The sequence below is a fragment of the Bubalus kerabau genome, chromosome 3 (genome assembly GCF_029407905.1).
Source record: "Bubalus kerabau isolate K-KA32 ecotype Philippines breed swamp buffalo chromosome 3, PCC_UOA_SB_1v2, whole genome shotgun sequence".
NCBI classification, from domain to species: Eukaryota; Metazoa; Chordata; class Mammalia; order Artiodactyla; family Bovidae; genus Bubalus; species Bubalus kerabau.
In genome coordinates this window covers 173,363,281-173,433,810 of record NC_073626.1, presented here as the reverse complement: position 1 = coordinate 173,433,810, position 70,530 = coordinate 173,363,281, and the positions used below count along the sequence as shown (strand labels likewise).

At 49.0% G+C, this 70,530-nt stretch overlaps 2 protein-coding genes, 1 long non-coding RNA gene and 1 other non-coding gene across 4 annotated transcripts in view; 3 read left to right on the top strand and 1 right to left on the bottom strand.

The window, feature by feature from the left end:
* Positions 1-5,808: 5,808 nt before the first annotated feature.
* On the bottom strand, positions 5,809-6,864 carry TEX44 (testis expressed 44). Its single transcript, XM_055574478.1, has one exon. The coding sequence runs from the start codon at positions 6,862-6,864 to the stop codon at positions 5,809-5,811; it is 1,056 nt and encodes a 351-aa protein (XP_055430453.1).
* An 18,963-nt stretch (positions 6,865-25,827) lies between these two features.
* Positions 25,828-25,900, top strand: TRNAG-CCC (transfer RNA glycine (anticodon CCC)). Its single transcript has one exon. It is a non-coding gene; the product is annotated as a tRNA-Gly (tRNA).
* A 19,654-nt stretch (positions 25,901-45,554) lies between these two features.
* NMUR1 (neuromedin U receptor 1) lies at positions 45,555-52,180 on the top strand. Its single transcript, XM_055574477.1, has 3 exons — positions 45,555-45,761; positions 47,529-48,414; positions 51,798-52,180. The coding sequence occupies exons 1-3, from the start codon at positions 45,555-45,557 to the stop codon at positions 52,178-52,180; spliced, it is 1,476 nt and encodes a 491-aa protein (XP_055430452.1).
* Positions 52,181-65,001: 12,821 nt separating this feature from the next.
* LOC129647883 (uncharacterized) overlaps positions 65,002-70,530 on the top strand; it is an 8,761-nt gene continuing 3,232 nt past the window's right edge. Inside the window, exons 1-2 of the long non-coding RNA XR_008712559.1 lie at positions 65,002-66,192; positions 70,442-70,530. The exon at positions 70,442-70,530 is cut by the window's right edge and continues 53 nt beyond it. This is a non-coding gene — a long non-coding RNA (uncharacterized LOC129647883). The remainder of the gene's footprint in view (positions 66,193-70,441) is intronic.

The following is a 70,530-nucleotide window of genomic DNA, read 5'->3' as shown; positions in this document are numbered from 1 at the left end:
TGCCATCTCCCAGGACTTGTCAGTGTCCTACCCTTAGCCACACCCTGCCGGGCTCAGAGATTAGGGTGTTGTGTCCTATGGCTCTTGTTGCTGCTGCCGCTGCTGTCGCTTCAGTCGTGTCTGACTCTGTGCAACCCCATAGAGGGCAGCCCACCAGGCTCCTACGCCCATGGGATTTTCCAGGCAAGGGTACTGGAGTGGGGTCCCATTGCCTTCTCCCTCTGTGGCTTTTAGCTTAGCCTAAATGTTTCTTTAAACAAAACCTCTGCTTACCCGTCAATCTCTCAGAGGCAGAATACACACCCGAAAAGACTGCTGTTGCTATAGAGAAATGCTGGTAGCTGTCAGGTATTAACCCTAATATATAAACAAGAAACTGGAGAGACACCGGCTTTGTTGGGGTGAACTTATAACTTTGTTGTATCTCAATTCTCAACACCAAAGAGTACCCTCCATACAGCTGCCCTGTTCTGACGATGGCTCATTCTTTTTCCATTTATACACCACCTTCTGTCCCTACCAACTGCCCCTCCCCAATAGTTCCATAGTTGTTCAGGGAATTCCCTGGCAATCCAGTAGTTAGCTCTCGGCACTTTCACTGCCAGAGCCCAGGGTTTGATCCCTCGTTGAGGAACTAAGATCCTGTAAGCTGCGTGGTGCAGCCAAAAAGAAAAAAAAAGTTTAGTATTTATCCATCCAACACAGTGGCGCATGTGCCTGTGATAGGCTGGATCACCCCCATTTGCTGAGTGCTCCTGTCTCGTATGAATTTCGTCCTCTTGGCCTGTGAAATGGGGCCTTTCTCCAAGTTCCTGACTCTGGGCCTTTCCTTTCTCACTCCAGCCAGAGGGGGTGCACCCATGAGCCCCTCTGTTGCATTCCTCATTCCTGAGTGCACCGCCCTGACCCTGCAGGTACAGTAGCACCTGGATGCCTGGGGGGTCCCACCTGCAGAGATGACGTGCTGCCAGGTGTATTTGCCAACACCACAGTTAATCCCACTACAAAGGGAAAGGCCAGGAGCAGGCAGGGAAATTCCGTCCTTAGCACACAGCTCCATAGCACGCTTCTGTCCCAATAAACACAGTGATCGTTAACACTTACATGGCACTCAACAGTGAGCCAGGCACATTTCCAAGCCCTTGCTCCATCTATTCCTCACAACAGCCTGATGTGGCAGGTGTATCATCATTTTACAGATGAGGAGACCGACACATGGAGGATGAAAGGAACGTAGCTAGGAGGAGGAGGAGCCAGGACTCAAGGTAGCCTGACCCCCAAAGTGAAAGTGAAAGTGAAGTCGCTCAGTCACATCCAACTCTTTGCGACTCCATGGACTGTAGCCTACCACACTTCGCCGTCCATGGGATTTTCCAGGCAGGGGTACTGGAGTGGGTTGCCATTTCCTTCTGCAGAGGATCTTCCCTACTCAGGGATCGAACCCGGGTCTCCCGCATTGTAGGCAAAGCATGCTCTATATAACTCGGGTGGCTTTTTTTTTTTTTAACTTCATGGGTGTGGAAGCTTTTATTTATTTTTAAAAAATTATTTGTAAACAAATTATTTGCTTACAAATAATTTTTATAAGAATTATTTATTTTGGTTGTGCTAGGTCTTCGTTGCTGCACAGGCTTTTCTCCAGTTGTGGTGAGTGGGTGCTGCTCTCCAGCTGCAGTGTGCGGGCCTCTCATGGCAGCGGCTTCTCCTGCTGTGGAGCACAGGCTCTGGGGCTCGAAGGCTTCGGTAGTTGCAGCTCTCAGGCACCAGAGCACAGGCTCAGTAGGTGTGGTGCCCAGGCTTTGGTTGTGAGGCATGTGGAATCTTCTTGGACTAGGGATCAAACCCACGTCCCTTGCATCGCAAGTCAGATTCTTATCCACTGTAACTCCAGGAGAGTCTGAAACTCAGCTGGCTTTAACACACAAAATGGTGTGGGTCCAGCAGCCCTTGCTGTGAGGAACCCCCATTTCTGGACTGACCCAGCCCCAGAGGTGGACTTGAGGCCCACGCCAGGCAACGAGCTATTTCATTTCCCGTGGTCTCCGTGATTGGCTCAGCAGGGCATCGGAGCCGTGTCTTCCCCTGGGATTCTCCTGCCAGAGCCAGGGGGAACAAGAGCCTCTCTTTCCAGGAAGGCGTCTGAGCACTGGAGAATGGAGCGAGCACAGGAGGGGCCAAGCTGGAAAAACAGAGCCCTGAGGACACGGCTGAGGCCTGGGTGCAAACACTCCGGCACTTGGCAATTGTGCTAGTCGGCTAATCCTTGCCCCTAACCTGGGTCGAGCTTGGCCTCCATCTCTCGTTCGCCTTTGCAGTCTCAGGATCTGGCAGTGCCTGGCCTAAAGCGGTGCTTTGTTCTTGTTGCTTAGTTGGTAAGTTGGGTCTGACTCTGTGACCCCCATGGACTATAGCCTCATGGACAGGCTCCTCTGTCCATGAGATTTCCCAGGGAAGAATACTGGAGTGGGTTGCCATTTCCTTCTCCAGGGCATCTTCCTGACTCAGGCATCGAACCTGAATTTTCTGCATTGGCAGGTGGATTCTTTACCACTGAACCTCCTGGGGAACAGAGTGGCACTTGCGTATGTGCGTGATAAGTCACTTCAGTCGTGTCTGACTCTGTGAGACTCTATGGGCTGCAGCCTGCTAGACTTCTCTGTCCATGGAATTCTCAAGGCAAGAACACTAGAGTGGGTTGCTGTGCCCTCCTCCAGGGAATCTTCCCAACCCAGGGATCGAACTCGTGTCTCTTAGGCCTACTTGCATTGGCAGGCGGGTTCTTTACCACTAGCACTACCTGGGAAGCCCAGTAGTGGCCCTTGCTGCTGCTGCTGCTAAGTCGCTTCAGTCGTGTCCGACTCTGTGCGACCCCATAGACAGCAGCCCACTAGGCTCCTCTGTCCCTGGGATTCTCCAGGCAAGAACACTGGAGTGGGTTGCCGTTTCCTTCTCCAATGCATGAAAGTGAAAAGTGAAAGGGAAGTTGCTCAGTCGTGCCCGACTCTTAGCGACCCCATGGACTGCAGCCTACCAGGCTCCTCTGTCTCTGGGATTCTCCAGGCAAGAACACTGGAGTGGGTTGCCATTTCCTTCTCCAATGCATGAAAGTGAAAAGTGAAAGTGAAGTCACTCAGTCGTGTCTGACTCTTAGCGAGCCCATGGACTGCAGCCTACCAGGCTCCTCTGTCCATGGGATTTTCCAGGCAAGAGTACTGGAGTGGGGTGCCATTGCCTTCGCTGCTTTAAAAATATTTGTTGAAAGCATTTGGGGTCCACCTGGCAGTTCTGTCTTCTCTGCTCTGGACTCTGGGCAGGTCGAGCTGCTGGGCCACCCTCCCCACCGAGCACCCACCATGCCTGCCTCTACTTTTGTCGTCCTTGCCTCTGTCGGGGACACATCCTTCTTCTCTTTAGGCCTGCCTCAGAGGGCCCCTGATCCTGGGATCTGAACTGACAACCTCCCTCCTCTGGATTCCTTGCTTTCATTCCATAGGGGCAGCTCACCTTCAGAAAGTGGCAGCTCCTTGAGGGAAGGGGTAGACACACCTGGTTTTATGCCCTTGGGGCCTGGCATCAGACTTATTCACAGGAAGCATGTGCTGGGGAGGGGTGGTAAGTGCACGCCTCTGGGGGTCAGGCCAGTGACGTCAGTCCTGATGTAAGGCAGGCAGTTCCCTCTAAAGTGGGCAGCTCGGCTGCAGGTTGCCCAGAAGAAAGAAGGCCCCTAGGTTTCTCAAGAGAAGCAGAAGTCCATTAATAAGTATTTATTTATTTGGCTGCACCAGGCTTTAGCCATGGCACACAGGATCTTAAATCTTTGGTGCAGTATGCAAACTCTTAGTTGTGGCACATGGGATCCAGTTCCCTGACTGGGGATTGAACTTGGGCCCCCTACATGGGGGGCGTGGATTCTCAGCCACTGGACCACCAGGGAAGTCCTCAGTTTTTATTTAAAATCTCTTGGCTTGGACTTCCCTAGTGGGGCAGTGGATAAGAAATCCACCTGCCAATGCAGGGGACTCGGGTTCGATTCCTGGTCTTGGAAGATTCCGTATGCCTCAGGGCAACTAAGCCCGAGCACCACAATCACATCTACTGAATCTGTGCAACACGATTGCTGAAGCCCGTGCACCGGAGAGCCTGTGCTTCACAACAACAGAAGCCGCTGCAATGAGAAACCGTCCCACCACAATGACGAGTAGCCCCTGCTTGCCACAACCAGAGAAAACCCAAGTGAAGGAATGAAGACCAGCGCAGCAGAAAATAAAATAAATTAAAAAGAAAAAAGAACTACTGTGAAGGGCAAACAATCCATCAGTGGGCTGGTTCCTGCCAAGGTCGTCTCCCATTTGGAGACTCTGCTGGGAATGAAGGGTGGGTGAATGAAGGACTCCATGGCCAGGGCTGTAGGGAAGGTGTGTGGGTTGTGACCCATGTAAGACGCCCAGCCAAGGACGAGAGTCGGGGCTGATGTCCAGCCAGATCACTCACCAAGTCACGTGGCCAGGTTGGCACTGTGTCCAGCCAGAGGGTGGTCTGGTGGCCTTCCAAAGCAGGTGGCTCCTTTGTCAAGGTGGACAGAATCACAGACAAGGGTCAAAACCACGTCAAGAGACCTGGGTCTAAGGTGACCAACTTATCCTGGTTTGCCTGGGATTTTCTTGGTTTTAAATCTGAAAGTCTCACATCCCAGGAAGCCCAGGCAAAGCAGGGTGGTTGGCCACCCTACCAGGATCCTTCTTCCCACTGTGTCCACCGTCTGCTGGAGGATAATAATTGTGGCAGCTCGCACATGTGAACTCATTAAGTGCCAGACATCCTGTGTTAGGACCTGCGTTGTTCTCCTTATGTCTTAGAATATCTTCATGGTATGGGTTTGCTGTTGGCTCTATGGAGGAGAATTGGAGGTTCAGGAGGGTGAACGGATTGGCCCACGGCCAGTAGGGGTGCTGGGATTTGAACCCACATTGGTCTTGCTCTGAGTTCTCAACCCCACTACCAGAGAGCCCGGCAAGCTGGCCTGAGCCTGCTAAGCCAGGAAGTCCCAGAGAAGGGCCAGGTCTCGCTTCCTCAGAAATGCACTTACCTGGTTAGAGGTCCAGACCAGATCAATTTTTGCAGTGGTAAAGAATCCGCCTGCCAGTGCAGGAGACCCAGGAGATGCGGGTGCCATCCCTGGGTTGGGAAGATCCCCTGGAGGAGGAAATGGCAACCCACCCCAGTATTGTCGCCTGGAAAATTCCATGGGCAGAGGAGCCTGGCGGGCCACAGTCCATGGGGTGGCAAAGAGTCAGACATGACTGAGCAACAGCGCCCACAGCTCCCCACACCTGGCCTCCCAGGCTTGCCCAGGCCCTTCTCTTTCTTTTTAATTTTAATTTTTAAAATTGTATTGGCCATGCCACGCGGCATACAGGATCTTAGTTCCCAGGCTGGGGATTGAACCTGTGCCCCCTGCACTGGAAGGCTCAGAGTCTTAGCCACTGGACCACTCGGGAAGTCCCAAGGCAGGTCTCTTTCTGCACTTTGGCTCCCAGCTCCTGAGTGGGACAAGCTAAGAAGCTCTCAGGGGGCACTTTTCCATTTCCAGAACACCCTAGCCCCCTCCTGTCCCTCCACCCTGTGCCCACTGCACAGACAAGGGAGGAGGCCGGCGCTTGGAAAATAAACGCTGGCCAGTGATTTATTGCCCAGTGTGGGGAGAGCTGTCCAGAGCAGGGGTGGGCGAGACAGCAGGGCAGGAGTGTCCCTGGGGTCTTGGGAAGCTGCCGAACATGGAGTCCAGTCCCAGTAGGGGCTGGCGTGGGCCTAGTGTGGGGTGAGATGGCTGGTCAGGTAGTTCATGGCCGAACGGATGCCCTCGATGGTCCTCTGCTCCACCGATTCCAGCACGTGGGTGACGGAGCGCAGGGCCAATCTGGTCCTCACCACCAGCCTGGAGGACAGGGCAGAGCTGGCTCTCCCCAGGATGCTGGAGACGGAGCGTAGGCTGGGCCCCGGGCTGTGCAACAGGTCTGACACAGAGCCACAGCCGGTGGCCAGGAAGCCTGTGGCCAGGCCCATGGTGGCATCGGACCACACCAGGATATCTGCCAGGGAGCTGATGGACCCCTCACCCCCACCCAGCAAGCTGGTCATGGAGCGCATGTAGCTGTTCTCCTCGCCAGCCGTGGAGTCCAGGGGACCTGTCCCTGGGGCCGATGCTCTGGGGCCCGGCGAGGCAGGGGCTGACAGCGAAGCATCAGGGTCAGGGTTCAAGGCTTCGGGACCCTCTGGCTTCTCCTCAACAGCTTCAGGGGTGTCAGCAGTCCCAGGGTCAAGCTGGTGCTTGGGGTCTGCGGTGCTCACGATGGGCTGAGCCTCCACATTTTGGGGGGACTGTGCCTCGGCACTTGGGGTGGCTGTTGCTGGCTCCTGCTCTCTGTCCGGGGTGGCCACTGCTTGTGGCGTTGCTTCCTCAACCAGGGAGTTAACTTGGAAAATCTGAGGATTCTGAGTCCCGATGGAATCTTGCAGCAGCCCTTTCTGCACTAGGTTCTGGAAGCCCAGGGAATTTTTTAGGGCACCTGGGGCTGGGTCAGCAGACAGGGCTGTGGCCTCCCTGGGCTCCTGGGCCTGCCCCTCGGCAGCTTCATGCTTATCTGCATCCCCGGACTCTGACGTGGTCCCCGAGGTGGCTGGCTCGATGGAGGCCTGATCTACATCCTGCCGTTCGGCTGATGTTACGGCATCAAGAGACACCGGGTCATCTGCGAGGAGGAGGACCTGACTTTGGGGCCCCACTGCTGGGATGTCTGTAGACCTGCTGTCCCCATCTGGAGGGGTGCTGGTGGCTCCGGCCTCTCCCGAGGGCACGGTGGTCATCCAGGCCCTTTGTTACTTGTGCTGGTTGAGAGAGTGGCCATGGCACTGCTGGGCTGAGCTCCCCAGATGGTGAGGTCACAGGGGACTGTCGAAGCTGGCGATGTCACAGGTACTTGCAGAGCAAGGGTCCTGTGCCTCTGGAGTGGCTGCCCTAGTGGGCTGAGTCTGTGGGGCTGTTTGTAGCCATGTTTGCAGACGTCTAAGGAGACACAGGCAAGTGTCTTGGCAAAGCAGGAAGGTTGTATACAGGGGCAGGTGCTCACCAGGAATCAGGATGCTGTGGCTCTCATGAAAGGGTGGGATGCAGATGTCGATTTGTGATAAAAGTCATAAGGGACCCCTCCCAGCACCTCTCTGCCCACACTGGTGACCCACTTGGCCAGTCCTTCTGCAGAGGCTCAGCTTCGCAGCAGTGGTGAGTCGGCACAAGGGAAGGGGAGGGGCTTGGGCAGCTCCCAGCCCTGACTGTCCTGGTTGTGGGGAGCTACAGACTTAAGGTTTGTGTCTCACCACAAAGTGTGTATGGTTGAAAGCTATAGTACTTGGAGGTGGAGACTTTGGGAAGTGATTGGGTCATGAGGGTGGAGGCTTCATGAATGAGATTGGTGCTCTTATAAAAGGGACCACACAGACTCCCTGGCCCCCTTCTCCATGTGAAATGCAGCTAGAAAACAGCTATCTATGAACCAGGAAGCAGGCTTCACTGGACACTGAATCTGCAGCCCAAATGTGCTAATACAGGGGTTAACCCTGTGATGTGGAATAAACAATCTCCATTTTCTCCCTGCTTAGCTAGGCTGAGAGGGCAGAGAATAACAAAGGATCTGTAAACCCTCGAGTGTTCTCTGGAGATATGTGGACCCAGATAAACCTATTCAAGCTTGTGCTCTTCATTAAGAAGGTGGCTGGAGTGAAGGTTCCAATCCGTTGTGTCTTGCTTCCCCTGGGGTTATCAGCTAATATTTAGTGACTGCTTATCATAAGCAGATATGTGACTTCCCTGGTGGCTCAGATGGTAAAGCGTCTGACTACAATGCAGGAGACCCAGTTTCGATCCCTGGGTTGGGAAGATCCTCTGGAGAAGGAAATGGCAACCCACTCCAGTACTCTTGCCTGGAAAATTCCATGGACGGAGGAGCATGGTAGGCTACAGTCCATGGGGTTGCAAAGAGTTGGACACGACTGAGTGACTTCACTTTCACTTTTATCATGGAGAGAAGAAGGAGCTAAACATCTAATCCTTCCAACTACCCTGTCATCTCTAGGTAAGTGCCATCCATTATTATACCCATTCTATACAGGGGGAAGCTAAGGCTCAGAGGAAATAAGTGACTTATTCAAAGGCACATATCAATAAGCACTGAATCTGTGATTTGAACCCTGTCTGGTTTCAGAAGTCAAGTTCTCCAGCACTATTTTATACCCAGAAGAGATATTAAAATATTGAATGATCAGCATGGTAAGGATACTGGCTAATGCAGAGAAAGGCCTACCATAATCCAGCCACATCAGTAGGTAAAAGTTGCTGTCACTTCTCCCAGCACCAGGCTCAAAAGTATTTCTTCTCCCCTTGAATGCTCTGCGGCCATCTGAGAGGTCACAGGGCAAACCCAAGTTTGTTGCGGGTGGGATAACCTTATACTTTGTGAAGGAATGATTGAGAAGACTGGTAGTTGCTCACAAAAGCCTAAAGTCTAAGGGAAAGTTTCTGCACAGAGTTCAGTGATGCCTTCAAGATTCAGCCTTCTCTCTCTCCTTCTCTCAGTTTCCCCTTTCTCACTGATGGCTAGATTTTTGGGAAGATTCCTCTGGGTGCAGGTTGCTAGCACCTTCAGGCTAGTGCAGACACCCTGGTCCTTGGTAATTAATGGCAAACATCGGGCCCTGAGTCCCATGGGCCTTCTATGAAGGAGTCAACACAGCCTGGGGACCAAACCCTGGTTGGTCAGGCCTGGAATGGGGCTTGGGGTCAGCCCCATTGAAACACAAGGCCTGTAAGTGGAAATCAGGTTGGCCCCCAGAGGAAATTGGGTGCCATTACCAAAAGAAGGCAAAATAGAAGCTGGTCAAGAAAGACAGAAAAGATCCACTCTTTGGCGATTATAGACATCTAAAGAAAGCCTATTTATTGGGGAAAAGCCTGGCAGGTAATGAAGCAAAATGTTCAGAAGAGACACTGATTATTGTGACAAAATCAGAAAATACATATAAGCAAAAACAGGTAAATAGCAATAAAAATTAAAATACCCTAAGCAGTATGGTAGACTGAGTGAGTGGGAAGCCTGTTACGCCAGCACACTCACACAAATATCATACAGGGTTAGTATCTATACTGCAGGAACTTCCCAGGTGGTCCAGTGGATAAGACTCAGTGATCCCAATGCAGGGGCCTGGGTTCGATCCCTGGTCGGAGAACTAGATTGCACGTGCCACAGCCAAGAGCTCACCTGCCACAGCTAAAGACTCCACATGCGGCATCTAAGAGATGACACACCCGAATAAGGAAGTCAAGGAAGGCCTGGAGACCCCCAGCAGCTGGAAGAGGCAAGGAGGGCCTTCCCGGAGCCTTGAGAGGGGAGCGTGGCCCTGTTGACAGCTTGACTTTGGACTTGGGTCTCCAGAACCGTGAGAGAATGACTCTGTGTTGTTGTCAGACACCCAGTCCGTGGTTATTTGCCTCAGCAGCCGTGGGAAACTAAGATAGCCTCTCACGGTAATGGTGATGTCCAGTTGTTATCACTCTCAGCACGTGCTCAGACACCATGTACTTGTCCTCCAACGATGTCTCGTGGTTAAGTACTGTTACCACTTTGTACAGATGGGGAGACTGCAGCTCAGGTAGAGAAAGACCTGGGTATGAGCCAGGCTGGCTGGTTTGAGCCCACACTCTTCACCCCTGCACGATCAGGCCAACTGACATTTAGCAGGTCAGAACTTTGTTTCCACAAACCTGTGTGATCATTTCTGGGGCAACCCTCCTCCCCCTCCCCTGCCCCACCAGCCCTGTTGCCCCAGTACCCGATGTTTCTACAGCTTTTCTACACCTGCTGTGATCGGTGCCTTTGCCATGGGCACTGCTCGGTGCTGCCACCTTGAGGTGGCCACTGGGATGGGGCCACTCCCCAGCCTTCCACCGGGGTTCCTGCAAGTGTGGGCCTGCAGCTCTTGTCTGCAAGAATCCCCTGGGGTCCTGTCCATGACGAGGGGGGTGCCCGCGGCCCCCACTTGCCCGTGAGACCACCCTGGGGCCTGAGTCTTTGGTGGGTGCTCCATCGTAGCTCTCGCTCCCAGGGCAGCCACCCAGAACCCCAGTGTTCTAAGGGGAAACTGCAGTTTTTGCCCCTTGCTAGGACTCCCACTTCCTGCGTGTTCGAGACACTTAAGGAGTCAGAGCTCCAACCATTAGCAGGTGGTGTGGGAATTCCACTTAGAACCTACACTGGATTTGTCTGGGAGAAGCAGGTTAATAAGCCCCACAGGATAGGGGGCTGAGACCCCAAAGGCATTCATTCTCAAATGACAAAGGACGTCACCCTGCTTTCTAAGGAGGTGAATGTGGTTATCTGGAGAGGTGAGGCTTTGTTTGGAAAGAGCTGGGTTTGGGCTGGGAGCCCTACAGCCAGGCCGTTCTGTGGGAGAGAAGGGGTGAGGGCTTTGAAGTTCCTTGGCTGTACCAAGAAGGGGAGAAAGGTCAGGCCTCTCTGGGGGTGGAGCAGGTGAGGCTTGGGGAGAACAGAAACATCTAGAGGGAATTTTTAAATTGTTTGTGTTGAGGTCTCCAAGGTAAACCCCTTACCTCCACAACATCAGAAATCACGCCTTGTTTGCCAGCGCTTTTGTGTGAGTGCTGGTGGCCAGAGACGTGCAGGCCCCAAGGAGCAGGAGGGTGGGGTTTTCTCCTGTAGGTTGGCACAGAGCAGACTGCCCTGGGGACGCAGAACAGGGACAGTGGAGCGCTGAGCTACAAAATGGTGCTGGGACAATCGGTTAAGTATTGGAAAAACAGTGGGTTAGTTTCTTACTCTCACTTGGAGATGAAAACTACAAAGAGAGATAGTGAGAGGTCATAAGTAAACTGCAAATACTTGATTTGGGGAAGACGTACTTTCTAAATATAGAAACCAGTAAAGAAATTCCAAGGCGGGGGAAATCAGTCTAAAAATAGGTCAAGGACTTCCCTGGTGATCCAGTGGCTAAGACTCTGCGCTGCTGATGCAGGGTGCCCGGGTTTGACCCCTGGTCAGGGAACTAGATCCCACATGCCCAACTAAGACCTGGCACAGCCAAATAAATATATAAATATTCCTTAAAAAATAAAAACATGTCAAAAAGTAATCTAAAAAAAATTTTAAGTACAAGCCACAAACAAAAAATATTTGCTACAAGTACCCTAACAGGGTTAATATCTATACTGTATAAAGATCCCAGATTGAAAGGACACCATTATATTCCAAATAACACAATATGCAAAGAATGAGAACAGACCATTCACCAAAGAAATCTAAATAACTAATAGCCATGAGACAAAATTCATAAGTACTAGTGGTCAAAGAAATACAAGATTAAAAAAAAAAGCAAAACAAGATATCTTTGGGTAGTGGGATGATAAGTGACTTAATTTTTTGGGGGAGCAAACTTTGTTTTCTGATGTTTCTCTAGTAGTATTTCTTACTTGCATTAAGAAAAGATTCTAAAAGTTAAAAGCACGTGGTTTGGTCAAATAACAAATGAATAGCCTGTATCAGAGAATTTTTCATTGTGGTGGATCATGGGCAAGTTTTTTCTTTCAAGCTCTTGCACATTTTAAAATTTATACAATTCATTTGCCCTTTCAACAATGGATAAAAACTACTTGAAGCATTAGAACAAATTTGCAAGTTAAGATAAATTCCTTCTCCCTGACCATCCAGAAGCCTGGGCCCTGAATGTAGATAGGATTCCTGGAGCCACCCAAACACCCACTCTGAGTGGGAAGGGACTTGAACTGAGGGGCCAGCCCCACACCTCCCGCTGCAAAACAAAGGGGGTACTTCAGCACCCCCCCCACACCACACACACACATACACACACACACACACACACACACATACACACACCCCCCTTGGACTGCTGCAACTCTTAGGATGGCTTTGCTAGTCTCCATCTCCAGGGTCCACCCCCATCTCTCCCTACTCTCAGGTTTGGCTGGCCAGTGGCTGTGAGAGAACTCAAGTCCCTCAGAGGTCTGGTTGGTGGCTGTGGGGTGGCCTGGGCAGGGCGCTGAAGGGACGCTTGTGCAGACCAGCCTTGAGAGGCCAAAAGTCTGCCCATGCAACCCTCCATCCATTCTTCTTGTATTACTCCTGGGTGTCCGTACTTCAGAATGTGACTCTATTAGGAGACGGGCCTTTAAGGAGGTAATTAAGTTAGAAGAGGATCATCCGGGTGAGCCCTAGCTCAGTATGACTGCTGTACTTTTAAGAAGAGGAAATGTGGACGCAGACACACACACAGAGAAAGCCATGTGAACATGAAGACGGCCACGTAAACCAAGGAGAGCAGCTGGGGACAGCACCTTCCTTCACGGCCCTTGGAAGGAGTAGACACTGCCAACGTCTTGATTTCTGACTTCTGCCTGCAGTTCTGTTGCTTAAGCACCCCCTTATCTGTGGTACTTTGTTCTGGCAGCCGAGCTGACAGACACGGTACTCCTGAGCATAGGATTAGGCCCTCAAATAGAATCACAGAGAGGGATTCCCTGGTGCTCAGTGGTAAAGAATCTGCCTGCCAATGCAGGAGACACATGGGTTCAATCCCTGATCCAGGAGGCTCCCACATGCCATGGAGCTGCTAAGCCCGGGTGCCACAACTACCGAGCCTGTGCTCTAGAGCCCGGGAGCCACAACTACTGAGCCCATGTGTCACAAATACTGAAGCCCGCGCGCCCTAGAGCTCAGTGGCTGCAACAAGAGAAGCCACTGCAATGAGAAGCCTGTGCATGGCAACTAGAGAGTAGCCCCCACTTGTCACAGCTAGAGAAAAGCCCGCACAGCAAGGAAGCCCCAGCACAGCCAAAAATACATGCATTTATTAAAAAAAAAAAATCACAAAGAGATTAAAGATAGGTATCTAATGGCAAAGAATTTATCATCTAATTTGAGACAGGTCCCCAGTCTGCTGTCACAAGGTGGCCTAGTAGGTTGAGTGCACATTCCCCAAAGTGTGCGGGTTCCCTGGGTTTGGGATGCTGGGAAAACGTAACAGCATGGCTAGAGGTCAAACCACGGTGGTGAGGTCACAGGGTTTGGTGACCTCAGCCTTCCCAGCTCTCTTCTGGCTCCAGAGATCTGCTAGTCTCCTATGGGGGCTGGAGGGTGGTAAGGTAGGGTATGGGGTGGGAGCAGAGCCCTGAGCCACCTCCTGCTCCCAGCATGGACCCAGCTTTGCTCCACCCCTCGGGCAGCCTGTCTGGACAATCTGTGTTTCCCAAGACCGGGACTCACTTCTGCCCCTTTTCTCCTCCTACCAGAGGCCCCTCAACTCAGAAAGAGTGGGGAGAGGGGTTCTTCCACTTCAGGTGGGTTTCCCCAGAGGTATTGCTCTAAGGAAGAGTTACTGAGCCTTAGCTCTAAACTAATGGTTTTAGCCTCCTTAGTCTGGAAGGAACAATTTGGAGAAGTGGTGAAAGATATGGGCCACTCCCCAAAGGAAATGGCAACCCACTCCAGTATTCTTGCCTGGAGAATTCCATGGACAGAGGAGCCAGGCAGGCTATAAAGTCCACTGGGTCACAAAGAGTTGGATATGACTTAGCGAATGAACAACAACAACCACCTCTAAGATCTGAGCTGTGTCTGGTTATTTGCATTCCAGGGACCAGCAGACCCCCAAAATCCACCTGCCAAGTGACTGGTCGGTCCATGGCTGTGCACAAGTGGAGGGAAGGGTGGTCAGGGATGGAATCCAGATGGAAGGCACTAAAGCAGCAAGAGGGGGCCTGTAGGGAGGCAGTGGGAGCACCCTGACTGATGCTGGAAGGAAGCCTGTCCCTGAGGCAGAAGATCTCACTTTCTCCTGGAAGCCAGGGGAGAGGCATGGAGGAAGCAGATCTTTGGAAAGGTTTGGGGAAGAAGCCTCTAGGAGCCCAGCTCTGTAAGTGTCTGCCTGCCACACTGCAGTATGAACAAGCATTTTGCAAACATTCCCCAGAAAGACAGGCTCTGTCTTTCAGAACAAAGCAGGAACAGCAGGGCAGGAGGTCCAATCAGGTTTTGAGTGAATAGAAGAGAAAGTTTCAACCTGCCCCTTACAGGAATGTGTTCATGGGGGACGATCAGCAAGGAGCTTAGGAAACTGGGGTTTGGGGGTGGACAGCATTGTCAAGGTAAGAAGGTGATGTCCCCAGTGAGTCCCCTGGAGGGGAGGGACGTCCAGCTTGCAGAGACCTAGACAGGTCCCACTGACCCTGCCCCCACTTTGTGTCCACACTCAGCCAGCCACCTTGGGTGTCCCTTGGCTTCTGGATTGAATTGTGGCGCCCAAAAGACATGTCCACCTGCAATTCAGAATGGGGACTTATTTGGAATTTGTAGATTCCAAATTTTTTTCCAAATTTGAAATTTGCAGATTCCAAATTTATTAAGCTCATCTCCAGATGAGATCATCCTGGATTTAGGGTCGGCCCTCATTCCAATGACTGGGTCCTTGTAAGAACAAAGGGGAAGATGCTGGGAATGAGGCACAGAGGGGGAGGCCACGTGAAGACTGAGGGAGATGGGGGCCAAGGAACACTAAGAGTCATTAACAGTGAACAGAGGCCAGGAGAGGGGCATGGGACACATTCTCCCTCAGGGCCTCCAGAAAGAACCAATCCTGTTGACAATTTCTAACTTCAGGTTTCCAGAACTGTGAGAGAATAAGGCCATCTTTATAAGTTTGCACATATAAAATAGATAACTAATAAGAAGCTGCTGTATAGCTCAGAGGACTCCAATCAATGCTCTGTAATGGTCTGTATGGGAAAAGAATCTAAAAAGGAGTGGATATATGTATGTATATAACTGATTCACTTTGATGTACAGCAGAAGCTAACAGAATATTGTAAATTAATTATAATCCAATAAAAATTAAAAAAAACAAAAGTTTGCAGTAGTTTGTTATGACAACCCTAGAGATGAATACAGCTTCCTATGGTGATCACAGGTGTTGGGAAAGGATCACACGTGTAAATGAATTTCAGAAACACTGGGCTTCCGTGGTGGCTCAGCAGTAAAGAGTCTACCTGCAACGCAGGAGACGTGGGTTTGATCCGAGTCAGGAAGATCTCCTGAAGGAGGGTGTGGTAACCCACTCCAGCATTCTTGCCTGGAGAATCCCATGGACAGAGGAGCCTGGCGGGCTACAGTCCATAGGCTGGCAAAGGGTCGGACACGACTGAAGCAACTGAGCATGTGTCAAACTAGAGGTTCCTCTGCTGAGGAACGTCTCAGAGCCTTTGATAGACTACAGAGCCCTTTGAGTTTTCAAGATGGGGGCAACCAGTATTGAACACACATTTCCCAAGCTTATTTGACCAAGGAACACTCATATATTGGTCAGCTTGGGCTGCCATACAAAATACCACAGACTGAGTGGCTTAGACAACTGACATTTGTTTCCTACAGTCTGGAGTCCAAGATCAAGGTGTTGGCAAGGTTAGCTCTGGGGAGGTCTCTTTTACTGCCTTGCAGACGGCTGCCTTCTCATTGTGCCCTCGCATGAACTTTCTGTGCATACATGCAGAGAGAGACAGCGAGAGCACATAAGAGCTCCAGTGTCTCTTTCTCTTTTTATAAGGACGTGAGTCCTGCTGGATTAGGGTCCTATGCTTTCAGCTTCATTTAATCTTGATTACCTCCTTAAAAGTATTTCTAAGTATAGTCATATTAGACCTTCAACATACGAGTTTGCAGTGGAGTTGAGGGGAGAACACAAACACCTTTTGCACTGACACACCTGGGGAGATGCAGATTTAATTGCCTTGAACTTGACCCCAGGGATAGGGGGTGGCAGGGGCCACTGTTAGTGAGCAGGTGGCTGTCATCCATCTGTGCCTGTATAAGGATGTCCTTGGTACGACAGGAGAGAAGAAAGAAGATGTAGTATGTATCTTTTGAAGGTCACATCATCTTGCAGCTCTTCCTGTCAAAAGGAGTCTTTTCTCTAGCCGCTGAGTCAGGGCTTAGCCATGTGACTTGCGTCGGTCAAGGGGACAATAGGAAACATGACGAGCAGAGGCTTAACGCGTGTTTGTGCACTGGGGCTTGGCTTCTCTTACTCCTTTTGGAGCCCAGCTGCCAAGCAAAGGAGTCTGGCCAGCTTGATAATGAGATTTGCATGGCCTAGTTGCCTTTGTCACCCATGCCAAACGCCAGACGTGTGTGGGGCTGTCTGGACCATTTCATCCCCCAGCCTGTACCAAGTCAGCCTTCTCAGTACTTTGAGGAATATCTTTGTCACCAGTTTTACTATTACAATTTTCTAGCCTTTTAAAGATATTAGCATGATGAATATCAGGTGCATGCATGCTCAGCTGTGTCCAACTCTTTGTGACCCCATGGACTGTAGCCCACCAGACTCCTCTGTCCATGGAAATTTCCAGGCAAGAATACTGCAGTGGGTGGCCATTTCCTTCTCCAGGGGATCTTCCCAACCCAGGGATCGAACCCACATCTCTTGTCTTCTGTACTGGCAGGTGGATTCTTTTATCGCTGTGCTACCTGGGAAGCCCATTCATATCAGGTGAAAAATCTTAAACTGATACCCCACAAAAACAGGATGTGAGGTTTATTAGATTGGTCCCTGAAATTAGCCATATGTTGGCTAGAGAGAAACTGGAAATGTTTCGAATGACAGAATGTATCAAACATGTGAACACTGACCTATCTTGAGTATTTTTGAATATCCCACTGGAAGGAGCTGGTGAAACACATGGGTTTGCTTGAAAAGTAATTCCCTCTTGAGAAATGGCACCATTTTCTGAAAACCCAGCTGAAATGACTGTCTTCGTTAGTCTTGGTTGTCTTGAGAATGTCAGGGACAGGGAACGCGGGCAAGAGAGCAGCTGATGCACCTCCCTGGTGTCCTCCCTACTTGACCTGGCTCTCGGCTGCCCCCTCGCGCTGGTTCTGTGGCACTGCAGGAGGCTGCCCATCCATTATTCTTTATGCAGTCTCCTGGCTCTGGTAGGTGGCATCCTTACCAGCCAAGGGGCAGAGTGAGGAAGACGATTGCACTCCACGCCTCACTCCTGCTGCTGCTAAGTCGCTTCAGTCGTGTCCGACTCTGTGCATCGCCATAGACGGCAGCCCACCAGGCTCCCTCGTCCCTGGAATTCTCCAGGCAAGAACACTGAAGTGGGTTGCCAGTTCCTTCTCCCATGCATGAAAGTGAAAAGTGAAAGTGAAGTCACTCAGTCGTGTCCAACTCTTCGAGACCCCATGGACTGCAGCCCACCAGGCTCTTCCATCATGGGATTTTCCAGGCAAGAGTACTGGAGTGGGTTGCCATCGCCTTCTCCAATGCCTCACTCCTACTTCCACTCTAAAAGCTACACATTCATTGTCACACCACAAGGTGTCCAGGGACAGGAGACTATGGATCATTATCAACCACTGCCTCCGTGAGTGCGTTCTCAGTCACTCAGTTGTGTTTGACTCTTTGCAACCCCATGGACTGTAGCTTGCCAGGCTCCTCTGTCTATGGGATTTTCCCAGCAAGAATACTAGAGAGTGGGTAGCCATTTCCTTCTCAGGGGATCTTTATGACCCAGGCATAGCACCCAAGTCTTGTGTCTCCATTGGCAGGCAGATTCTTTACCACTGGGCTTCCCTGGTGGCTCAGATGGTAAAGAATTAGTATGTAATGCAGGAGACCCAGGTTCTTGGGGACTGGAATACAAAAGTAGGAAGTCAAGAGATATCTGGAGTAACAGGCAAGTTTGACCTTGGAGTACAAAATGAATCTGGGAAAAGACTAACAGGGTTTTGTCAAAAGAACATGTTGGTCATAGCAAACACCCTCTTTCAACAACACAAGAGATGACTCTATACATGGACATCACCAGATAACTAATTGAGATATTTTTTGCAGCTGAAGATGGAGAAGCTCTATACAGTTAGAGAAACAAGACCTGGAGCTGACTGTGGCTCAGAATGTGAGCTCCTTCTTGCAAAATTCAGGCTTAAATTGAAGAAAGTGGGGGAAACCACTAGACCATTCAGGTGTGTGTGTGTGTGTGTGTGTGTGTGTTTTAGTGGCTCAGTCATGTTCAACTGTCTGGGACCCCATGAACTATAGCCTGCCAGGCCCCTCTGTCCATGGAATTTCGCAGGCAAGAATACCGGAGTGGGTTGCCATTTCCTTCTCCAGGGGATCTTCCTGACTCAGGGATTGAACCCAGGTCTTCTGCATTGCAGGCAGATTCTTTACCGTCTGAGCTACCAGGGAAGCCCAGACCATTACGGGCTTCAAATCCCTTACGATTATACAGTGGAGGTGATGAATAGATTCAAAGGATTAGATTTGGTAGAGCGCCTGAAGAACTATGGATGGAGATTCATAACCTTGTACAAGAGGTGGTGACCATAACTATCCCCCCAAAAAAGAAATGCAAGAAGGCAAAGTGATTGTCTGAAGAGGACTTACAAATAGCTAAGAAGATAAGCAAAAGGCAAAGGATAAAGGGAAAGATATAACAAACTGAATGCAGAGTTCCAGAGAATAGCAAGGAGAGAAGAGAAAGTGTTCTTAAATGAACAATGCAAAGAAATAAAGGAAAACAATAGAATAAAAAAGACTAGAGAACTCTTTAAGAAAATCAGAGATACCAAGGTAACATTCCATGCAAAGATTGGCACAATAAAGGACAGAAATGGCAAGGACCTAAGAGAACAGAAGAGATTAAAAAGAGATGACAAGAATACACAGAAGAACTATACAAAAAAGGTCTTAATAACATGGATAACCATGATGGTGTGATCACTCACCTAGAGCCAGACATCATGGAGTGTAAAGTCAAGTGGGCCTTAGGAAGCATTACTATGAACAAAGGTAGTGGCGGTCATAGAACTTCAGCTGAGCTATTTAAAATCTTAAAAGAGGATATTGTTAAAGTGCTGCACTCAATATGCCAGCAAATTTGGAAAATTCAGCAGTGGTTGAAAAGGGCAAGTTTTCATTCCAATCCCAAAGAAAGGCAATGCCAAAGAATGTTCAAACTACAGCACAATTACACTCATTTCACATGCTAGCAAGGTAATGCTCAAAATCTTCCAAGCTAAGCTTCCACAACACATGAACTGAGGACTTCCAGATGTACCAGCTGGACTTAGAAAAGGCAGAGGAACCAGAGATCAAACTGCCAATATCCGTTGGATCACAGAAAAAGCAAGGGAATTCCAGAAGAACATCTACTTCTGCTTCATTGACTACACTAAAGCCTTTGACTGTGTGGATCATAATAACCTGTGGAAAATTCTTAAAGAGATGGGACTACCAGACCATCTTACTTGCCTCCTGAGAAATCTGTATGCAGGTCAAGGAGCAACAGTTAGAACCGGATATGGAACAACGGACTGGTTCAAATTGGGAAAGGAGTATGTCAAGGCTGTATATTGTCACCCTGCTTATTTAATTTATATGCAGAGTACATCATGCAAAATGCTGGACTGGATGAATCCCAGGGTGGAATCAAGATTGCCAGGAGAAATATCAACAACCTCAGATAATGCAGATGACACCACCCTAATGACAGAAAGCAAAGAAGAACTAAAAAGCCTTTTGATGAAAGTGAAAGAGGAGAGTGAAAAAGGTGGCTTAAAACTCAACATTCAAAAAATGAAGACAATGGTTCCCGGTCCCATCACTTCATGGCAAATAGTTGGGGAAAAAGTGGATAGGGTGAAAGATTTTATTTTCTTGGGCTCCAAAATCACAGCCATGAAATTAAAAGACACTTTCTCCTTGGAAGAAAAGCTATGACAAACCTAGACAGTGTATTAAAAAGCAGAGACATTACTTTGCCAACAAAGGTTCGTCTAGTCAAAGCTATGGTTTTTCCAGTAGTCATGTATAGAGGTGAGAACTGGACCAGAAAGAAGGCTGGGCACTGAAGAATTGATGCTTTTTGAACTGTGGTATTGGAGAAGACTCTTAAGAGTTCCTTGGACAGCAAGGAGATCAAACCAGTCAATCCTAAAGGAAATCAACCCTGAATATTCATTGGAAAGACTGATGCTGAAGCTGAAGCTGCAATGCTTTGGCCACATGTTGGGAAGAGCCGACTCATTAGAAAATACCCTGATGCTGGGAAAGATTGAGGGCAAGAGGAGAAGAGGGTGACAGAGGATGAGAGAGTTGGATGGCATCACTGACTCAATGGACATGAGTTTGAGCAAACTCTGGGAGATAGTGAAGTACAGGGAGCCTGGTGTGCTGTAGTCCATGGGGTCACAAAGAGTTAGACACAACTTAGCAACTGAACAACAACTACTTACCTCAGTATGTATGGTACACACACACACACACACACATATATATTTTTTTAAATTGGGATCTTGCTGTACTTTCCATTTAAAGCTTTACCACTGTTCACTTATTTAAAATGATACTTTAAGCAATTTCCTACAGCCTTAAATATAGTATTAATAGCTGAATATATTTAAATATAAATTTATTTATTTATTTATTTTTAATTTTATTTTATTTTTAAACTTTACATAATTGTATTAGTTTTGCCAAATATCAAAATGAATCCGCCACAGGTATACATGTGTTCCCCATCCTGAACGCTCCTCCCTACTCCCTCCTCCCTCCCCCCTCCTCCCTCCCCATTCCATCCCTCTGGGTCGTTCCAGTGCACCAGCCCCAAGCATCCAGTATCCTGCATCGAACCTGGACTGGCAACTCGTTTCATACATGATATTTTACATGTTTCAATGCCATTCTCCCAAATCTTCCCACCCTCTCCCTCTCTCACAGAGTCCATAAGACTGTTCTATACATCAGTGTCTCTTTTGCTGTCTCGTACACAGGGTTATTGTTACCATCTTTCTAAATTCCATATATATGCGTTAGTATACTGTATCGGTGTTTTTCTTTCTGGCTTACTTCACTCTGTATAATAGGCTCCAGTTTCATCCACCTCATTAGAACTGATTCAAATGTATTCTTTTTAATGGCTGAGTAATACTCCATTGTGTATATGTACCACAGCTTTCTTATCCATTCATCTGCTGATGGACATCTAGGTTGCTTCCATGTCCTAGCTATTACAAACAGTGCTGCGATGAACATTGGGGTACACGTGTCTCTTTCCCTTCTGGTTTCCTCAGTGTGTATGCCCAGCAGTGGGATTGCTGGATCATAAGGCAGCTCTATTTCCAGTTTTTTAAGGAATCTCCACACTGTTCTCAAGAGTGGCTGTACTAGTTTGCATTCCCACCAACAGTGGAAGAGGGTTCCCTTTTCTCCACACCCTCTCCAGCATTTATTACTTGTAGACTTTTGGATCGCAGCCATTCTGACTGGTGTGAAATGGTACCTCATAGTGGTTTTGATTTGCATTTCTCTGATAATGAGAGATGTTGAGCATCTTTTCATGTGTTTGTTAGCCATCTGTATGTCTTCTTTGGAGAAATGTCTATTTAGTTCTTTGGCCCATTTTTTGATTGGGTCATTTATTTTTCTGGAGTTGAGCTGTAGGAGTTGCTTGTATATTCTCGAGATTAGTTGTTTGTCAGTTGCTTCATTTGCTATTATCTTCCATTCTGAAGGCTGTCTTTTCACCTTGCTAATAGTTTCCTTTGATGTGCAGAAGCTTTTAAGGTTAATTAGGTCCCATTTGTTTATTTTTGCTTTTATTTCCAATATTCTGGGAGGTGGGTCATAAAGGATCCTGCTGTGATGTATGTCAGAGAGTGTTTTGCCTATGTTCTCCTCTAGGAGTTTTATAGTTTCTGGTCTTACGTTTAGATCTTTAATCCATTTTGAGTTTATTTTTGTGTATGGTGTTAGGAAGTGTTCTAGTTTCATTCTTTTACAAGTGGTTGACCAGAGTTCCCAGCACCACTTGTTAAAGAGATTGTCTTTAATCCATTGTATATTCTTGCCTCCTTTGTCAAAGATAAGGTGTCCATATGTGCGTGGATTTATCTCTGGGCTTTCTATTTTGTTCCATTGATCTATATTTCTGTCTTTGTGCCAGTATAAATATAAATTTAAATTGAAAATATTACTTTACATTGAATAGCTGCATTCCCATCATTTAGATACACCGTACTTTATTTAGCCAGGCAGCTATGTGGGATGTTTTTTAGTCAGTTTTCACTAGGTGTAGCTGCAGTAACAACATATTCCCACATCTCAGGGGCTCATAATCATCAAGGCTCATTTCTTGTCCTTCTTATATTTCCTTCACAGCGTAGTTGAGGCTTCGCCTCCCTTGGGCTGGGTCAGCTGTGGCTCTAATTCTCTGTACAAGCCAAAGGAACAGCCCCCAGGGACACGTCAGTTTTGTGGCAGAAGACAGAAGCGACTGAGCAGGTGGAAATAAGCAATGGCTCTTAAAGTCTCTGCCGCAAGTTTTGTCCCCACACAGGCCATTTGCAAAGGCAGTCATGGGGTCAAGGCCAAGGTCAAGGCCAAGTAGTGGGCAAGGCCACTACTCCTGCCAGAGAAGGCGCCACAGGTCACACGCAGTGGGTGGGGCTGTATAATCCTCTTCAGGAAGGGAGGGTGAATAATTGGGAACAATAATACAATTGTCTGCAGAGGTTCCCCTGTTGAAACTATTAAAGTGCTTTTGAACTCTCTCTTTTTTTTAATGATATTAAATCTCATGCAACTTTTGAAATTAAAATTTTATTTTAAACAAGGTCACACAGGTACATGTTTTTTTCAAAGTAAGCATGTACCTGTGTGACCTTGTTTTAATTTCAAAAGTTGCATGAGATTTAATATCATTAAAAAAAAAAAAAAGGTTTGTCAAACAACCCCCCCACCCCCAAACAGCAGCTTCCTTTAGCCAAATTCCCACACCTCAATCAACTGAAAAATAACTTTTCCCCAGTCTTACCACGTGCCAGGAATTGTGCTAAACAACTTACCCAGGGTATCTCAAGTTACCACCAGCTCAGGAGGTAAATATTATTATTTATCTTCCTAGTGGAGAAGAAATTTAAGCTTGAGAAGTGATTTCTTTGGCCTGAGCGGCCACTTGCCAGCAGAGGGCAGGTTTGCGATTGGAACCCAGGTTACCGAACTTCCGCAGCCGCGGTCCTGGAAGAGCGGTCCTGGCCCGCAGCATCCGCCTCACCTGGGACCCTGTTAGAAACACTGGTTCCTTGGGCCCCACGCCAGCCCTGCGGGCTTAGAAACTCAGGGGTTACAATCGGCAGTTCGATGACTCAGATGGACACAGGAAGGGGCGTGTGCCCTGACCACCCCCGCAACGCCGGCTTCAGTGATGTGGGGGCCATTAAAAACACGACTTGGGAGCCGGACATAGGTGCCCCTGGCCCCCATAGTCCTCCCCACTGCCCCCCACACCCCCACCTCAGCCGGACGGCCGAGGATCTGAGCGAAGGGGCCGCTCCTCTTGCCCAGTTGAGGGGCGAGCGTGTGCAAGCCGGGCTGGGGGCCTGGCTGGTTGCCCTGGGAGGTCTCTGCAGCCCTGGCCCCGGGCCGGAGTTGCCTGAAGTCTGGTCTGGAACCGGAGCCCTTCGCATCTAGGAAGTAAATGGAGGGGGCGGGGGATGGTAGGGAGATGGGAAAGCCTACATATGTCAGAAATTTCCAAATCAAGTTCATGGCTGAGCTTTATAGAGGGTATACAGCTGAGCTTGCTTGCCTGGTTTCAGCTCCTCACCCCCACGCTGACGGGCTTCAGCTCATCCCTTCCCTGCCCCCACACTCTTCCCACTCCACGCCTCACCCCCACCCCATGCCACAGAGCTGGGGGTAGGGTGGGGGTGGAGAGCTGAGGGTCGTCGGTCAAGAACCCACCCTGTGGCTGCAAGGCTTCTCCTGTCTCTGTGGAACCCCGGAGGGTGGCTGCTCCCACAGTGTGGGGCTGCGCTTGAGCTGGGGCTGCTACCTAATACCACCCTGGGCCCCTCATCCTGGGGGCACCCAGCTAGTGCCCTCCCTCTCTTGGTCCTGCTGCTCCCCAGGGGCACTGCCAGGACACAGGAGATGGGTCCCTCTGCCCTCAGACCCACGGATCTCCTCTCTCCCTTCCCCTCTCTGCCTGTCTCCCCCTCCTGCCCTCTGATGGTGGAGGGGGTACCTTGCCCTCCTTGGAGCCATTACTCTGCCCTTCTTCCTTTTCACTTCCTCAGCAAACCCTCCCAGGTTCTTCGAAGAAGGACCTTCAGGGGCAGAAAGGGCTCTGCCTGAGTGGGGACGCCGGGATTGGAGTGGAAGGCAAATGTGGGAGATAGTTTGAAGGCTGAATCAACAGGACCTGGTGGCTGATGGATGTTGAAGACAGGGAGAAGTCAAAACCCAGGCAGCTGGGAAAACAGGCCTGGTTCCCGGAGCCGGAGATGTGAAAAGTTTGTTCATATTCAAGGTGATGGGAGGACTCCAGCCAGTGGACAGGTCCAGAAGGCCATTGGGAAGGGCTGAGCCTGGATGCTGTTCATGGAAGAGATTAGCGAGCACTGGTGAGGACCACTCCTGGGGAGTGAGCTGATGAGCCTGCAGGGGGCAGGCAGAGGCTCAGGTCACAAGGTGGAGATGGCCCCACCTAAATAAACGGGACTGAGGCCGAGAAGGAGCAGGCAGGGAGGCTAGCATGCTTATAAATAGCTAGTGGGGACCAGCTGGCCCACAGCCCCATGCAGGCCGAGCAGGGCTCTCAGCTGGAAAGGGATGCAGGCAGGCCTGGGAATCAGGCATCCATGTATCCAGGGAACCTGGTACATAATAGGTGCTTAGTGTGTGTGTTTCTAACTGTGAGGAACGCATGAAAGACTGGAGTGTGTTAGTTTCCTGTGGCTGCCATAGCAGAGTAGCACAGGCTGGGTGGCTTAAACAACAGAAATTAACTTTCTTGCAGTTCTGAAAGCCAGAAGAGTGAAATCAAGATGTCATCACTTTTGGTTGCTTCTGAGGCCTTCCCCCTCAGCTTGCAGATGGCCATCTCACTGTGTCTCTGCGGGGTCTTTCCTCTGTGTGCTAATCTTATCTTCTCATAACACCAGTCATATTGGATTAGGGCCTCCCGGTGACCTCACTGAAGCTTAACCATCTCTTTAAAGATCCTATCTCCACGTCTAGTCATGCTAACTGGGGGTTAGGATTTCAACAGGTGAAGTTTGTGGGGACACAATGCAGCCTGTAACAGGGAACAGTGCATATAGTTGGGGGCTTTCCAGGTGGTAAAGAAGCTGCTTGCCAGTGCAGGAGACAATAGGAGACGCGGGTTCAATCCCTGGGTTGGGAAGATTCCCCTGGAGAAAGGAATGGCTACCCACTCCAGTATTCTTGCCTGGAGAATCCCATGGATAGAAGAGCCTGTCAGGGTGCAGTCCATAGGGTTGCAAAGAGTCAGACACAACTGAAGCAACTTAGCACGTGTGCACGGGGGGAGATAAAATATACACACTGAAGTAATTTTAAGAAATGGTGCACAGTTAATTGTTAAACTGTGTGCTAGAGAGAAACAAGAAAGTAAGACTGTCTATAAGAAATGATTACACATGGAAATGCTGAATAAAACGAAGTGGAATTCCCTGGTGGTCCAGTGGGTAGGACCCTACATGTCTACTGCAGGGGACATGGGTTTGATCCTCTGGTCTAGTACTAAAATCCACATGCTTTGCAGTGCAGCCAAAAAAAAATGGTGGGGGGGATTTTCTCATGAGTCTCACTCAACAACTTCTCCTCAAGAGTAGCTCCTGTTTGGGAAATGTCATCATTTAGCTGGTCACTTGAGGGACTTCCCTGGTGGTCTAGTGGTTAGGACTCTGTGTTCCCATTGCAGGGGGCCTGGGTTTGATCCCCAGTTAAGGAATTAGATCGCACAAGCTGCAGTAAGAACCGGCCTGCCTCATCAAAGGTCCTGCACATGGCAACGGAGATCCCGCGTGCCGCAAGTCAGACCTGGTGTAGCCAAAAAAGAAAAAGTTAAAAAACCAGGTCATTGGAAAAGCAAAGAATCCAGGATCTGCGAGTGAGGAAAGGGGGGAAAAGAAGAAAGTATATGAAGTGGGCAGTCCGAGTCTCTGTTGCAGGTCCCAACCCAAATCCCTTCTGTCTCTTCCAGCCCAGACTCCACCTAGCAGCTAGAGTGATTGCTTAAATTTTAAGGCGCTGCCTTTACAGAGTGGGGAAAAAAAAAAAAAATCTAGCAGTGTAGCTGATAATACAGTGAAAAATAAGTCTCCCTCTAACTCCTACTTCCCACCCGCACAGCCCAGAAATAATCTCTGGACTTGCCACCTATGAAGCAGACCACAGCGTTTTCCTGCTGAAGACGCTTCCCCGGGTCCCAGAGTCTGCTCTTGGACCCTGCCATCCTTTCTGCCCTCGGTTCATCCTGCTGTCCTCCTGGCTCCTAGGGGAGCCTTTCTGGCTTCCACTCAGTTACTGAGGGCAGTGCTCCGTGGCCCTTCCCCTGCTGTTCTCTCTGCCTGGAATACTCTTCAGGGCTCAGTTCAGTTCCATCTTGTTCAGCAGCAAGTCTTTCTTTTTAAGTCCAACCCTGTTCACAGTATCAAGCCCTCCACCCTCCAGTCAGGGACCCAAACCCCTGCACCACTGAATTCCACCGCTCTACTGTCAACCCCCAAGAACCCGATGGGGTCAGCCCCCTGTCGGAAGGTGGGAAGGGCTCCTGCCCAAACATGGATGAGCTTAGAAGCTGAGGGATCATTCATTTCCTGACTATGTATCAGGGCAATTCCCTGATGGTCCAGTGGTTAGGATGCTAAGCTTCTACTACAAGGCCACCTGAGGTGAAGAGCCAACGCCAACTCATTGCAAAAGACCCTGATGCTGGGAAAGATTGAAGGCAAAAGGAAAGAGGGGTGGCAGAGGATAAGATGGTTAGATAGCATCATTGATTCAATGAACATCCATTTGAACAAACTCCGGGAGATAGTGAAAGACAGAGAAGCCTGGTATGCTGATACGCATGGGGTCGCAAAGAGTCGGACACAACTGACTGAAGTGAACAAAACCAAAAACAAAACAAAACTGCAAGGGGCATGAGTTTGATCACTGATCAGGGAAATAAAATCCTGTAAGACAGGAGTCTGTATATTGTCACCCTGCTTATTTAACTTCTATGCAGAGTACATCATGAGAAACGCTGGGATGGAAGAAGCACAAGCTGGAATCAAGATTGCGGGGAGAAATATCAATAACCTTAGATATGCAGATGACACCACCCTTATGGCAGAAAGTGAAGAGGAACTAAAAAGCCTCTTGATGAAAGTGAAAGTGGAGAGTGAAAAAGTTGGCTTAAAGCTTGACATTCAGAAAACGAAGATTATGGCATCCGGTCCCATCACTTCATGGGAAATAGATGGGGAAGCAGTGGAAACGGTGTCAGACTTTATTTTTCTGGGCTCCAAAATCACTACAGATGATGACTGCAGCCATGAAATTAAAAGACGCTTACTCCTTGGAAGGAAAGTTATGACCAACCTAGACAGCATATTCAAAAGCAGAGACATTACTTTGCCAACAAAGATCCGTCTAGTCAAGGCTATGGTTTTTCCAGTAGTCATGTATGGATGTGAGAATTGGACTGTGAAGAAGGCTGACCACCGAAGAATTGATGCTTTTGAACTGTGGTGTTGGAGAAGACTCTTGAGAGTCCCTTGGACTGCAAGGAGATCCAACCAGTCCATTCTGAAGGAGACCAGCCCTGGGATTTCTTTGGAAGGAATGATGCTAAAGCTGAAACTCCGGTACTTTGGCCACCTCATGCAAAGAGTTGACTCATTGGAAAAGACTCTGATGGTGGGAGGGATTGGGGGCAGGAGGAGAAGAGGAACGACAGAGGATGAGATGGCTGGATGGCATCACTGACTCGATGAATGTGAGTCTGGGTGAACTCCGGGAGTTGGTGATGGACAGGGAGGCCTGGCGTGCTGCAATTCATGGGGTCGCAAAGGATTGGATACGACTGAGCGACTGAACTGAACTGAAGACAGGAGGCATGACCAAAAAAAACCAATATCAGATGCTGTCTCCTATGACCTGGTATCAGAAAGATACAAGAGAATGAGATCATCATGTTCTCCTGGAACCTGCAGACCAGATTGAGGAGATAGGCAATGAACAAGAAAATGAACCAATAAGATTATTCCAGGCTGCAGTTCCATGAAGGGCATAAATAGGGGATATAGCAGAAGGTTTGGGAGTGGAGGAGGGCATGCCAGAATGTGTGGTCAGGGAAGCCATCTCAGAGCCCTGAAAGATAAGAAGGTGCCAGGGAAGGAGCCAGGGAGAGAAAGTTCTAGTAGAACAAACAGCATGTGCAAAGGCCCTGAGGTCTCAGAGAGTGGTCCAGCCAAGCACAGGGAAGGAAAAGGTGAACATAGCTGAGTGAAGCTGAGCTGCACACTGACTTACGCTGGGGTTTATTCTAAGAGCCTTAGGAGGATTTTCAGCAGGACAGTGGCATGATCTGATTTGATTTATGAGGAAGCCGGCTATGGGACCTGAACTTTGTGAGTCCTTTGAGTGGTTTCTGTAATTTTCCATTTGCAGTGTTGTCTTGGGATAGTGTTATTTTTGGTTTTCTGGGCAACTTGGTTAAACCAACAGCGGGATTTATTTTATGCATGTGGAGCAGGCGAGCAAGTCTCAGCAAATTTCCTACCTGCTTCTCTATGACCTTGGGGGTTGTATCTTCCAGGAGAGACACTCATACCCCCTGAATGGTAGACTCTTCATCCTTGACATTGCGCCATTCAGCACCTCTCCAACTTGCCTTCCACTGACAGCAGATGCATCAATCAGGGCTCTCCAGGAAAACAGAACCAACAGGAAATAAGTGATAGATAGGGAGGGAGGTGGATGGATGGATAGATGAGAGAGAGAAATAGAATGATAATGAAACCTTTAAGCCAGCCTGGACTCTTGCTCTGGGCAACTCTGTGTGTTTTGGGAGTATCAACTATCTTTTGCTTGAAAATGAAGGCATTTGACTGACACTGAGTAGGTCTGAATTTGGGAAAGAAGAAAATTCCAGGCACCCGTTTCCCAATCCAGGCCTAGAGGCTGGTGTGAGAAGGCGGATGGAGCCTGGACCTCTCCCTTCTGCTGTCTGACCCTCAGCATGTGCTCAGCGACTATCAGTGAGGTTCACGACCAAAGTGACCTGGGCCTTACGGGGCAGGAGATGCTGCACCACGTTGGTGGCTGTGGGGCCTCTAGTGGAGTTACTGGCTCCCCAGTTGCAAGTCTTGGCTGTGCAATCTTGGCTTTTTCTTAATCAGGTACTATAAGATCACAGTGAAGGGTCTGACTCTTCCCACAGAGCCTGCTGAACTCTGACCCCACAGCCCTTCATAGCCTCCTGCTTCTCTGTTTTGGTGGTTTGTGTGGTCAGATGACACCCAGCCACAGAGACAGGCAAAATAAGCCCCAGGGGAAACAAAGACTCCCACACATCCTGCCTCGAATAAAGGGCAGAGGGAGGCCCTGCCTGTTGAACGGTCTCACCACTGTTCCCAGGCTTCAAAGTGTGTGCGTGTGTTAGCATGTGTGCAAATCACACCAGGTTCATGCTGAGCATGCTGGGGGTTTGAAAGCCAGCTCTCTGACTAGTCTGGACTTTGGTTCAAGCCTTTGCCCTGGACAGTCAGTCAGGGGGCAGACCCCCCAGCTGAGTTCCCTATGGATGTAGCTCAGAATCAGCACCGTCCCGAGGGACCTTGACCTTCAATCTGAAGAGCATGATTGCTTTCGTTTGGGTTCCCTCAAAAGCAAGCCTTGAGATGAGAATTGGGTAAAGTACTTTGTTTGCAATGTGATCCCCAAAAGCATGGGGTGGAAAATGAGACAACGAGAGGAAAGAAAATCACTGGTGTATATTAATAAGCCACTTCTGGCTTTGGGAAACTGGGGTTCAGTCCTAGTGGGAACCCTCTGAGAGGCTCTGTGCTTGGAGTTATTTCACCAGGGGGAAAGGAAGCTGTGCTGTATTTGTTATTTTTTTTTTAAGTTTTATTAAGATATAACAGCCACACCATACAATTCACCTATTAAAAGTATACAACTCAGTGTTTTAAAAAACTTTTTTACAGATATGTGCAACCATCACCATGGTCAATTTTAAAAGGTTTTCAGAGCCTCAAAAAGGAATCGCACCCATTTAACCCCTTTCTACCACAACCCACCTCAGCCTACGCAACTGATAATCTACCTTCAGTGTATGTAGACTTGCCTATTCTGGCCATTTCATATGGATAGAATCATACAGTATGTGGGTTTTCGTAACTGGCTTCTTTCACTTTTCAAGGGTCAGTTGAGCTATACATCGCACGTATCTATACTCCAATCCTTTTTCATGGCTGAATAACATTCCATTGTACATATATACCCATTTGTTTCTCCATTTGGGATGTGAATACCAGGAAGCAAGGCTCACTGGGGCCATCTTGGAGGCTGCCTATGAGATGGAGCATTTATTCATCCATTCCCACCTTTGCACAGGAGAGTTGTTCCTGGGGAGATAAGTCCGTGACACTTCTGCCCCAAACCTGAACATCCTGAAGACACGTTCATGCAGAAGAACACCCTCAGGCAGAGATTCAGGAAACTGTCAGCGCGTAGTTGCTGTATTTGCAGATGTTTACAAGAGATAAGAGCAGGGTGCTGATCTGGTCTGTTATGGTGATCAAACCCATCCCACATCAGGTCTCCCGTATCCTCCTTCCTTGCTGAAAGGCCCACTGCCACCCAACATTTGCCCTCATTCAAACATCCCTCCCCTCCCCTGCCTGACCATTCTCATCTGTTCCTCCCTTAGTTGGTCAACAGCTATTTCAGTAGATTCCATAGGCTTCTTTAAATACTTAATTGATTTTTTTTTGGTTTTATGATTATATAAGCAATACACATTGCTGAAAATACAAACAAAAATATATTACTAGGAAGTAGAAGTCCCTTATAATCTCACTCTAGAAATGATCACTGTTGCTTGATTGACACATGTTCTTCAACTGGGCATAAAAATCCCACCTAAGTGGGACTTCCCTGGTGGTCCAGGGGTTAAGAATCTGCCTTCCAATGCAGGGGATGTGGGTTCGATCTCTGGTTGGGAAAATAAGATTCCATATACTGCAGGTCTACTGAGCCCTCGTGCCAAAACTAGAGCGCTTGCGTTCTCCAGCTAAGAGTTGACACAGCCAAAAGAAATAAAACAGAAGGCAAAATTCAAATTATTTAAAAAAAATTTTTTTTAAATCCCACCTACTTAAAAAAAATAAAGCGAAAAACACCTAGTCATTTACATGGCTGGGATCCAACCCTCCCTGCTATTATGTTCCTTACAGGTTTCTCTTGGCAACATATCTTGCCTGGGTGCCTCTCTAGGACAACATGTGTAGATTAGCCTCCATTTTTCACATGCATGCACAGTGCTACTTAACATGCATGTCTCACCAATTGTTTTCCCATCCCCTATTGATGGAGAATTGATGCTTTTGAATGTGGTGTTGGAGAAGACTCTTGAGAGTCCCTTGGACTGCAAGGAGATCCAACCAGGCCATCCTAAAGAAAATCAGTTCTGAATATTCATTGGAAGGACTGATGTTGAAGCTGAAACTCCAATACTTTGGCCACCTGATGTGAAGAACTTACTCACTGGAAAAGACCCTGAGGCTGGGAAAGATTGAAGGTGGGAGGAGAAGGGGCGACAGAGGATGAGATGGTTGGATGGCACATGAGTTTGAGTAAACTCAGGGAGTTAGTGATGGACAGGGAGGCCTGGAGTGCTGCAGTCCATGGGGTCACGAAGAGTCGGACACGACTGAATGACTGAACTGATTGATGGAGATAGCAGATGCCTTTGGGGCCCTCTGTCTTCTCCCCTAATGTGACTCTGATTTCAGCCTCACTGGGGAGGGAGGGGGTCCCCGCTCAGGCACAGGCCTTGCCTTATCCACTTTCTGGTCCAAGACCTCTGACACACAGGAGTCCTCGGGACTCTTGTACAAACACAATCAGGAAGTGCAGGGGGAGCCAAGAGCTCCAGAGAAAGTCAGTTAGAAACCAGTTGTCTGGTCCTTCAGGCAGATGGCTCTGGGTAAAGGATACTTTACCCAGGACCCTCTGCTTTCAGGAGCTAAGATAATTTAGGTTGTCTCCAATTTTTCATTATTACAGACAAAGTTATAACAAGTAGCCTCTTACACTTATCTCTGTATTTGAGCTACTACTCTTTTCCATAAATTTTTGGAGGTAAAGTTGCAGGGCCGAAGGGATAAACCTCACTATTTGGTGGCTATAGCCAATTGGTCCTCCAGAAATGTTATGATTCTCATCTATGGTGGGTGAGGGAGACTGTTTCCCTCTCTCTGGGAGGCTAAGTGAAATGAGTAGGGTGTCCTGCCTGCCTCCTGGATAGAGGTGGGGAGGGGGCAGGGACAACTCAGAGTCAGGCTTGTGTGGGTTAGGAGGGGTTGACAAGATTGGTTACATACTGAGGGGGGTCCTTATTGTTGCTGTCAGTCGCCCAGTCGTGCCCGACTCTGTGACCCTGTGGACTGCAGCATGCCAGGCCTCCTTGTCCCTCACCATCTCCCAGAGTTTGTCCAAGTTCATGTTCACTGCATCGGTGATGCCATCCAGCCGTCTCATCCTCTGTCACCTCTTCTCATTCTGCCCTCAATCTTTCCCAGCCTCAAGGACTTTTCCAATGAGTCATCTGTTTGCATCAGATGACCAAAGTACTAGCTTTGTTTCCAAAGCAAGCCATTCAACATCACAGTAATCCAAGTCTATGCCCCTGCCACCGATGCCGAAGAAGCTGAAGTTGATCGGTTCTATGAAGACCTAGATCGGGAAGATATCCTGGAGAAGGAAATGGCAATCCACTCCAGTACTATTGCCTGGAAAATCCCATAGACAGAGGAGCCTGGTAGGCTACAGTCCATGGGGTTACTAAGAGTCGGACAGGACTGAGCGACTTCACTTCACTTCATGAAGACCTAGAAGACCTCCTAGAACTAATACCTGAAAAAGATGTTCTATTCATCATCTAGGACTGAAATGTGAAAGTAGGAAGTCAAGATATACCTGGAGTAACAGGCAAGTTTAGCCTTGAAGAACAAGATGAAAAAACAAAATGAAGAGGGGAGCCCACCCAGTAAGTAAATATGCTGCAAATAGAAGACACATTTCTCACTCTCGGGGAAGGAGAGGGAGGGTGAATGCTGGGGCATTGGATTGGAATTAGAGGTACTGATGTCAGTTCATGTTTTTCAATGTTTATTGATAGATACAAAAATAAATATTGATTGTGCATGTATGTGCATTGTATTTACTTAGGTAAAATAGAAAATTATATTTCCTAGTTGGGCTCACTGAGAGGGCCTGGGGGCAGCAACACCCTAGTAGTAATGATCATACAAGATCTTTGTTTCTAAACCCCAGTCTCTGCCAAAAGGAACCAGATCTCCTTGGAAAATGGCTGATTTCAGACTGGTGCAGGGAAATACATGATGAGCCTGTAATATTGTGCAAGAAAACACAGAAATGTTTATGATGAAGACGTGGAAAGGATATAGGAGGCAGCTTGATGAGGTTCCCACTGGCCAAATCTGGGATAATTTAAACATGACAAATAATGATAATGGATTATTGCTCATTGAATACAATTAGAAATCCTGCGTCCACACAGATATAAATAAAGAGTGAGAGGACAAAGTTTTATCTTATAGTCTAGTGCAAACTAACCAAAGAAGGAATGATAGATAGAATTACCATTTGGCAACCAATAATTAATTTATCTAAGAATCATAGACAAATGCTAAAATTAGTGGGTGTTTGATGAGAAATGGGATATTTACACAATCTCAAAGTACCCTCCGTGAAATACAAATTAATTCCCCCCCCAAAATTAGTAGTTTTCCAGAGGAGAACCCTGGCAGATACCATGTTAATCAAGGGAATAAAATGATCATTTTCAGTAACAGGACCAATAAAAACTGGTGGCTGCCTCATAGGATGCAATGAAAAGAACAAATCTCCCTTTCTGTGATACTGCCACCCAAAATGTATAACCTAAATCTCTCAAAAGGAAACATCAAGCCTTAATTGAAAGAAATCCTGCAAAAGAACTGGCCTGCGTGCTAAGTCACTTCAGTCGTGTCTGCTCTTTGTGATCCCAAGGACTGTAGCCTGCCAGGCTCCTCTGAACACGGAATTCTCTCTAGGCAAGAATACTGGAGTGGGATCCCCTTCTCCAGGGGATCTTCCTAACCCAGGGATCGAACCTGAGTCTCTTACATCTCCTGCATTGCAGGCAGGTTCTTTACCACTAGCACTGCCTGGGAAGCCCACAAACCAATTGACCTAGAATCTTTAAAAATGCCAAGGTTATGAAGTCAAGGGATGATTGAGGAGCTACTGCAGACTGGGACAACTGGCAGAACTTGAAAGTATTTGAGCGCTGGCCAGCAGGAATGCCTCAGTGCCGGTCCTGATGTTGATGGCAAGGTTGTGGTGATACAGGAGAGGGTCTCCATTGGCAGGAAATAGGTAAGAAAGTATTTAGGGAGACTGAGCTTCAGGCCAGCAGCTTAGTCTCAAAAGGTTCAGGATGTACTATGCTCGCAAAATTTTTCTGGAATGTATTCTGTCATTAAAAATGCCGCCTGTTCTCCAGAGTCTATAAGAATTATCTCACTTAATCCTCGCAGCAGCCACTTGATGGATGAGAGGAATGAGGCCCTGGGACTCACACAGGCAGTTGGGGCAGTGGGGGATTCAGCCAGGCCTGCACTGTCTTTTTAGGTCTTTCAGTGAGGAATGTGGTCTGTCAGGATCAGGGCTTTGCAGGAGGAGTGAGAAGGAAGGAGAGAGAGAGCCAATGATGCCCTCCTCACAGAAATAATACTAAACCCTTTAAGCGCCCAGAAGACCATGCTGTCAGGTGTGATGGGTCCTATGCCTGCTTGGGGACCACATAGGGGACAGGATCTGGTCCAGGCTCCTGGTTGGAGGCCCCTGTGTGCCCCTGGTGGGCTTTGGGCAGAGGGTGCCCTTCCATCCTGACCCCTGCACCAGGATCAGGAGGGCAGAAGCTGCCATACCTGGAGGCGAGCAGTGCAGAACAGGTGCGTGGCTCCTGGCTTCTCACACAGGGCCTGGGAAACTTGGGTGTGCAGCAGGGGCAACACGGGGGAAGGCATAACAGTTGGGGTGACAAAATGGCAGCGATATGGAGGGGCCTCGGGGGCACAGGGTATGTGACCAACTGGAGGGCATTTCTGTGTCCAAGTTTTCCTGAGCTGTCCTTCGAAGGCTTCTGACCAGACTAGCCATGACCTTGATGATGGCTTGAACAAAGGGCTTGAGCAGAGACAAGCTATCAGGTTTAAGAAAGGAACTGCCTTTTAAAATGGAAAAAAAATAAATCTACGACTAAGATGCTTACTCCTTGGTAGAAAAGCTATGACAAACCTAGACAGCATATTAAAAAGCAGAGACATTACTTTGCTGACAAAGGTCTATCTAGTGAAAGTTATGGTTTTTCCAGTAGTCATGTATGGATGTGAAAGTTGGACCATAAAGAAGGCTGAGCACCAAAGAATTTATGTTTTCGAACTGTGGTGCTGGAGAAGACTCTTGAGAGTCCCTTGGACTGCAATGAGATCAAAGCAGTCAATCTTAAAGGAAATCAACCCTGAATATTCATTGGAAGGACTGATGCTGAAGCTGAAGCTCCAATACTTTGGCCACCTGCTTCAAAGAACTGACTCACTGGAAAAGACCCTGATGCTGGGAAAGGTTGAGGACAAGAGGAGAAGGGGATGACAGAGGATGAGATGGTTGGATGGCATCACCAACTCAATGGACATGAGTTTGAGCAAACCCCAGAAGATGATGAAGGATAGGGAAGTCTGGTGTGCTGCAGTTCACTGGGGTCAAAAAGAGTCAGACACGCCTTAGCAACTGAACAACAAAAATAAGACCCAACGTAGCTAATAAATAAATATTTTAAAAATACAGTAAAATGAAAAATACATCTATATATATATATTATAGGATGAATGAATGTTGACTGCTGAAAAAAAGTCTTTTGACCGGAAAACAAACAATTACCCTAATCTGCTCCCTGGAGAGAACCACGGTCAGCTTCAGAATTGAGTACTGTTCAGTGCCTGGGATGGATCCCGTCTGCTTCGTTCCCCAGGGGCATACATGTCCCCATTCTACAGACGAGGAGACTGAGGTTGGTGGAGCGAACGGACTTACTTACCCCAGGTCACCGAGCTGGTCCACAGCCTCTCCTTGCCCTCGCTGCAGCCAGCCTCCCTCATTACAGAGGAGGCCCTGCCCCCTTCCTGCTGGGGGCCTGTGCAGTGGGGGCTGGGGTCCTCCTGGGTCCTCTGGGGCCCGGTGAGGTTGGAAACCTTTCCTGTGGCAAGGGTTCAGCCTGACTGAAGTGGTTATGCCCTAATAAAGCCCTGCTGATTGCAGCCCACTCTTCCCGATCTTGTTTACAGAGCCTGCACACAAACACACTTGAGAAATTTCTGGGAACTTGAGAGCTTTCTCAGGAAGGCAGGATCCCAGAGAGACCACCTGAGGGTGGAGAGTGACTCCCGATGGGGCCTGCCTCCAGTCCGTAGCTTCTGTGTCCTTCCCTTTCACTCTCCATGAGCCCCTCTTGCCAGGGAACAAAGAAAGAAACCTCTTTATTATTTTCTCTCAGTGCCTTGGAAAAAAAATATTAAAAATCACTTCCTTTGTGTTCAGAAAATGTACCAAGTTTCTGAGACATGTACCTACCCTGATTTATTTGAAAAACAGTTATCAAAAGCTGGCTGAGCGCCTTCCCGGAAACTCTGCATCCTTTATTTCATTTAATCTCCATAATAACCTTATGAAGCAGGTCTGTTGTCATTCCCATTTTCCAGATGAAGAAATTGAGGCATAGAGAGTCTAAGCATCATATCTCCAACAGCCAAAGGATGAAGATAAAACAACTTGTGTCCCTGGAAATGCATCTAACAGCCTCTCTGAGCTGGGACCACACGTTATAACCCCTTGGAAGGCATCAAGCCCTAACTAGGGAACGTTTGAATTTTTACCAAAATTTCCAGAGTGAACTGGGTACCAACACTCTGGAGAAAGGCACTCAGTGGCCTGGCTTGTCCCCACGGAACAACTCTCCCTGGGCTAGAGGGTGCCAGGCTAGCTCAGGGCAGCTGGCGTCCCAAGGAGTTCAGAGCCTTAAAGAACCCTGATGTACCCAGGTAGCTCTTGGAGAAAACTCGTAGCCCAGTGAGGGAAAGGCAAATGGGCTTCAGAAGGGGAACTAGAACTTTGTGGGTGGCGCTAGTGGTAAAGAACCTGCCTGCCAATGCGGGAGACGTAAGAGATGGGGGTTCGATCCCTGGCTTGGGAAGATCCCCTGGAGGAGGGCATGGCTACCCACTCCAGTATTCTTGCCTGGAGAATCCCATGGACAGAGGAGCCTGGTGGGCTACAGTCCATGGGGTTGCCAAGAGTCAGACATGACTGAAGTGATTTAGCAGGCGCACCTGGAAGATTCCGCATGCTGCGGGGCAACTAATGCCACAACCAGAGAAGCCAGTGAGCTGCAACTAAGGCCCGACACGGCCAAATAAATAATAAATAAATAAAGATTTTTGTAAAAAAGGAGGGGAACTATGGCAGACGTGTTTATACAAAACTAGTCTCTGAGCGGGTAAATATACATATGAACTTTTTTTTAAGCCTAGACTCTTGAAATTTGACCTGCTTTAAAAACGGGAGAGCCAGGCTCGAAACTGTAGAATAAAAGGGAAAGTTTTTACTCAGATAAACTTAGAGTCAAATCCCAGCTTCAGCACTTAGCTGGGGGACCTTGGGCAAGTTATTTAACATTGTGGGCTCCCTGCTTTCACGTGTTAAAAGTCAATTCATTATAATCTCTGCCTCAAGGCAGCTGGGCGGAGAACTGACATTCTCTTCTTAGGGCAGGCTGTTTATAAGTCTGCTATTTTTGAGTCCAAATGAACTAATAAAAAGGGTTAAACTTTCAGTTCCCAGATGTGCTTCCCTCAAATAGGAGTGTGACCTGGGCCTTCCTATTTGAATAACTGGAATTTCTTATCTTCTTGGCAGACATATGTTCTCCTGGGTATCGTTTTCCAAAAAGGTTATGTAGACACTTGTGAGCTGGGACAAGCCACTCAGGCCCAGCAGCAGGCTGCTGGGCTGCCAGCCCGCCAGCTCCTCTCTCTCATGCTGGTGCATTTGAAGAGTCCTCGAACCCCTGGCTGGCAGATAGTAGTAGTAGTGTTAGTTGCTCAGTTGTGTCCGTCTCTTTGCAACCCCACGGACTGTAGCCCGCCCTCCATGTAGGCTCCTCTGTCCATGGGATGATCCTGGCAAGAATACTGGAGTGGGTTGCCATTTCCTTATGTGTGTGCTTTGTTTGGCTGCTTGGCACCTGTAACTGTCTGCCAGGGGCTATGGCTGCCCCATTGCATGGGGAATCCTCCTTTCTCCACTGCAGAGGGCCTGAAGGCTCCCCTTCCCAAACAGTGAGAGTGCTGGGTCAGGATCCAACTTCACAGCATCCGGCGTGTCACCCTGGGCAGGGGTCCATCTAGTGCCTCAAAGAAGTAGGGATGGGGTCCCAGCCTGGGGCTCATGTTGCCACACTACCAGCCCTTTCAGCTGCAAGAGGTCTTCAGCTACCTGGTCTTCAGGAAATCATGCTTAAATTAGCCAGAGTCAGTTTTGATATTTGCAAACCAAGATCCTTACCTGGCACAGGAGCCCACATCACTTGCTACAAGAATTTATATTTTTACCAAAAAATGTACTGTACTTACACCACCACAAGTCATGGTTAATCCAAGAAAGGGGTTTAAACTTTATTTTTATTTGTTTAGAGATTTTGACTTGGAGCAGTAGTTTACCATTGACTGCTGTCAATCTTCACTGTAGTTTTAAAGAAGAACTGTAAATGACGGTGCTATCCAAGTCAAATAAATGCATGCCTGCCTCATAGCAAAGTTGTAGCTCTCCGTTATATATATATTTTAATCAGTTTTCAACATTTTGTGGATGTTGACTACCTGAGGTTTATTTTTAGATGTGCTATTAACACTTTGTTGGATTCAGAGGGTTCCTTAGAAGTTTTATGTATAAATATGTAAAATAAAAATTAAAGCTTTGTTTCATTAAAAAAAAAAAGAATTTCAACCATAGAATAATCTTCTAGCATCCTGCCTTGAAGTGTGCAGACTCCCGGCCATCTTTAACTTTGCAACAGCTGTGCCCACACTGCTGCCTAGCTCCCCACCACACGCTCCCAGCGTCCTGTTTTGTACCCTTCCCCGAGTCTAACGACTGCTGGTGGCTACACCCAGCGCTTCTCACCTTGGGATAACCTTAGAAAGACTCACCTACCTGCACGAACAATTGTCATTTTTTCACTACTTCTGGGTTCTTTCATTTATTTCCTCAAACTTAATGGTATTTCCTTTGTCATCCTGAGCCTATTTTTTGTTGTTGGCACTTGACTATTTACTGCTTTTGTATCTACTGGTTGTGGAAGCAGTCTGCCTTGGGAATGGCAATAATTGGGAAGAAAAGTAAAGTGGTTATCAGACCAGCTAGAAGTGGTCCGCTTTCTATAATCACAATGCTGAGTGGCAAGATACTACTCCTCCCAGGCTGACTGTTCCCTCTACACTCACCGCTTGGTACGCCACTGCCTCTGGGAAGATAGTCCCATGGAACTGATATTCATGGAACACGTTGAAACTGAACCAGAACTGAAGTATTAAGTGGTAAAGGTTTGCGACTGACTCTCATACAGTCCAGAAAAATTGCATATACACATGCACACACAGGGCTTCCCTGGTGGCTCAGACGGTAAAGAATCCACCTCCAATGCAGGAGACCTGGGTTCAGTCCCTGGGTTGGGAAGGTCTCCTGAAAGAGGGCATGGCAACCCACTCCAGTTTTCTTGTCTGGAGAATCCCATGGACAGAGGAGCCTGGTGGGCTACAGTCCATGGGGTCACAAAGAGTCAGACAGGACTAAGCGACTAAGCACACACACACACACACACAGAGAAAAGGATGCAAGAAATGTAAAATTTTAGGAATTCTTGATTCTATTCTTTCAACTTGTCTGTAAGTGTGAAATTGTGCCAATATTAAAAGCTAAAAGGGAGAGACTTCCCTGGTGGTCCAGTGGTTAAGACTCCACCTGCCAATGGACGGGACAAGGGTTCAATCCCTGGTCCGGAAAGTTCCCACATTCTGCAGAGCCTGAGAGTCGCAGCTGCTGAAGCTTGAGCATTCCAGGGCCCTTACTCTGCAACAAGAGAAGCCCCTGCAATGAGAAGCCTGTGCTCCTCAACAGAGGAGCCCCCACCTGCCACAACTAGAGAAAGCCTGCACAGCAACGAAGACCCAGCACAGCCACACATAAATAAATAGAAACTAAAAGGAAAAGCAAAAACTCTAATGTAGACACAGCAAACCATGGTGAACTAATGAATTCCCAAGTCTGACTTCATTCACTGGTGGAGCTTTGGTTCTGAACTAACCGTGGGCATTCCTGAAGGGGACAATCTAAGGAGTGGTCTCTATACTGCCTCTGAACGTGGTGTGTTAGCTAGGAAGGTGTGTGGCATGCACGCACACACACACCCTGAGGAGGCATGAGGGATACACAGGCTCAGGATGAGAGAGGTCCAGGCTTTTTTCTGGTCCTCTCGCTGTGTGACCATGGTCACCAATGGAGGTAAAGGCCTGGGGCACCAGTCAGGCGCTGGGGGAGGAGGTGGGTGACCCTCTGGGTTTCAGTTCCTCGGGGACCTGACAGACTGGGGTAGCTCAGAAACCAGCTGCCTGGCCCTTGGGTGGCAAAGGCCAGACAGCCTCAAGCGGATCTCTCCATGGACAGGAGAGGTGGAGGTCTCCGAGGTCCAGCTGCAGGGCCCAGCCTGCTCGAGCTGTGGTCATGCTCTCCCCAGTTTCGTCTTCTCCTTCCCTCCCGCTGGGGCCAGCTCTCCGGCCACAGCTGTCTGGGGACCTATCCCTCCCAACTGGAAGAATGATGCACTCCCAGCCCTGACCCCTGGCAGTTTTCCAGTATCTCCCAGAGAATTATGAGCAGAGTTATGAACACCATTTCTTGAGTGGCCCAGTCCTAAGTGTTTTAACCCATGTTATTGAGCTTAATGGGCTTCCCTGATGACCCAGATGGTAAAGAATCTGTCTGCAGAGTGGGAGACCTGGGTTCAATTCCTGGGCAGGGAAGATCCAACCCACTCCAGTATTCTTTCCTGGAGCATCCCATGGACAGAGGAGCCTGGTGGGCTACCGTCCATGGGGTCGCAAAAGAGTCGGACACGACTGAGCGACTAAACAACAACTCTGGCAGAGAGCCCAGGTGGATGGGGTGGGTGGTGGGTGGGGGTTTCTCATCCAGGCCCCACTGTCCCCTGTCTTCTTTTACCCTCTCGTTTCATGAGAGTGAACCAGTTTCTGTAAGAGGAGTCAGGCCTGGCGGCGTGTAGAGTGTGGGTGACTATTGAAGCCACGCGGCTTCCTAAGATGCATCCCAGACTCCATCATGGGGCCCAGACCTTTCCTCTCTCTCGGACATGGCCTACTCAGGCCCAGCTGAGCAAACCAGGTGGAAAAGGCTGTAACCTGCGGAGGCACCCAGCTGAGCCTGGACTGTCCTGCTGCAACATTCGCTCTTCCCAGCTCTCCCTGTTTACTGAGCCTGATTACTGGTGACTTCTGGGCTGTCCTCACTGCCTGGGCTTCAGAACAGCCCCTCCATCCAGTCCAGTGCCTCAGGGTCCCCAGGCTTACCTCACCCCCCTCGTCTCATCCCCAGGGGGCAGGAAAGCAGGGTGGAGGTGGGGGTTTCTGGGCCTTCCAGGAGTCCCCAGGGTGAGGAAGGCTACAGGACTTGTCACAGGCCTCAGGCCCAGCGAGCCCTGTGGGTGGGTCAGAACCTGGGAGGCGGGCCCACCAGCTCCTAGAAGTCCCAGTGGCACTCCTCTGGCAGAACTGCTGTTGTGTGGAGGTGGACCCTTAGCACCCAAGCCTTGGTAGATGTCTAGCATCCAAGCTCCTGAGACTGAGATACACACCCAGAGAACCTGACATCCGTTTAGTCCAGGCCTCAGCCCTGCGGGACTCCCAGACAGACAAGGCCCTGGGGAAGCCACCTCAGGACGGGGTGGGAGGCAGTGGATGTCAGGGGGTTCTGATGGGACATGCTGCTGTGGAGGTCTTGAGCCCTGGCCCAGAGGCTGGGACACCCAGGGCCCTCTGGACAATGCTACAGCCATGATGGCCACTGGGCCTTCTCCTTTTGGAGGGCATCCTTTTAGCCTCACGTGGTCTTTGATGGCTGCTAACGCTGTGAATGGTGGGGTGGCAGATGATGAGATGGTTAGATAGCATCACTGACTCAATGGACATGAATTTGAGCAAACTCCAGGAGATAGTGGAGGACAGAGGAGCCTGGCCTGCTGCAGTACACGGGGTTGCAAAGAGATGAACATGACTGAACAACAGCAACAATGCTATGAAAGACGCAGCCAGCTGTAGGAATTCCTAATGGGTAGGAGCCATTCTGCCTCTCTAGGCAGAAATAGGGCTTCCCAGGTGGCACCAGTGGTAAAAAAAAAACCCACTTGCCAATGCAGGTAGACTTAAGAGATGTGTGTTCAATTCCTGGATCAGGAAGATCCCCTGGAGGAGGGCGTGGCAACCCACTCCAGTATTCTTTCCTGAAGAATCCCATGGACAGAGGAGCCTGGCAGGCTATATAGTCCATGGGGTTGCACAGAGTCAGACATGACCGAGTGACTTAGCATGCATGCTCACAAGGCAGAGATAAGGTCCTTCCCCATCCTTTTCTGGGCTCTGAGCACCTCCAGAGGGCCCACAGTGGGTTTCAGGCTGCTCAAGAGTCTGAGTGAAGTGGTAGTCGTGTGTGCAAGTCGTGTGTGTTCCAGTAAGGGGGGTAGGGCTCGACAAAGATCATCTCATGTTAAGTGCTGTCTGTGACCCCATGGTAGGCTGTTCCCAGTGATGCCCTCTGCCCCTCACTGCTCATCTGATGTGACCGCAGCCCCGATCTTGAAGGCACCAGCCAGGCTCATGCATCTGAGCCTGAGTAGCTAACTATCAGGGATACACCAGAATCCTTTCACGGGGACCCTGTGTCTCTTCGCTGCCTGCAACCTCCCTGAGCCTGGGGCTGTGTTTACGTGTGGAGTTCCTGGGAAGACAGCCTGGGGACCAGGGGCTAACTCCCAGTATCCAAGGCCAAACAGTGACTCATGGGAAGGAGGCGGCGGTGGGGGCAGAGAGAGTCTAAGGGTAGAACGTCTCGCCTCCAGTTGTCATTAAGCAGAGATAATCCCACTCAAATCCCACTGACATTCTTGAGTGCTGGCCGTGTGCCAGCCCCATGCGAAATCTTCACCGTCATGTCTCACAGCGGGCACAGGATTGTGGCAAGGGTGGTACAGAGGGTCTGTGTCTCTTCCCTTCACACAGCTCACAGCCTTCCTGGGGCCTGGGGCTTTGTGCTTAACCCTTCCCAGTGCTTCTCACAGTGTGGTTCTGGGGCCAGGGTTCCTCTGGGTCAAATCTGAGGATTTCTGGATCTAGCCCAGACTAAGGAAATCAGACCCTGGGAAGAGGCCCAGGAGCCAGCATTTCCGCCTGTGAGATCCATGTTGCTAAACTCCTGAGCGAGTTCCTTCAGCTAAGGAGCTGGCTGGAGGAGGGGGGCTGAGCCCGGGAGGTGCTCCCTGCTGGGTTTACCAGTGCGCAGTTTGAAGGAGCAGGAGGAGACCCCGGGATCCACGGCTCTTCTCACTCTACAGTTTTCTCCCTCCTGTGGACACCCTGTGGTAGGCTGAGAGGAGCAGGCAGAACATCTGAATGGCAGAGAGCTAGTTGGGGTATCTGGGGTGGGAGAATATGCTTATGGGGGTGTGGGCTGGTGCGCAGGGGTAGGGGGACCAGGAAGGCAAGCAGGAGTGGGGAGGTCCAATACCAGGCTAGACTTCGGTGTTCTTATTCAGAAGGGAGTGTTGGCCCCTACAGGAGGTTTTCAAGGAGTGGAATGCCATTGTGGGGGGGTTCAGGAAGATGGCTGGGTGGTGGGAGGCCACACTAGAGGGACAGTGGAGGTTCTTACAGCAGTCCTCGGGGAGGAGGCACAGCCAAGACCTGGACTTAGGGGCTGGAGGACCCAAAGGCAGAGGGGGTGAAGGGGGAGGGGGTGGAGACTGCTGTCCAGGGACTGAGATAGACAGAAGGGGAGGAATCCCATGTGAAGCCTAGGAGCCTGGGATAAGACCCTTTGAGGCTTGTTAATTTGGAGGGGCTGGTGGGATGTCCTTGGGGGTAAGTTTGAAAGGCAGGGCAGAAGAAGGTGGGATCTGGAGGGACACCGTAAGAAGGGTTATGCGAAGAGTCAGCATCCTGGAACATGGGGACAGAGATGTGAGACCCTGATCACTCCAGTGGCATCTCTCTGAGGCTCAGTTTGCTCATCTATAAAATGGGTTGCTGTGAGGGTTCCGGTGTTCCTGGAAGCGTCCCCCATCAAACACTTGGAAACACAATCGCTATGGTTTGTGGCGTCCGGGGGGGCCCCCAGATAAGTGTGTCAGGGTTCAGCCGTTGAGGGGGGCTAAGCTGGGCTGAGGGGACACCACTGCCCCCTGTTGGCTGTCTGGGCCAGAGCGCCCCTGGCCCCCGACGGGCGGGGCGACCTGCGGGCTGCTAGCGGGTTGGCCGCCTCCAGACTGCCAGTCGGCCCGCTCTGGCGCCGCGTCCGTCCGTCGATCAGTGCGAGGACGCCCGGCCCGCGCTCGGCGAGTGGGCTCCCGGCCCCTGGGATCCCGCGGGGCGCAGGCGGCATGGTAGGTGCGCGGCGGGGAGGGCGCGCCCGCAGGGTCGCCCCAGAGCGGTAGGGATCGCAGGCCCAGTTGAGACGCGTTCCCCGCCACCCCGCTCTCCGGAGGACTCGCAGCCTCCTTGGGTATATCTGTCTTTTCGCCGGCCTTGCGCGCCGCGAGGCATGGGAGGCTCTGGTGCGGCGACCTTTCCCCGAGTTCGCGGGAGCCTCTCTCGAACCCGGGTCGGCGCCTGCGCGTTCTCAGCTCATCGCTGCGGTTCCGGCTTAGCTCTCGCAGCAACCCGGGTTGGGAGGGCTGGGGAGGCAGGGGCGGGAGGAACTTTTGAGGGGATAAAGATGCCCCTCCATCCCCAAATGCGGGGATTCGGTGTCAGAGAGGCAGGAAGGCTGGGGGAGGCTTCTGGGTGGAGGCTTTGGTGAGAAGATACTCGGGGTGAAGAATACTTGGGATCTAGGGGAGAGAAGGACCTGAAAAAGAAAGTTGAACGGTGGGTACACAGGTACGTGGGTAAGGGAAGCCCCGAACCCGCATCTGAGGAGAGGAAATGGAGCTGGAGCGAGGATCCAGGGAGAGGATCCAGGAACCAAGCCGGAAAATCGGCGGTTGCTCAGAAGGGAGGGGAGGTGGTGGTGGCCGGTTTGAGGAACAGGCTCAGGTGGGCAGCTCCCAGTCTTTGGCAACAAGCCACAGGACCAGAGGAATCCCGTTCAGCTCCTGCCCCATGTCCCTTCGACTGTCCTTCATTTGCTGGGTGAGAAGTAAGGATCATGTCACTAATGCATTGGAGTTGAGCACCTGAAATTTATCAGGCATGTTCCTGAGAACTTAATTCTCTCATTTACTCTTCCCAGAAACTAGCTAGGAGGTAGGCTGTATCTCCTTACCCATTTTACAGATGAGGAGACTGAGGCACAGTGAGGGCCTGTCACAGAAGAGGATGGTGGACCTGGCACTTGATCCCCGGCCAGTCTGTTTACCTTCATAGCCAGGGTCCTTAGCTACTCTATCTGCGTGCTATGTCACTTCAGTCGTGTCCCACTCTGTGAGACCATATGGATTGTAGCCTGCCAGGTTCCTCTGTCCAAGGGATTTCCCAGGCAAGAATACTGGACTGGGTTGACATTTTCTCCTCCAGGGAACCTTCCCAACCCAGGGATCAAACCTGAGTCTCATGTCTCCTGCAGTGGCAGGAGGGTTCTTTACCACTAGCGCCATGTGGGAAGCCCCACTCTCTCTGGTGGGCTGGCAAAGAGATGGGGAGCCAGAGGGAGGAGAGTGAACCTCAGAACTGGCAGCATCAAAGGTATCAAATACTTGGACTTCAAACGGTTCAGGAAATAGAAAACAGAAGTAAGCACTAACTTTTGGATCAGCATTATAGTTTTGGGCCCTTTCACTCCCTTGCTTGATGCCCAGTGACCCAGTCCTCCCAGCAAGGTCATGTAATCAGGCCCTTTTGTGTGTCAGGCAGACGGTGTGCTAATACCTTTCATGGATTAAATTTCTGGATCCTTATAATAAGGGGACAGCCACAGAGAGGTTACCATGCAAATGGTCCCACAGTTCAAAATTGGTGAGGCTAGATTTGAATCCAAGCAGGTGTTTCCAGAACCCTTCCTTGCTCATCAGGACCAACTGATACTGTGCACTGTGCCCGTTTTACAGGTGCCCAAACTGAGTGTGTCTCCCAAAATCCAAGGCTTGGAAGGGTAGAGACTGAAAGGGACTGCTGATGGCATAGCGCGTGCTTGAGAGTTTCCATCACTAACCAAAGGTTTCAGTGAAATTAAAAATTGAAGTTCTGGGGCTTCCCTGGTCGTCTAGTGGTTAAGAATCCGCTTGCCAATGCAAGGGACCCAGGTTTGACCCCTGGGCTGGGAGGTTCTCACATGCTACAGAGCAACTAAGCCCATGCACCACAACTACTGAGCCTACCAGACACAATTACTGAAGCCCACTCGCCTAGAGCCTGTGCTCGGCAGCAAGAGTAGCCATTGCAATGAGAAGCCTGAGCACCGCAACAAAGAGTGGCCCCCACTCCCTGAAACTAAGAGAAAGCCCATTGCACAGCAGTGAAGACCCAGCATGGCCAAAAGAAAATAAATAAATAAATCTTTAAAAAATTGAAGTCCCACTTTAAAAAAAATCATTTTTAAGATGTATATTTTGGGGGGAATTCTTTAAAAATTTTTATTTATTTGGCTGCATTGGGTCTTAGTTGCAGCACTCAGGATTTTTGTTGCTGTGTACAGAATCTAGTCCCCTGAGCAGGAATCGAACCTGGGCCCCCTGCATTGGGAGCACAGAGTGTCAGCCATTGGATCATCAGGGAAGTCCCTAAGATGTACATTTTTAAGATGAAATTGTGATGGGTCTTACAATGGATGGCAGAGTTTTCCTTTCTCAGTGGCACAAAAAATAATGGCCCTCTTGGTGTCAACGGCACCTTTAGCTGGAATTAGGATAGAGCCGGGTTCCCTGAGTGACTTTCTGGGTGTCTCTCTCTTCCATTTCACAGGTTCCTCTCTGTTTCAACTGCTCCATCCTCCCTGGAGACAGGTCCCTGGGTGCAAGGAGCCCGGTGTCCTGCAATGGCAGCAGGGCTCTGGGGCCCTTTGACCCCCAGGACTTGAACCTGACCGATGAAGAGCTCAGGCTCAAGTACCTGGGGCCCCAGCAGACGGAGCTGTTCGTGCCCATCTGTGTCACCTACCTGCTGATCTTCGCGGTGGGTGCGGTGGGCAACGCGCTGACCTGCACGGTCATCCTGCGCCACAAAACCATGCGCACGCCCACCAACTACTACCTCTTCAGCCTGGCCGTGTCGGACCTGCTGGTGCTGCTCGTGGGCCTGCCCTTGGAGCTCTACGAGATGCAGAATAACTACCCGTTCTTGCTGGGCGCCGGCGGCTGCTACTTCCGCACGCTGCTCTTTGAGACCGTCTGCCTGGCCTCGGTGCTCAACGTCACCGCCCTGAGCGTCGAGCGCTACGTGGCTGTGGTGCACCCGCTGCGGGCCAGGTCGGTGGTGACGCACGCCCACGTGCGCCGCGTACTCGCAGCCATCTGGGGCCTAGCCGTGCTCTGCTCTCTGCCCAACACCAGCCTGCACGGCATCCGGCAGCTAGATGTGCCCTGCCGGGGCCTGGTGCCCGGCTCGGCCGTGTGCACCCTGGTGCACCCGAAAGCCATCTACAACCTGGTGGTGCAGGTCACTGCGGTGCTCTTCTTCTGCCTGCCCATGGCCACCATCAGCGTGCTCTACCTGCTCATTGGCCTGCGGCTGCGGAGTGAGAAACAGCTGATCCCCAGGCAGGAGGCCAAGGGCAGGGCCAGGACAAGCGACAGCCGCAGGCTCCGGGGGCTGCAGGATCGGGGTCGGACACAGGTGACCAAGATGCTGTGTAAGTGTTGCTGCTGGGAAGGGGGACTGAGCCAGGTGCTAGGCATGGAGCTGGGGGTTTCCGGGGCCTGGGGAAGGGGTTGAATGTCTGGGTTTACCATGGGGGATTAGCGTGAGGGGGAGTAACCCCACCCCCACCCCCGTGTGTGCACACTCTTTTAGATTAACTCGTGAGAAATTGACACGAAGGATAAATGTGAATGGTTCATAGCAGGATCGGCTGCATAATCTGTGGAGCCCAATGCAAAATGAAAATTCAGGGTCCCCTGTTAAAAAAAATGATGAAGAACCTTAAGACAGCAAGAGCAGAGCTGCTGTCTTGACCGTTTCAAGGTCAGGGCTTGGTGCAAACGCACAGGTATCACCATGAAGCCGGCTCATGGGACCAAAGGCAGACAGGGCAGAAGCTGGGCGCCAGGATGAGCTGTTCATGGGCTCTGGACCCCCCAGGTCTCTTATCTTTGCTCCCAAATATATCTTGGTTCTGTCCTTCCCTGAGCAGCCTGGGGGCATGACCTCAGACACAGAGTTCCCCTTTCCTGCGGAACTAACTGTCCTCTTTCCTTAGTGGCAGTTGAAAATCCCAGGGAAGGATTCTCATTGGTGGGCTTAGGTCATGGCCTGCCACGGGGCCAGAGTGGCAGGATGCTGGGTGAGCAGCCCTCATAGATCCACATGGTGGGATCAGGGGGAGCAAAATTCCCAAAAGAAGGGGATGGGGGTGCTGGAAAGGCAAGGTGATGAATTTCCTGCATGCCATGTCTGTGGCTCATTGGGGACCACACAAGTGACCATGATCTAAAAGAGGTCGTGGGACTTCCCTGTGGTCCAGTGCTTAGGACTCTGCACTCCCAATGCTGGGAGCGCAAGTTTGACCCCTGGTCTGGGAACTAAGATCCTGCATGCCACACAGTACAGCCAAAAAAAAAAAAAAAATAGTGAGAGAAAAAAAGAGGTCATTAGAGGCATGTTTGTGAGGGTCTATGTGATCAGGACAGTGGGGGCTGGGGCTGGCTAGGGCACACTCAGCTGGCTTGAGACTCTGGATCTTACTGTGGCCCTATGCATGCTAAGTCGCTTCAGTCGTGTCCAACTCTGTGTGACCCTATGGACTGTCGCCTGTCAGGCTCCTCTGTCCATGGGATTCTCCAGGCAAGAGTACTGGAGTGGGTTGCCATGCCCTCCTCCAGGACCTGACAGCTTCTGCACACTCCTATAACACAGGACTCCTAAACAAATAGTTAATACCATCCCCCTAAGTTGTGGGTGTCAATTGATCTAACAGTTGTGTAATAATCTGATGGCCCTAGGCCTAGCACTTTCTCATAAACAGTGGTCCTGGGGAAAACAGGCAAACTGATGCTAACCCAGTCGTTGATTCTCTCCCCACCCTGCCCTATTCCACAGGGTCTGAATCAGGTAGGTGGGGTGGGCCAGGACAGGATGGGGCTGGTGAGACCTTGGTCAAAGTGAAGGGATTTTATCCAGCAAACTGGGGACTGCCCTGCTTCCACAGAGGGACTCACTCCTCTCACCCCCAAGAACAGTGTCCCAGATCCCACGGTCACTTGTGCCACCTCCTAAGGTGGGCCTGACCTGGAGCTCTGTGCTCACCCCTGCACTAGAGACCACCTGCCCCCGCTGCCTCCTACTTCCCTGCCCACTGGGGCCGAGTCTCTGCCTCTGGGGTGGCTCTTGCCCTGGGAAAGTGGGGTGTTTCCTTAAGGCCGCCTTGCTTGCTGGCCTGGGGCTCTGGCTTTCTTCTCTCTCCCGTCTTCACTTTCTGAGGACCTACTACGCACCAGGCCATGTGCTGGGGATGTTGTAAGCCATGTTCTGACTGAAATCCCAGATTATGAGGAAGGCCACAGAGGGCCGTAAGAGGGGGAGACACTGCGGGGGAAGGATCGTGAGCTGGAGAAGCAAACACGGGGAACAAGGGACAGAAATCAAGGCAGATCTGATGGCAGAGACCCAAGGAAGGGCAGGGTTAAGAGCAGGGCTGGAGGGACGCTCCGGAGAAAGAGTGAAGGCTTGGCTGCCTGTCCTGCCTTTTTTCTGGGGGTGGGATGGGACCTTTCAAAGAAACGGGAGTTCGTGAAGGAAGGATACTGAGCTGAGCCCAGGAGAGCTGGGGGCTGGGGCTTTGAAGGCTTCTAGGGCCAAGGCAGGCAAGTGGGTGTGTGGGTGTGTGTGTGTCTGTGTATGGGGGCTGGTGTTCATCTCCCTTCCCCTCCAGTGAGTGTGTGTGTGTGTGTGTGTGTGTGAGGGCTGATGTTCAGAGTGTGTGTGTGTGTGTGTGTGTGTGTGTGTATGGGGGCCAGTGTTCATCTCCCTTCCCCTCCAGTGAGTGTGTGTGTGTGTGTGTGTGTGTATGGGGGCCGGTGTTCATCGTGTGTGTGTGTCTGTGTGTATGTATGGGGGCCAGTGTTCGTCGTGTGTGTGTGTGTGGGGCTGGTGTTCATCGTGTGTGCGTGTGGGGGGCGCTGGTGTTCATCATGTGTGTGTGTGTGTGTGTGTATGGGGGCCAGTGTTCATCTCCCTTCCCCTCCAGTGAGTGTGTGTGTGTGTGTGTGTGTGTGTATGGGGGCCGGTGTTCATCTCCCTTCCCCTCCAGTGAGTGTGTGTGTGTATGTGTGTGTGTGTGTGTGTGTGTGTATGGGGGCCGGTGTTCATCTCCCTTCCCCTCCAGTGAGTGTGTGTGTGTATGTGTGTGTGTGTGTGTGTATGGGGGCCGGTGTTCATCGTGTGTGTGTGTGTGTGTGTGTGTGTGTATGGGGGCCGGTGTTCATCATGTGTGTGTGTGTGTGTGTATGTATGGGGGCCAGTGTTCGTCGTGTGTGTGTGGGGGGCTGGTGTTCATCGTGTGTGTGTGGGGGGGGCCGGTGTTCATCGTGTGTGTGTGTGTGTGTGTGTGTGTGTGTGTGTATGGGGGCCAGTGTTCTTCGTGTGTGTGTGGGGGGAGCTGGTGTTCATTGCGTGTGTGTGTGTGTATGGGGGCCGGTGTTCATCTCCCTTTCCCTCCATGACCTCCCCGTCTACTGTCCTCTGACCACAGGCCCCATTCTCCTGCTTCTCCCTGCTTATGCATCAGCAGGCATGGCTCCCGAGTGTCACCAGAGGGGTCCTTAGCCACACTGTGTCACACACTCAGTTCCAGTTCCACGGCGAGAGAACCAGACCAGGCCAGGCTTGGCTTGGGTGTCCACGGCTGGTCCAGGGCACAGCCCACTGGTCAGTCAGCGGCAGTGGCGTGAGAGCAGCCTCTCCTAAAGGGGCACGGCCAGGGCAGACAGACTTCCAGAAGCTTCCAGCTGGACTGTGGGCGTGGGTGGCCTGTGGGAGAGGCACGGAGGTGAGAACAGGCACCCTCTCTGCCCGCAGTTGTACTGGTCGTGGTGTTCGGGATCTGCTGGGCCCCGTTCCACATCGACCGCCTCATGTGGAGTTTTGTGTCCCGCTGGACCGAGGGCCTGCTCCTGGCCTTCCAGTACGTGCACGTCATCTCCGGAGTCTTCTTCTACCTTAGTTCGGCCGCCAACCCCGTGCTCTACAGCCTCATGTCCACCCGCTTCCGGGACGCCTTCTGGGAGGCCCTGTGCCCAGGGACCCAGTGCCGTGGCCACAGAGCCCACCACAGCTCCTACAGCCTCAGCAGGGTGACCGTGGGCAGCATCCTGGGTGACACGGGCTCCCCGGGCAGCCAGGCCCAGCCTCTGGCCGAGAACAGTAGCCCAGGGGGCCAGCAAGGGATGCACCCCTCCTGAGAGGAGCCTCATGCCGCTTCACCCCAAGGGGCCAGAAGGTCACACCCAGCTTTGGGGGGCCACACCTGCCTCTTCTGCAGGCTATCCTCTGTCCCCCTACCCCACTTCAACCTAGTAACTCTGACTAGCACCTGACTACTGCCCCCACCCATGTATTGGAAGGATTATAAGGTTGCTGTCTGCTCTCCAGGCCCCTAGGCCTCCTGGTACAGCCCTGCCCTGGTAGGAACATCATGTCTGGTTAACTGGGCACGGCAAGACTTCATCTGGGGGTTCCCCCACCCACCCCCAGTTTCTGAAGTGTTTCCGGGGCGGCCCTTCCTTTCCATTTCTTGCTGAGCTTCCGGTTCTGGTCCACTCTGCCCCCTCTAGCTCTTGGTGCACCTGGGAACCTGCGACCTTCCTCTGACCCAACCGCTCCCTGGCCCCCAGTTGACTTACTCTGCTCTGGGATTTCCACCTGGTGGAGCCGCTAGGTGGCAGGTGTGCCTGGGATCCAGGGGACCTGCTTCCAATCTCAGCTGCGCTGCCACCTCCTGTGCAACGCCCCCTCCCTGCTGTCCCCCGCCCCCGCCCGGCATCAAGCAAATTGCCTCTCCTTACATGCCTGGGTCCCTTATTTGCAAAACAAGAGGCCCTGACACTCGGGAGCGTCGCACTTTGGCACTTCAGCTGGTTTTCTGTGTGGGTGCAGAAGTCACTGCTGGTAACAGATACCCTCAGATTAACAAGGCGGAAATTACCCTTCACATCCTCACTACCTTCAACCCTTACTCCTGCCTTGACCCCTACAAGCTCCCCACCCCACCTCCTCCAGAGCCACGCAAAGAACATTCTTTGTCCTAGAGAAAGTGAGACTTGGCACCGACTGAGGAACCACGTGTGTGAGCAGAGGCCCCTGCCTGCCTCCATTCTCACCTCCTCAACATGCTGGCCTGGGGGCCTGAGATGAGTGGAGCGTTGGGCCTGACTGGCCAGAGAATCTCTGGGGACAAGAGACATGGGCCACCCAAGGACAAAGGGTGCCCCGTGAGGACTGCTTGGGGCTCAGTGAAGTGAGAAGAGGGTGCATGTGTGCTCAGTCGTTTCTGACTCTGAGACCCCACAGACTGTAGCCCACCAGGCTCTTCTGTTCATGGGATTCTCCAGGCAAGAATACTGGAGTGGGTTGCCACGCCCTCCTCCAGGGGATCTTTCTGACCCAGGGATCGAACCGGTGTCTCCTGCATCTCCTGCACTGCAGGCAAATTCTTTCCTGCCGAGCCACTAGGAAAGCCCTGAGGTGAGAAGAGAGATGGAGTAAGTCCGGAAATTAAGCTCCATCCTGAATCCCCGTGGATAGCTGGGTGCTCAGCCAGGACTCAGTTCATGGCCAGAACTTGTCCTGCTACAGCGCCCTGCCCGTTCTCCTCCTGAGGGGGAACTGCAGCAGAAGGAACCCTGGTCTCCCTGGTGAGGGGCTGTAGGGCCCCTGGGTGCTACGGGGCTCTCCCTACAGACTCTCCCCAGCTCAGGCCCCTGGCCCCCTGACTGCAAAGTGGAGGAGATTGTACAAAATGTTCTGGGGTTTTTGAAATTCAATTTTAAAAACAATACTCATTTTAGAAAATTGGAAATTACAAATGAGTGAAAACAAAAGCAATTTAAAGTAATTGCTAGGGGATGGGGGGAGGGGGAAATAGTTGTTTAATGGGTACAGGGTTTCAGTTTGAAAGTTCTGGAGATTGATTGCAAACCAATGTGAATATACTTGAATAATATTGAATTATACACTTAAATGGTTAAGATGGTAAATTGTATATGTATTTTACTACAGTTTTTTTTTTTTTTAAAGGAAGGATTAAGCCTAAAGGAAAAGAAAAAAAGAAAGTCACCTGTAGCTTTACTCTCCAGAGGTAACCACCATATATAAGACAGGATGGGCAAATTTGAGAAGGGAGCTTGTGTAAAGAGGCTGCGCAGAGCCATGAGGACCCAATGTCATCTCTGAAATGAGTTCCCCGGAGGCCTTGGGGTGGCGTCGGGGGAGGCAGCCGACACCAGACTTCAGGCTGGAGCCTGCCGTTGTTCCCACAGACTAACTGGACTCCCTGGAGCCTCTCTTAAGTGATGGTCAGAGCTGACGTGCTCCTGAGGCTTTGGTCAGCATTTGTGAAGGGCCAACTATGGGCAGAGAAGCCCTGGGCAGATGGGGGAACATAGGGAAGGTGAGTTATCAAAAGACCTGGGCTCTTAGTGTAAATTCGATGTATGTCTCTTGAGTGTCTCCATAGCACATCAATGGGTAGGTCCCATTTGTCATGAGTCACTGGTTACCATGGAAAGTGGAAACAGCAGTTCCGGGCTCAGCCCTTGAGAAACGAGTGGAGGTGGAAAGGCCAGCCAGCAAGATCCCAGTCTCTCCTGGATGCAGTGTCATCTGCAGCTTGCTCTGCTCTTCTGCACAGTCAGGGTGGTAGGGGAGGTGGGGTGCGCGGCAGCATTACCAAGTGCCCAGTGCTACTCCCAGGATAGGAGTGCTGGCTCCTCTGGGGCTCGAGTCACCTCATGTCCTGACTACAGTCATACACATCCCTCCTCCTCCATGTTTAAGAGGCTGGGCCCTCTCTGCTTCCTGTCTCCTCTTCTCCCGCCATGATCCTGGGTGATGCTGAAACCCACATGGACAGCCCTCTGCGACCCTGGTGTCTCCTCCTGGTCTTTCCTACAGCTTTGGACACTCTTCTCCACCCCAGCATTTTGGTCCTGTGGTCACCTCCTCACTCCCAGGACCTCCAGGAGTGTTTCCATTTCTGGAAGTGGGAGCTCTTGACCATGATTGCCTCCTTCCAGCTCTGTTGCTCTATAAGTCATGGTTATTCTTTAAACATGTCTAACCTTCCCGGTTCTCAGCTGCTCTTCTTCCTCCCAGTCCATCAGTTGCCTCTGCTCTTCACTTCCTTTCTGAGGGTCCTAGATCCCACGGTTCATCATACACAACCCTCTCTGAAAGTATTTCTGAAGGCCAAGGCAATCACCGTTTCCTTCTCAGAAAAAAAGTTTTATTTTCTTTGGGAACTCACCAAGATGGGTGTCATCAACAAAGCTGCATTTGTCCACCCTTCCTTTTGTTAAAGTATCTGCTCAGGAAATATAATGTATGCAGCACTTCACATCCACTGTTCTGTAGACAGATGGCATTTCCAAATGAGTCCTGATGTCCAGGAGCCCATCTCATTTCATACACTTCTCAGTGTCTCCTTCTTCCTCATTCTTGTCTTCTAACAGATCCACCAGGTGTTCTTTGTCCCAAGTCTTCCCTGTAGAGAGGAGCTGCCTTCTTGGAGGCTTCCCTAGTATTTGCATTATCAACTCATTTGAGGGGAATCCCTCAGTGTGTGACTCTTGGTGGGAGACCAAGCCCAGGCTCCTACTATGAATACAGAAACTGAAAGCATTCTGGACACGGCATCACTGACATCACTGTGACCCATGACTTACACTCAGACAGCCGGAGGGTCCCACGTTGGGAGCAAGTGATGCTAAGACCCACGACCAACAGGGCAGCAGTGCTAATAGCAGCATCCCATCCAGCTGCCCCTGGGGCTCCAGTTGCCCAGCCTGCCTTGGCTTCTGCCCATTTGCTCTGCCAGGTTTTCCAAGAGCTGTTGTTATGAGCTCCCAAGAGCCTTTCAATAAATTCCTTTTCTGCTTAAGTTGGTCAGAGTTGTTTGCCATTGTTTGTAACCAAGAACCTTAACAGATCCATCCACCCCCTGCTGTGAAGGGTACAGACTCTGTTTGTTCTACTAGTGGTTGTCTACATATTCTTAAGATAAGCAGATATTATCATTGATTGTTCTAAAACCCCAAACTGCAGTCTGTAATACTTCATCATTCTCCTTCTCACTCTATTTTTAAAACACTTTTTTTTAAGAGGCAAGAATGATGAGGACAGGCTTAAGGAATTTGATCCTAGAAACACATGTACATTTTCTAAGCACTGTAGTATGCTTCTTCTGACAAAGCAATAGGGTTTAGGTGGTGAGCAAGGACTCTGGTCAGGCTGCCTGGGTTTGAATCCTGACTCAAAAGTCAGACTGGGGACTTCCGTGGTTGGTGGTCCAGTGGCTAAGATGCTTTGCTCCCCAGGAAGGGGCCTGGGTTCAATCCCTGGTCAGGGAATAAGGTTCCACATGCCACAACTAAAGATCCTGCATGCCACATCGAAGATTCCATGTACCTCAACTAAGACCCAGTGCAGTCTAATTAATTAATTAATTTAAAAAAGTCAATCTGGCATTAGGCCAAAGTCAGTCTGGATTGGAAGATACATTTCAAAGAAACGGTGTGCAACCTGCCTGCACACATGTGAGACTCGGAGGCCAACACTGACTGCTGTATCCTTCCGGTGTCCAGGCCCGTAAGTCTACGGGGTTTAGTTTGAGGATGGTGGTTACTCCATGTCTCCTTGTGTGGCCTCTTTAAGTGCAACAGCTCAGCTTCACCTTCTTTCAAGCTTCTGCACAGGCAGAAGGGGACAGTTGGGGGGCTGCTCAGGAAGAGAGGCCACGGCCCAACTTGGGGACAGTGGGGATTCAGGGAAGGCTGTACCTGGCTGGCTAAGAGTTCCCTGACTCCGGAGAGGTGGGTACAAGCTAGGACTAGACTGGAGGGCCAGGGAAGCTGCTGCCAAATTTTCTGGAACATCTACAAGAGCATCTGGGATCTTCATTTTTTTTATATTTTTGGTTTTTATGGCCATGCCTTGTAGCATGCGGGATCAGTTCCCCAACCAGGAATCAAACTTGCATCCCCTGCATTGGAAGCTCGGAGTCAGGGAAGTCCCTACCTGGGATCTTTTAATCTAACATTCAAGTACCTTCATCAGCTCTAAGCAACGTGGGCCTCATTCATTCAGCTAAGTACTGAGTACCATGTGCCAGGCACTGCATAAAGCTGGTGACAGGGGGTGGGCATACAGGCACTGGAATACAAGGGTTCTGACAGCTGGAACTCTGGGGGCACAGAAGACAGGCACCTGCCCCAGTGGAGGGAGGGCTTCCAGGAGGAAGCGAAGCTGCTCAACTCTCAAAAGTCGTGGGAGAAGGGGGCTGACTGGCCCCTGAACTGTGACCAGGAAAGGGTGGAGCATCTATAGTGACATTTCCACCAGAACAGAATTCATGGGAGGAGGAGGGGGGGACCCTAAATGGAACGGTGGGAGGAATGGACACTGGACAGGCAAAAACAATAGCAAAGCTGACTGCAGTCCAAGTTCTTTGCTCTCATTCTCTGGACTCTCCCTGGCTGCTCTTCCTGGAATTTGTACTTGAAACCTTCCCTCCAGTCTGTTTCCTTGTCTGTCTGGCCTTCAGGCACAGGCAGGATTATTTTTTGTTCCCATTTTATTAAATTTGGGGAAAAAATGAATTACACAAATAATTACTTCTATTCCCCACACCTAAATTAATCACTATTAACGTTTTGCAATTTGATCTCTGTCATTTTCCGGACATATACTCTCCCTCGTCAATGAATAATATTGGGTTGGCCAGAAAGTTCCTTGGGGTTTTTCCATAGGATTTTACGGAAAAACCTAAGGAACATTTTGGCCAACCCAAAAGATTGTTTTCAATCATTTGCTTTATAAGAGAACTGCCTAGAACCATCTGGTAGAAGCTCCATGGTTATGATGGATGGATGAAGCTGACAATGCCCAAACTGTCTAAACAGTGTTACCATCACTAGAAGTGGTCACTTCAGTTCAGTTCAGTTCAGTCGCTCAGTCGTGTCCGACTCTTTGCGACCCCATGAACTGCAGCACGCCAGGCCTCCCTGTCCATCACCGACTCCCCGAGTTCACTCAAACTCATGTCCATCGAGTCAGTGATGCCATCCAGCCATCTCATCCTCTCTCGTCCCCTATTCCTCCTGCCCCCAATCCCTCCCAGCATCAGAGTCTTTTCCAATGAGTCAACTCTTCACATGAGGTGGCTAAAGTACTGGAGTTTCAGCTTTAGCATCATTCCTTCCAAAGAACATCCAGGACTGATCTCCTTTAGAATGGACTGGTTGGATCTCCTTGCAGTCCAAGGGACTCTCAAGAGTCTTCTCCAACACCACAGTTCAAAAGCATCAATTCTTCAGCGCTCAGCTTTCTTCACAGTCCAACTCTCACATCCATACATGACCACTGGAAAAACCATAGCCTTGACTAGACGGACCTTTGTTGGCAAAGTAATGTCTCTGCTTTTTCATATGCTGTCTAGGTTGGTCATAACTTTCCTTTCAAGGAGTAAGCGTCTTTTAATTTCATGGCTGCAATCACCATCTGCAGTGATTTTGGAGACCAAAAAATAAAGTCTGACACTGTTTCCACTGTTTCCCCATCTATTTCCCATGAAGTGATGGGACAAGATGCCATGATCTTCATTTTCTGAATGTTGACCTTTAAGCCAACTTTTTCACTCTCCACTTTCACTTTCATCAAGAGGCTTTTTAGTTCCTCTTCACTTTCTGCCATAAGGGTGGTGTCATCTGCATATCTGAGGTTATTGATATTTCTCCTGGCAATCTTGATTCCAGCTTGTGCTTCTTCCAGCCCAGTGTTTCTCATGATGTACTCTGCATAGAAGTTAAATAAGCAGGGTGACAATATACAGCCTTGACGTACTCCTTTTCCTATTTGGAACCAGTCTGTTGTTCCATGTCCAGTTCTAACTGTTGCTTCCTGACCTGCATATAGGTTTCTCAAGAGGCAGGTCAGGTGGTCTGGTATTCCCATCTCTTTCAGAATTTTCCACAGTTTATTGTGATCCACGGAGAAGGCAATGGCACCCCACTCCAGTACTCTTGCCCGGAAAATCCGATGGATGGAGGAGCCTGGTAGGCTGCAGTCCATGGGATCACTAAGAGTCAGACACGACTGAGAGACTTCACTTTCACTTTCCACTTTCATGCATTGGAGAAGGAAATGGCAACCCACTCCAGTGTTCTTGCCTGGAGAATCCCATGGACGGAAAAGCCTGGTAGGCTGCAGTCCATGGGGTCTCACAGAGCTGGACACGACTGAAGCGACTTAGCAGCAGTAGCAGCAGCATTGTGATCCACACAGTCAAAGGCTTTGCCATAGTCAATAAAGCAGAAATAGATGTTTTTCTGGAACTCTCTTGCTTTTTTGATGATCCAGCGGATGTTGGCAATTTGATCTCTGGTTCCTCTGCCTTTTCTAAAACCAGCTTGAACATCAGGAAGTTCACGATTCACATATTGCTGAAGCCTGGCTTGGAGAATTTTGAGCATTACTTTACTAGCGTGTGTGAGTGCAATTGTGCGGTAGTTTGAGCATTCTTTAGCATTGCCTTTCTTTGGGATTGGAATGAAAACTGACCTTTTCCAGTCCTGTGGCCACTGGTGAGTTTTTCAAATTTGCTGGCATATTGAGTGCAGCACTTTCACAGCATCATCTTTCAGGATTTGAAATAGCTCCACTGGAATTCCATCACCTCCACTAGCTTTGTTCGTAGTGATACTTTCTAAGGCCCACTTGACTTCACATTCCAGGATGTCTGGCTCTAGGTCAGTGATCACACCATCGTGATTATCTGGGTCGTGAAGATCTTTTTTGTACAGTTCTTCTGTGTATTTTTGCCACCTCTTCTTAATATCTTCTGCTTCTGTTAGGTCCATACCATTTCTGTCCTTTATCGAGCCCATCTTTGCATGAAATGTTCCCTTGGTATCTCTCATTTTCTTGGAGAGATCTCTAGTCTTTCCCATTCTGTTGTTTTCCTCTATTTCTTTGCACTGATCGCTGAAGAAGGCTTTCTTATCTCTTTTTGCTATTCTTTGGAACTCTGCATTCAGATGCTTATATCTTTCCTTTTCTCTTTTGCTTTTCGCTTCTCTTCTTTTCACAGCTATTTGTAAGGCCTCCCCAGACAGCCGTTTTGCTTTTTTGCATTTCTTTTCCATGGGGATGGTCTTGATCCCTGTCTCCTGTATAATGTCACGAACCTCATTCCATAGTTCATCAGGCACTCTATCAGATCTAGTCCCTTAAATCTATTTCTCACTTCCACTGTATAATCATAAGGGATTTGATTTAGGTCATACCTGAATGGTCTAGTGGTTTTCCCTACTTTCTTCAATTTCAGTCTGAATTTGGCAATAAGGGGTTCATGATTTGAGCCACAGTCAGCTCCCGGTCTTGTTTCACTTAACCAGTTGTTAAGTGCCTCCTGCTGCTGCTACTGCTGCTAAGTCACTTCAGTCATGTCCGACTCTGTGCGACCCCTAGAGGGATGAAAAAGAAGTACACCAACCCTAAGTCTTGCAAAAAAAAAAACAAAACAACTCCTCCCCCTCACTCCACGGAAGCTGAAAGGAAGCCTGCAGATCTAACTGGCAGTTTACAAGATTGCTGAGGATTGTGGAGTCTGCTCAAGACACCTCAACGATGCAGGCCAAATCCAGTATAAGGACAAATTCTGTAAGAATTTGAAGAAGCCTTGGTTTCTTCAACAAATAAATGGTATTTAAAAGGGAGTTTCTGGGACTTCCCTGGTGGTATAGTGGATAGGAATCTGCCTGCCAATGCAGGAAAGCATGGGTTTGATCCCTGGTCCAGAAGGATTGCACATACCTTGGAACAACTAGGCCTGGGTACCACAACTACTGAGCCCACACGCCCAGAGCGTGTGCACAACAGGAGAAACCACCTCAAGGAGAAGCCCGTACACTGCGACGAAGAGTAGCCCCCACTTGCAGCAACAAAGACCCAAAGATAAAATAAAAGGGAGTTTCTACTAGAGGAAGAAAGACGTATCAACCAAATGTAATGCGTGGAAATGTTTGAATCCTAATTCAAACATGCTAATGGTAGAAAGGCACTTCTGAGACAGAAAACTAAACACAGACTAGATATTGCTATTGTTGTTTAGTTGCTTAGTCATGTCCAACTCTTTGTGACCCCAGACTGCAGCACCCAGGCTCCTCTATCCATGGGATTTCCCAGGCAAGAATACTGGAGTAATCCTGACAGCATGTAGCAGTATTTAATAAAGTGTTTATAGGCAAAATAATAGGATGCCTGGAATTCATATTAAAATACTCAAGCAAAAAAAATTTTAAAAGGAGAGGAAAAAAGTGGGGCAGGGAGTAGCTGAAAAAAGAGTGGCAAAAATATTGAAGTGGTTGAGGTGATGGGTAAAAGGGGATGCAGTATATATTCTACTTAATAATGTATGTTTGAAAATGTCCATAAGATTTTTTTGAACAATGTATTTGGCTGTGCCTGGTCTTAGTTGCAGCATATGGACTCTCTGTGGCATGTAGGATCTCGTTCCCTGATCAGGACTCAAACCTAGGCCATCTGCATTGGGAGGACAGAGTCTTAGTCCCTGGACCACCAGGGAATTCCCCATAATAAATTTTAAACTTGCAATAAAGACTCATTTTGTGTTTTCCTCAGTGGGATCCCTTATCTCTAGGTGAGAAAAGTGGAATTCCTAAATTTAAGGAAGGAGAATTTTCACCTCAACAAGAAATTTCCAAATTTTTCTCCAGGTGTTTGTAATGAAGGGATTCAGGATATTATACCCCAAAATAAGCCCCTTGGCAGGCTGGATATTTTAAGCCAACTGGAAAAACAGCAGTGCAGAAAGGACTCCCTGACCTTCCCCTGAAGCAGGTCATAAAACCCTCACATGAGAGGTGCCCTCCCTCTGCCCAGAGGGAAGGAGTATGTTTTCTCCAAGACTGAGGAACACCAACAGGAATCTGAACACAGAGGCCTTGCTGTTTCCGCTAGTGACACACTTATACTCCTTTCCATCCTATCACATTTTGTCACACCCTCCACTCTTCATCAAACATAGCAAAACACTCAGCTCTAAGCAATTCTTCAGGTCATTTCCTTATGAAGGCTCCTGGTCACAACAAGCTTAAATAAATCTGTATTCTTTTATCTTTTTAATCTGCCTTTTGTTACAGGGTCCTAGCTAAAAATTTTGATAGGTAGATATTTTTCCTCCTCTTACAGTAACAACTTGCCTTCTCACCAGTTTTCCCACAATCCTTAAACACTTGTTGATATTTTAATTTCTGTTAATTTGATGGATAAAATGGTATCGTATAATTGTTTTAAATGATGTTTTCCTGGTGGTTGTACCTCTTCATTCTTTTTATACTACCTACATTTCTCCTGAAACTATGTTTCATATCCTTTGCCCATTATTTCCTTGCCTCTTTCTTATTATAGTTTTTCATTTGTTGTTGTTTAGTTGCTCAGTTGTATCCAACTCTTTGTGACCCCCATGGACTGTAACCTGCCAGGATCCTTTGTCCATGGGATTTCCCAAGCAGATATCCTGAAGCGGTTTGCCATTTCCTTCTCCAAGGGATCTTCCTGACCCAGGAATCAAACCAGTATCTCCTGCTTGGCAGGCAGATTCTTTACCACTGAGCCACCTGGGAAGCTCATAGTTTTGTCATATTCTGATACTCAATTTTTATTATGTTACAAGTATTGCTTCCCAATTTGTTCCTTATATTTAAAATTTTTTATGCAAGCTATCTTGCATCCAAAGTTTTAAACTGTAACGTGACCAAATCTGTCATAATTTTTTTGCCCTGTCATACTTTTGCTGTCTTGAGTGACACCCACATCCCAAGTTTTTATGCAGATGACACCACCTTTATGGCAGAAAGTGAAGAGGAACTAAAAAGCCTCTTGATGAAAGTGAAAGAGGAGAGTGAAAAAGTTGGCTTAAAACTCAACATTCAGAAAACTAAGATCATAGCATCCAGTCCCAGCACTTCATGGCAAATAGATGGGGAAACAAAGGAAATAGTGAGAGACTTTGTTTTTTTTTTTGGCTCCAAAATCACTGCAGATGGTAACTGCAGCCATGAAATTAAAAGACACTTGCTCCTTGGAAGAAAAGCTATGACCAACCTAGACAGCATATTGAAAGCAGAGACATTACTTTGCCAACAAAGGTCCGTATAGTCAAAGCTATGGTTTTTCCAGTAGTCATGTATGGGTGTGAGAGTTGGATCACAAAGAAAGCTGAGCACCGAAGAATTGATGCTTTTGAACTGTGGTGTTGGAGAAGATTCTTGAGAGTCCCTTGGACTGCAAGGAGATCCAATCAGTCCATCCTAAAGGAAATCAGTCCTGAATATTCATTGGAAGGACTGATGTTGAAGCTGAAACTCCAATACTTTGGCCACCTGATGCAAAGAATTGACTCCTTGGAAAAGACCCTGATGCTGGGAAAGATTGAAGGCAGGAGAAGGGGATAACAGAGGATGAGATGGTTGGATGGATGGCATTACTGACTCGATGGACATGAATCTGAGTAAGCTCGGGGAGTTGGTGATGGACAGGGAAGCCTGCTGTGCTATAGTCCATGGGGTCACATGGAGTTGGACAAGACTGAGCAACTGATCTGAATTGATCATGGATTTTAATAAGAATGCTTAATTTTTTGCCACCAAATGTTTATCTTACATTTTCACACATACAGTTTATCTAAAATAATATGGTATTTTATTCCTTTAGTTAGTTTGACCTTGACTTACTTGAAACACCTTGCATTTCAGAGATAAATACTATTGGTCAACATTCTTTTACTATCTTCAGTCAAGTTGTTGTTGTTGTTTAGTCACTAAGTCAAGTACCAAATCTAAAATATGTAGGCAAGTCTTTCTTCAGTTCAGTTCAGTTGCTCAGTTGTGTCCAACTCTTTGTGACCCCATGAATTGCAGCACAGGCCTCCCTGTCCATCACCAACTCCGGAGTTCACTCAAAGTCACGTCCATTGATTCAGTGATGCCATCCAGCCATCTCATCCTCTCTCGTCCCCTTCTCCTCCCCAATCCCTCCCAGCATCAGAGTCTTTTCCAATCAGTCAACTCTTTGCATGAGGTGGCCAAAGTACTGGAGTTTCAGCTTTAGCATCATTCCTTCCAAAGAACATCCAGGACTGATCTCCTTTAGAATGGACTGGTTGGATCTCCTTGCAGTCCAAGGGACTCTCAAGAGTCTTCTCCAACACCACAGTTCAAAAGAATCAGTTCTTCGGCGCTCAGCTTCTTCACAGTCCAACTCTCACATCCATACATGACCACTGGAAAAACCATAGCCTTGACTAGACGGACCTTTGTTGGCAAAGTAATGTCTCTGCTTTTAATATGCTATCTAGGTTGGTCATAACTTTCCTTCCAAGGAGTAAGTGTCTTTTAATTTCATGGCTGCAATCACCATCTGCAGTGATTTTGGAGCCCCCAAAAATAAAGTCTGACACTGTTTCCCCATCTATTTCCCATGAAATGATGGGACTGGATGCTATGATCTTAGTTTTCTGAAAGTTGAGCTTTCTTTTTCCCCTAATTTGGGACTTTCTGAAGCTAGGACAAGGGCAGGGTCCCTAACCCAGGGCCATGCCTTCTCACTCCCCAAAACACACACGTGACTCAAGGCTCTCTTTTTAAAATCCCAATGTGGGTATAATTTCTAAAATTTTGATCCGTTACTACAGGGCCTAATGGTGCAAATGACTGTTGAGAAAGCACGTATTAAAGACGGCTTAAAGAAACTAGGAGATCATATTAAGCAACTGAGGATGTAAATCAATGGCCTTGGATGAGTTCCTTAACCTCTGTGTGCCTCAATTTCCCTAAATGTAAAATGAAACCAGCTCCAATACTTTGGCCACCTGATGCGAACAGCTGACTCATTTGAAAAGACCCTGATGCTGGGAAAGATTGAGGGCAGGAGGAGAAGGGGATGACAGGATGAGATGGTTGGATGGCATCACCGACTCAATGGACATGGGTTTGGGTGGACTCTGGGAGTTGGTGATGGACAGGGAGGCCTGGCGTGCTGCGGTTCATGGGGTTGCAAAGAGTAGGAGGCGACTGAACTGAACTGAAGATTCTGAGTCACAGATTTGTTTTGAAAAGCCCATGATAAACTATATGAAAAGCAACCAGTACAATGCCTGGCACACATACAGGTATTAATGTTTTAGCTCTGATCATTACTGAAACAGAGCAGAATGCTATGGTCCTTGCCCTCCATGTCCTCTGCCTGCCTTTTGTCTGTGGAAAAACTTTAGACAAAGAATAATTTTAATCAGAAAAATGACAAAATGCAGAAACAAAGGAAAACAGTCAAGGAGACCAAATAATAATAGCTTAGTCATTAAGCAAAGTCAAGGACCTTTAGCTCCTTCTCAAGGGCTATACATTAATATTTGAGCCACATCTTGTGAGCCATCTTATAAATACTGAAACCCCTCCACCAGCTGGAGGAAGTTAACTACATGGTGCCCATGATATAAGCTGCCACAATTTCAAGAACTGGTTTCATTGAAACAGTAACTGACCCTGGAACTAAAGATTACTTAAAACACTGAAGATGACCACGGTCAGACTAACAACCAATTCGAAGATGACTGTCTCCGTTTCTATGTGTAAGCCCCTCCTTGTCTATAAAACCTATTGCCCCCTGACTGCTTGGGGGGGCTAGTGAGGGTGGTGAGAGGGAGGTGCCCGGAGAGGTGGGAGAGGGTGGGGTATGGTACGGGGGAGGCGGTCAGCCTTTGAATGGGTATCTGCCTCCTCCTCCTCCCTGGCTTGTCAGCATCCAAAATAAAGCAAGCTTTTCTTTCCACAAACCTTGCCTCTTCATTGGCTTTTGGGCAGCAAGCAGAACCGTACTTTTGGTTACATTACTGTCACTAACTGCTTTGAAGGCAGCTTCAGACGCTGGTGGGCAGCAAGGGGAAATTCTCCAGGGTCAAGAGGCCAACTGCCAGTTTGTAGCCTCTACTCCGCCTCGCGTTAGGGCCCTGCCTCCTTCTAGGCTTGAAAATGGCGGATAATACGACCACGCCGCAGTGACTAGGTGGCTGCCCAACCGGATTAACGGACGTGAGCTCCTGGAACCTCCCCTGGCTCACCAGCCCGCGAAGAGTGGCTGTTTCTATGAGCCGTATTTGCTTTCCACAGCTCCACCAACAGTAAGTGCCTAGCTTGTGACCGCCGCCAGGTCCCCGCACGTATGGGAACCTTCGCCTACTCTACTCCGCTTACCACACGCCCTGCCGCCCTCAACGGCAGCGGCGGCGGCAACTTTGAACTCACGCCGGATGACTGACGGACCATTCACCTGTGTAAACGGCCCGCCAAGACCAACTGGCCCCCTGCGCGCAGGCGCAGTACGTGCCCCCCCCCTCCCCGGGCTGGTGACCCCGCCCCCAGGCTTGCTAGCCGCCCGCCCCTCCCAGGGCGGCTGGGGAGGGGCCTAAAGGCAGCACGGGCTCTGATTGCGCAAGGCCTAGTCACGAGGGCGCCATTTTCTTCCCGGCTGTGTGCCGCTAGGGTCTAGCTTGTGGAGCGGTGCCTGGGAGTGTTCTCTCGGCTCGTCTGCAGCTGCGGTGTGCGGCAGCCTCTTCCGGGGCGTGCAGTCCCAGCTGGCCGCGCCTGAAAGCCCTCCGGGCTCAGTGGGCGGGGCCTCACACCGGCGATCGTTTTAAAGCGAGGAGAACGCGTCTGTGACTACCCTGTGCGGATTAATTTTGGAAGTGATGGTTAAGGGTCCTGGCTTGAGACTCCTGTATTTATGTTGTTAATTTTGATGGGAGTCCAGCTGGAAGCTGCTCCAGTTAACAATGAGTTCTCAAGTCTGGAGAGTTAAAGGAACTTGAAATGTAGGCTGATTTTGTTCCGCTATGGGGGCTTCCATTTGAGCAGTCGGTAATGAAGTTAACAAATTTTTAAGAACATCCAAGTTGTCTGAAAACGTGTGGTGAAGGGAGCAGAAGGAGAGGCATTCCTTTTTTATCTTGAGGAGTTTCCGTTTCTGCTGCTGCTGCTGCTAAGTCGCTTCAATCGTGTCCGACTCTGTGCGACCCCATAGACGGCAGCCCACCAGCCTCCCCCGTCCCTGGGATTCTCCAGGCAGGAACACGAGTGGGTTGCCATTTTCTTCTCCAATGCATGATAGTGAAAAGTGAAAGGGAAGTCGCTCCGTTTCTAGATGGTGGCAAAGGAGAGAGATTTGGGAGACCTAACCTACAAACATATACCAAAAATAATCTTTGCAATGCATTTTGATATTAGCTGGTGTGAGTAAAAGATTCCGAATGAAAATAACTAGGGTGAGGCCTAACACAGATTTATTCCAAATGGAAACAACGCAAATATTAGAGGCAAGAGGTATATAGCATGAAATGTTGAAGGCCCTGTGATATGCTTGATAGTCTTGTCCTTTTTAAGCAGGAACACAGATGAAGGTGAAACTGAAGAAAATGAGTCTTTCCCCAAAGGAGATAGAAGATGGGGCGGATGAGATGTCAGAAGATAAGGACCGTGGCAGTAGAGATGAGAAATCTATATGTACAGTGTGGAGCAGAGTAACTAACATTAATTTTAACAGTCAAAATCCAGAGTAAAGCACTTAAACTGCACTATTTAATTTAAAAAGTGGTTTTATGAGCACTTCCAACTAGTTTCACAAGCCCACTGTAAACTCCGTACCAAAATCTAACAAAGTCATTTTTTAAAAATTGGAGACCACTCCAATGGCACCCCACTCCAGTACTCTTGCCTGGAAAATCCCATGGACGGAGGAGCCTGCTGGGCTCCAGTCCATGGGGTCGCTAAGAGTCGGACACAACTGAACGACTTCACTTTCACTTTTCACTTTCATGCATTGGAGAAGGAAATAGCAACCCACTCCAGTGTTCTTGCCTGGAGAATCCCAGGGACGGCGGAGCCTGATGGACTGCCATCATGGGGTCGCACAGAGCTGGACATGACTGAAGCGACTTAGCAGCAGCAGCAGCTTAGGAGCATAGATGCAAAAATTCCAAACAAAATGTTAGCAAGTTGAGCATCGGTGTTATGTAAAATGGATGATGCATTGTGACTAAGTGCGGTTTATTTGGTAAAAGTGTTATTTGTTTGAAAAGTGATAGTGATTACCTAGAGATACTGGTTTGAAAGACAGTTTCTTGGTTCTTAAAATTGCTTTCTTAAATTCCATTAGTTTGCATGCCCATCAAACATAATGTTTCCATATTTATCCTTTTGGCATGTATTTAGGTCCCTAGAATGGTCTGCTTCTGGCTAGGTGAAAGTCGCTCAGTTGTGTTCAACTCCTTGTGATGCCAAGGACTATACAGTCCATGGAATTCTCCAGGCCAGAATACTAAAGTGGGTCACCTTTCCCTTCTCCAGGGGATCTTCCCAACCCAGGGATTGAATCCAGGTCTCCTGCATTGCAGGTGAATTCTTTACTAGTTGAGCCACAAGGGAGCCTCTTCATTAATATTTGAACATAGATAGGTTAAGTTGGGTCTAGAAGAATTGAGGTGGGTGACTGGGTACACAGCTAAAGAATATTGAATGCCTCCTCTGTGCAGCCACTGTGTTAGGACTTGATACACTATCTCATTTCATCCTCACAGTGACCTTGTTAGGTAGACTGAATAGGGTTAGTGAATGGAAAGTAAATTATCCAGGGGGGAGGGGGATGGTTGAAATAGGTGAATGGGATTAGGAGGTAGAAACTACTAGTTATAAAATAAGAAAGTCACAGGGGTACAGCACAGGGAATATAGTCAATAATATTGTAATAACTTCATATGGTGTATAATCTGTAAAAATATGAAATCACTGCATTGTACTCAGATGGTAAAGAATCAGCCTGCAATACAGGAGACCTGGGTTCAGTTCCTGGGTTGGGAAGATCCCCTGGAGAAGGGCATGGCAACCTACTCCAGTATTCTTGCTTAGTGGGCTACAGTCCATGGGGTTGCAAAGAGTCAGACAGGACTGAGCAAGTAAGCACAGCAAGCACTGTGTTGTACACCTGAAACTAACATGATACTGTATGTCAATACCTCAAAAAAAAAAAAAATTATCCATACACACCTTTGATTGTAATTGAAAACACATTAAATGTGTACTCAGGAGACTTCCCTGGCAGTCCAGTGGTTAATACAGGAGGTGCAGGTTTGAGCCCTGGTTGGTGAGATGATCCCACATGCCTTGTGCCCCAAAAACCAAAATACTAAAAAAAGAGAAACAATGTTGTAACAAGTTCAATAAAGACTTTTAAATGGTCCACATAAAAAAGTCTTTAAAAAAAAATATGTGTATTCATTTGCTAGTCTTTTGGTGTGGGTCACTGTTACAGGAGTTTATCTTCTCTGTATAAAGTATACCCAGAGTGTATCTTCTGCAAGGCCTTGTCTTTAAAATTTGTTGCTTTAAGGCAAAGCAAAACTGAAAAAAACAACCCAAGAAAGCAATTTGAATAGACTCCTACATCTACATTTTTACAGTTTTTTCCATTCTTTCATGGTTGCTCACCCACACCTAATTTGACTGCAGTTTTTAAGCATTATCAAGTGTGTCCAAAGCGTTCAAATTTGTTTTCCTAGATTCAATAACTTTTTGGATTAATTTGATTGGTTTATATGAAATTTATTATGTAATTGAAACTGCAATACTCTGGTCATATACAAGCTTTCAAGCAAAGATAGCTGAAGCTTATTAAAGATTATTTCTGCTCATGGGGGACAGAAATGCCCAGGTGTACTGAGTACCATGTAGTAGCCCATTAGCCATACGTGTTTTGCATCTCCCAGCTATCAAGTTAGTAACTCTTGTTTGGAATTGAGATGGTCATTTAATCCTTTCACAGACGTAGCTTGGTGTGACATAGTTAAGTGGACAAAGATAGGAGAGCAACTACTGTTCTGTGGTGTCCACAATATGGTGCATTAACTCTCTATACCAGTCAGAGCCAAAAAATTTCCTGATGAACGTAACTTTTGTTTTGAAACCCAGACTGTATTAGCTCAGAGGAAAACAGGAGTAGTCACATTATACTTTCCTTAAATTGAAATGCACGTGATATGATGCTAGACTGTTCACACTGGCAACCCTTGGTCATTTCTCTTTAAAATGTGTTGCCTGTAACAGTTTGCTTTGATTGGTGCAGCATATGGTCCCTTTCACATGCTTTCCCCGATCCCATGTCATTCCTATGCCCGGTGAACTGGTCCTTCATCTTATGCCTATAAATTTTGTTCATAACCAGTAATGCTAATCACATCATATTATAGTTAACTCATCTCTTCCTGTGATGTGGGTTCAGATCTGTATGTGTAATCAGTTATGTTTTATGTTTTGCTGGGTCTGCCATGATATCACAGATGTATGGATGGCTGAAAAAACCAGAAATTTACTTTCTTACAGTTCAGGAGGCCAGACAGCAAAGATCAAGCTGTTGGCAGATTGGTTACTTCTGTGGCACCTCTCCTTGGCATGCAGATATCTGACCTTTG

Bases quoted from the DNA above. Each gene is read 5' to 3' on its own strand.
- TEX44 (XM_055574478.1), bottom strand. From the start codon at position 6,864: ATGACCACCGTGCCCTCGGGAGAGGCCGGAGCCACCAGCACCCCTCCA.
- NMUR1 (XM_055574477.1), top strand. From the start codon at position 45,555: ATGGAGCTGGAGCGAGGATCCAGGGAGAGGATCCAGGAACCAAGCCGG. The intron at 45,762-47,528 runs GTGAGAAGTAAG...TCCATTTCACAG, and splicing joins GACTGTCCTTCATTTGCTGG to GTTCCTCTCTGTTTCAACTG. The intron at 48,415-51,797 runs GTAAGTGTTGCT...CTCTGCCCGCAG, and splicing joins ACAGGTGACCAAGATGCTGT to TTGTACTGGTCGTGGTGTTC.